The 70,011-nt window shown below is 49.6% G+C and overlaps 3 protein-coding genes and 1 non-coding gene across 7 annotated transcripts in view; 2 read left to right on the top strand and 2 right to left on the bottom strand.

The window, feature by feature from the left end:
- Nucleotides 1–5,283, top strand: part of Gpn2 (GPN-loop GTPase 2) — an 8,013-nt gene extending 2,730 nt beyond the window's left edge. Inside the window, exons 3-5 of the mRNA XM_027399586.2 lie at nt 1,972–2,132; nt 3,084–3,214; nt 4,878–5,283. Of these exons, the coding sequence (XP_027255387.1) occupies nt 1,972–2,132; nt 3,084–3,214; nt 4,878–4,950 (365 nt within the window). The 3' untranslated portion in view covers nt 4,951–5,283. The remainder of the gene's footprint in view (nt 1–1,971; nt 2,133–3,083; nt 3,215–4,877) is intronic.
- A 13,647-nt stretch (nt 5,284–18,930) lies between these two features.
- On the bottom strand, nt 18,931–20,274 carry Sfn (stratifin). Its single transcript, XM_027399587.2, has one exon. The coding sequence runs from the start codon at nt 20,069–20,071 to the stop codon at nt 19,325–19,327; it is 747 nt and encodes a 248-aa protein (XP_027255388.1). The 5' UTR covers nt 20,072–20,274; the 3' UTR covers nt 18,931–19,324.
- Nucleotides 20,275–24,825: 4,551 nt separating this feature from the next.
- Nucleotides 24,826–57,139, bottom strand: Zdhhc18 (zinc finger DHHC-type palmitoyltransferase 18). Of its 4 annotated transcripts, XM_027399589.2 has the most exons (11): nt 56,817–57,139; nt 55,318–55,464; nt 49,698–49,858; nt 34,572–34,721; nt 33,171–33,308; nt 33,014–33,062; nt 31,670–31,772; nt 29,884–29,996; nt 28,247–28,346; nt 26,054–26,131; nt 24,826–25,524 (listed from the first exon to the last, which is right to left on the bottom strand). In XM_027399589.2, exons 1-10 carry the CDS (start codon nt 57,122–57,124, stop codon nt 26,090–26,092), a joined length of 1,311 nt encoding a protein of 436 aa, XP_027255390.1. In that variant the 5' UTR covers nt 57,125–57,139; the 3' UTR covers nt 24,826–25,524; nt 26,054–26,089. The 4 variants fall into 4 exon arrangements, with proteins under 4 accessions (XP_027255390.1, XP_027255389.1, XP_027255391.1 ...); XM_027399588.1 differs by lacking the exon at nt 26,054–26,131; XM_027399590.1 differs by lacking the exons at nt 26,054–26,131; nt 55,318–55,464.
- On the top strand, nt 44,103–44,212 carry LOC113833930. Its single transcript, XR_003482116.1, has one exon. It is a non-coding gene; the product is annotated as a small nucleolar RNA U13 (small nucleolar RNA).
- Nucleotides 57,140–70,011: the final 12,872 nt, after the last annotated feature.

Here is a 70,011-nt window from a genome sequence, read left to right as displayed (position 1 = left end):
GAGGGAACTGTCCCAGGAAGGAAATGTAGGTGGTTTCCCTGAGAGGCCTTGCTGCTGGACTAAACATCGATTCAGTTAGACCATCATTTACAAAGTCCCTCCAGTGTATATTTGCGAAGACCCTGGGGTCTCACTAAGCTTCATGAGACAGGGGCTAAGCATAGTTCTCAGTGCTTGTGCTCTAGTGTGTACGATCATTGATGCTTCTGTATACAAGGCAGAGGCTGGGTTTATAAGCTTTAGTTCTTACAACAGTCCCCACTAACCCTGTCCATATGACAGCCTAATAAATTTTAGATGAAATCAAGCATTTTAGCCAGGTATGATAGTGTGTGTCTGTAATCCCAGCACTTGGGAGCTGAAGACAGGAGGATCAGGTGTTCAAGGCCAGCCTGGGCTAAATGAGACCTGCTCTAGAAAGGGAAAGAAGGAATCGGGTGCTTTTTTTTTTTTTTTTCATGATACTGGGATAGACCCTGAAGCTTCACACCTGCTAGGTACACATTCTAGCCTTCAGAAACCACACCAGCCCTCTTTTTTCTCTTTAAGATTTATTTTAGACCGGGCCATGGTGGCACACACCTTTGATCCCAGCACTCAGAAGGCAGAAGCAGGTGAATCTCTGTGAGATAGAGGCTAGCCTATTCTACATAGTTCCAGAACAGCCAGAGCAACATAGTGAGACCCAGACTGAAAAATCTGTGTGTGTGTTGTGTGATCGCATACCTTATATATGTACCAAGGAAGCCGGAAAAGGTCATTTGGTCCTCAGTATATGAAAATGCAGACAGTTGTGAGCGTCCCATGTGGACACTGGAAACTGAACTCAGGTCCTTTAGAAGAGTAGCAAGCACTCTTAACCTCTCAAGCCCCTCCCTTTAAATTAAATTTCTTCATTTATGGGGGGCACATGTTTGTGTGGAGGTCAGGGTAACTTTTGTGAATTGATTGTTTCCTTGTGTGAATCGATTATGTCCTTCTGCTGTGTGGCTCCCAGGAATAACTTGGGTTGTTAGGATTGGCTCCAAATGTCTGTATCCACTGAGCAATCTCATAGGCCTTCTTTCATTTTGATTAGGGTCTCATGAAATTGCCCAACTGACCTTAAATTCACTCTGTAGTCTAGGCTAGCCTTGAACTACCAACCCTTCTGCCTAAGCTGCCCTTATATCTGGGATTACCAGCCTGTGCCCCCAGACCAAGAGAATATTTCTCTTCTTAGTAACATCACTTCACTGCACCAGCAGATATCTTAGTGAATGTAAATAATGGAAGCCAGAGTGACACTCATGCCTGTAATCTCAGCACACCGGAGTCTGAGGCAGGAGAACCTGCTATGAACACTGCCTGGGCAGCTACATAGTGAGTAACAGGCCAGCAAGAGTTGAGGTGTGAGACCCTGTCTAAGGAAAAACAATGATAGACAAACAAGGTGAAGCCCAGACTTTGGGTCTTTCTTGTCTCATAGTGCTAGGGACAGAATCCAGTACCTCATTTATGCCAGGCAAGTGCTCCATGCTGAACTCTTCCTCAAGTTCGGGTATAGTTTTGTTTTTCCCAGAGCTAAAGACCAAACCCAGGGCCTTGTGTTTGTTAGGTGAGTGCTCTACCGCTGAACTAAATCCCCACCCCTGGTTATGGTTTTTATTTATTTATTTACTTCACTTTTGAAGGGTTTTAGAGACAGGGTTTCCCTGCCACTTTGGAGGCTATTGTGGAACTGGCTCTTGTAGACCAGGCTGGTCTCGAACTCACAGAGACCAGCCTGCCTTTGCCTCCTGAGTGCTGGAATCAAAGGTGTGTACCACCAACGCCGGGCTCTGGTTATGGTTTCTAATCCCCCACTGGGTGCTAGGAATAAAGCCCAGGCCCTTAAGGATGGTAAACATGTTACTGGGCTATGGCTTAGCCCCTCCAGGCTCCGTCTTTAGCCTAATGTCAGTGGCTTCTAACTCCAGTTTCTCTCCTTAGCCTTTAACCTGGACTATTACACAGAAGTCCTGGACCTCTCCTACCTGCTTGAGCACCTGGCGTCTGACCCTTTCTTCAGTCACTACCGTCAGCTCAATGAGAAACTAGTACAACTCATCGAAGACTACAGCCTAGTCTCTTTTATCCCTCTGAACATCCAGGTATTGGATAGGAAGAGATTGCTTTCGTGTGGCTATAGCTCTGAAATACCAAGGACATGGAAAGATACGACGGCTCCACTGATGGTCTGTGCTCTGGGCCTGCCCTTGGCTTGCTTCAGGACCAGGAGCAGTGGGAGCATGATCTCAGTAAAAAGCATAGACCAGACTTTAGTCCTGTGAGTCTGAATCACCAGGTCCTCTATGCTCCCTCCTCAGTGTGAATGAACATGAGTGAGTTCAGAGTCACAGCAAGAAGTTAACCCAGGACCCAGGAGACAGGCTTTTGGGTCTGTTTTGCTGTGTGACTATGTTGAGTTTGCAAAGCAGCCCCTAACCTCTTGCTTGCGGCAGAGATAACCCAGGAGACATTGTGGTCCTAGAGTCTTTTCTGCAGTGGGGACTTGAGTGAAGTTGGCTTTCCCTCTAATAGCACACTTGCCTCCATTATGAGAGGGAGAGAGTGTTGTGCCAGCCACCACTTGTGAAGGCTTTCCCTGCTAGCACTGTGCTGAGAGCTGAGCACTCATTAGTTTGGTCTCTATACTTCATTGAGATATATGGACTGTTCTCACTGTTGTATATGGGTGAGGAAACCCTTATGAGCCAAAACATACATATTTGTTGGGTGCCTCCCTGGCACTGAAGATACCTTGCTCTTCACTGACTTTTGACCCTAAAAGCTGCTTGGCCTAGTAAGAGCAGTGAGACGGCTATTCTAGGATAGTAGGAATGCTGCCGTAGGAGAAAACCCTAGGCTGTGACTGCATGAAGGAGCAGCGCTCTTCTAATCTGGGAGGTGGTCTGGCTGGCCAGCCCCCCCCAATGGATTCCTCTGGGGCAAGGAGTTGGGAATGTGGAATTGTCATGGGAGGAGTTAGAGAAGAGCAGGCAGTTGTGGGCTCTGCTCTCCACACTTGATCCCCTCACTGAGCTATTCTCCTCTCTGCTCAGGACAAGGACAGTATCCAGCGAGTCCTACAGGCTGTGGATAAAGCCAACGGCTACTGTTTTGGGATTCAAGAGCAGCGAAGCCTGGAGGCCATGATGTCTGCTGCGATGGGAGCTGACTTCCATTTCTCCTCGTATCCTTGGGGAGCATGGGAAGGGCACTGGGAAAAGTGTCGGGGTTCAGTTTGCCTGGTGTAGTATGAGAAAAGGGAAAGGAGGTGCCAGAGTCTGGGGAAGGAGATATGGCTGGGGTAGCCCAGGATAGGATGCTTGCCTGCTGCCATGAGTGCTAACACCAAAGTGGTGGGAAGTATGTGTAGATGTCAGCTCGGAGGTAAGGACTGATTTATTTTAGTGTTTTAAGACGGTTTCTCTGCCCATAGCTGGCCTATAACCCCGTGTAGTGCAGGCTAGTCTTACACTCTTGATCTGCCTCCAGTTTTCTGAGAGCTGATGCACCTTTTAGAAGAGCCCCTGTAGGTGTGGAGAATGCATTTCCTGTGTGTAATTAGGGGCTGTAGAGTTTTTTGTTTGTTTGTTTGTTTTGGGTTTAGCCGAAGAGTTCTTAAAGTCTTGCTAAATGAAGCATGTGGTGATGTGGAAAAGGAGCCCTGCGTGACGGTCCAGGCCTGTAAACCAGTGCTTGGGAAACTGAGGCAGGAAGGTCATCACAAGTTTTAAGTCCAGCCTGGGCTACAAAGTTAGACCCTGTCTCAAAAAACAAATGGGGCTGGGCAGTGGTGGCACACGCCTCCAATCCCAGCATTTAGGAGGCAGAGGCAGCCACGTCTCTGTGAGGCCAGCCTGGTCTACAGAGTTCCAGGATAGCCAGAGCTGTTAGACAGAGAAACCCTGTCTTGAAAAACCAAATAATATTAACAACAAAAGAGACGGTTAGAGAAAGGTTTGTGGGCTGGAAAATACAAAGGAGGTTGATTAGAACAGCTAGTTACAGAGAGGTCCTGGGCGGAGAAGACAGGCAAGTGTTTAGAAGGGATGTTCTGGGTCTGAGGGCACCACTGAACAGCCAGAACTGTGCAAATGGCAGCTAGGCCTTTGGTGTTTGGTTTTGACCCGTTTGTGTGTTCCTTAGGTCAGAAGCTGTGCAAGAGGCAGGAAGGGAAAGGCCTGGTCCTTTAGGTCAGTAGTCCCAAAGATGGAGCGTTTGCCCAGGGTGCTGGAGACGGGAATTCCAGTCCCGAGGATGGAGGCAGATGGAGGTGTCAGGCCCTGGAGAGCAGGTGGCTACAATGGTGTCATGCGGTCCCCATGGGATGAGAAGACCAAGGAGATGGCTCATGTGTAGCCAGTGTTAGCAATGTCTGGTCTTTTCCTTTTGTGAATTGACCTCTGTCCTGTCCCAGAGGGAGGGAGGAGAGCCTTGTGGCCCAAGCAGAGTCGGAGTTCTTTGCCTTGGTAAGAAAAGGGAAGTTACAATAGTTACTACAGCAGTTGTGTGCCAGGTGTAGAGGACTCCCCATTTTATGGTCATAGCTCTCATGTGACTTCAGAAAGGAAAAAGGAAGTGGCAGGATTGGAACACCCTGGCCTGTCTCTAGAGCATATGCCACACAAAGCTGGAGGGCTAGCGCTCCTTGGTCCTTTGGTCTAGGCAGTGTGAAGAAGAAACAGGAACCCCAGGGAAGGAGCTCTTGAAGGTGGCTCACATCCAGCTGTGGGAACTAGGACAGACACAGATGTATGGATGGCGGTTCTCAGTAGAGGTCAGATCCTGCCTGGGCCAGGCCCCCATCCCCTGCCTGTGATCTCAGCCTTGACACACCTTCCCTCCTGCAGCACTCTGGGCATCCAAGAGAAGTACTTAGCATCCTCGGACCAGACAGCAGAGCAGGAAGCCATGCAACTGTAACAGCTGGGGCTGGGTGATGGGCAGCTGGGTACGGATCCAGAAGCTGTGTCCAGCCAGAGCAGAGGCTGGGAGGAAGCATCCATCCCCGATGAGGACTTTTGGATAAAAAGCCAGGCATATCACCCTCAGTGGTATCTTCAAACTCAGAGAGCCCTGCTCCCACGAGATGCTACCTAAGTTGAGGACTGGCTCTACTTGGGCTGCTGCTGTGGGATGTGCTATGATATGAAATTATTTTCTACTTTTTGTGGGCTTCAAACTTGTCTTCAACCCTTGGGAACCAAGGGTTTGGAGCAGAACAAAGGAATGTCTCTGTCCCTGCAAATAGTCCTATTTCTGTCTTGGTTTTGTTTTTAATTACATTTATCTCGTGTTTGTGCACCAGTGTGTGAGTGGGCAGGCATGCAGATGGAGATGGTTCTCTCCTGAATTCTGGGGTTGAACTCAGGTCATGGGACTTAGTGACAGGCTCCTTTACCTGCTGAGCCATCTCAGCAACCCCATGCGTTTCTTCGTTCAGGTTTCACCAGCCTCAGCTCAGGTGTGTACACAACTCCCCTCCTGTGATTTGTTCGTTCTTCAGTGCTAACAGCTTTAAGCTCAGGCATCTGCAGGTGACTCTTCCTAGCCATACCTTATTTAATGTTTTCTTGATTTTTATCCTATGATTTATGTGGTTTTATTCTGTTTTTGCCCTGATGTTAGTCAAAGTTTGAAAGATTAGCCAGGCAGTGGTGGGACATGAATTTAATCCCAGCATGTGGGAGGCAGAAGAAGGTGGATCTCTTGAGTTCAAGGCCAGACTGGTCTACAGAGCAAGTTCCAGGACAGCCAGGGCTATGCAGAGAAAAACCCTGTCTTGAAAAACCAAAAAAATAAAAATAAAAAAAGAAAGAAAGAAAGATTAACATAAGGTGTGCTGGAGACTAGGTTAGTGGTAGCTAGCATGCACAGGGTGCCAGGGTCAATCCCCAGCACTGCCAAAAGATAAAGATTACTTCAAAAATGGAGTTATTTTACTTTTGTGTGGGGGTATGCCTCTAATCTCAACACTTGAGATGTGGGGGCAGCAGGATCAGTAGTTGAAGGCCAGCCTGGGCTATACGAAGCCCTATGTCTAAAGATTTGTGCAAAGTGATTTGTTTAAGGCAAATATTTCATGTATACTAGGACAGTTGTCTGGAGACACCGGTGCAACTGGTGCGGGGGCTGCAGTTGGCATTTCCAGCCAATAGGTGGCACAGTAGACTTAGTTTTGTCCTTAGCATCAGGAAGAGCCTGATGGCCAAGGAACAGGGGATAGCTACACACATGCCGGGCTTGGCATTTTACAAAGAGCGGGCACACATGGGGTCCTCACGTGGCTCTAACCCAGAGAGAGACAAGGTAGAAATGTCACTAGCCTGGCTCCCTCTTAGCTTACTTAGCTGACTCTGGGGTGTCTCCTCGTGGGGATATGTACAGATGAAAGGGTACAGCCATCATTGAGTGGCGTCCATAGTTAAGCAAAGGGGAAAGTTGGGACATCTGTGCATGTCTTATGAGCACCGACTGAATTGGTGGGTTTCCCTTCAGGCAGTGGGAGAATGCCATTTAGCAGAGTGGTTGAGAGGTGGCATGGAGACAGGCGGGTCATCTTTGCTTCCCAGTGTGGGCAGCCATAGCAGGGAGCAGAAGAGGGGCAGCCGGCCTCAGCTCCCACGCCTGACTGTGGAGGGCTAATGACCGGGTACTGTCTCCCCAGCCTCTTTCATCTGAAGAGTTCAAAGTGCCTCGCCCCTATTAATGCCCTGCACAGTAGGTGGGGAGTACCAACAGAGCAGTCCAGGGAAACTGAGGCCAGGAGGCACAGCCTGGGGTTTGCTGTGAGTCACCCGTGGGGCCTGGAGCCCAGAAACCCTGACGCCCAGGCTGCTGGGCAGGTGCTACCTGTGCTTTTGAAAAGCACCAGTAGCTGTGCTCGTGGGTTTTGATGCTTGCCCGTCACAGGCCCTAAATCACCAGAACAAACCACATGCAGGGGCTGAAGGCATTGTCTCAGCTTTACAGCTCACTGGTGCACCTCAGCATGCGTACACTGCACTCCTAGAGTCGGGGTGGGGAGCCAGCTACAACTTATTTTGAGACTTTGCTGTGACAGCAAGCATGTTTTCTCCATAAATCGAGTTCCATGTGCGCATCTGTATAGTCCCAGTAGATGGAGGATCAGATGGTCAGCTTTTGCTACTTAGCAAGTTCAAGGCTAGCCTGGGTTTTTCTGTGTAGTCCTGGTTGTCCTGGAACTCCCTCTGTAGACGAGGCAGGCCTCAAACTCAGAGATCCACCTGCCACTACCTGGCTACAAAAGGAGTTTCTGGTCTGTGTACTTACACTGAGGTGATAAGACAAACATGACTACAGAAAGGGAGGTATGGAGGCTTGCCCGTAATCCCACAGGATCTGAGTTCCAAGCCAGCCAGGGCCACATAGGAGATCCTGTCTCATGATAGACAAAAAACTAGAAAGGGAGAGATGTCTCAGTGTCTGGTCTTTTGGTGTGAAGTGTGCCAATAAGGGAATGCCCACCTTCCAGTATGGTTGCCACATATAACCAACCTTCAGATTCTGTTTTACTTTCCTAGTAAAAATAGGGAAATTAGGGCTGGGTATGGTGGCTCACACCTTTGATCCCAGCGCTTGGGAGGCAGAGGCAGAGGCAGGTGGATCTTTGGGTTCCAGGACAGCCAAGTCTATATGATGAGACCCTGTCTACAAACAAACAAGCAAAAAAATCTGGGCAGTGGTGGTGTACACAGAGGCAGGTGCATCTCTTGAGTTTGAGGACAGCCTAGCCTGGTCTGCAGAGAGAGTTCCAAGATAGTCAGAGACCTGTCAGAAGGTACTGGATACTCTTCCAGAGGACCTGGATTCAATTCCTAGCTTTCATATGGCCACTCACAACTGTTACACGATAAATAAAAGACGCAGAGACTGATACTGGGTTCAAGCTGAAGATCAGAAAAGCACAGCAGCTGGTCACTAGCTCTTATTCTACCTCAGAATGAAAGGCAATCCTGGTTCCACCAAACCGCAGACTGAAGCCTCTCCTAGGCTAGAGAATCCTAAGACTTCACTGTTTTCCTATCCTCAAGGTGGCTAGAGAGTGAATCCTTGATACTGACTACTAAAGACCCTGCTCCTATCTTTTATACCCTTCTAGTGCTGGGATAAAAGGCATGTGATCCCAGGTGCTGAGATCATCTTTGTGTGAGCTGTTTCTCTTTAGGACTGGATCACTCTTGTGTGGATCTGGGTGGCCTTGGATTCACAGAGATGTGTCTACCTCTTAATACTGAGTCCTAGGATTACGAGTGTGTACCACCATCTCCTAGTTTCTGGCTGCTGAGATTAAAGGTGTGTGTCACCAGGCCGGGCGTTGGTGGCGCATGCCTTTAATCCCAGCACTTGGGAGGCAGAGGCAGGCGGATCTCTGTGAGTTCGAGGCCAGCCTGGTCTCCAGAGGGAGTGCCAGGATAGGCTCCAAAGCTACACAGAGAAACCCTGTCTCGGGGGGAAAAAAAAAAAAAAAAAAAAAGGTGTGCGTCACCACTGCCTGACCTCTATAGCTTGAGGCTGACTTTGCTTTCTGAATCTCAAGCTTTAATAAACCATAAATAATATGTTACCACATACAACCCTCAGTAAAATTTAGTTTCAGGGGATCTGATGCCCTTTTCTGGCCCTAGGCACCAGGTCCACACATGTTGTAGACAGACAGACAGACAAAACATTTCAAACACGTAAAATATAATTTTTTTATTTTTGTTTTTTCAGACAGGGTTTCTCTGTGTTACAGCTCTGGCTGTCCTAGAACTCACTCTGTAGACCAGGCTGGCCTCAAACTGACGAGAGATCCACTTGCCTCTGCCTCCCGAGTGCTGGGATTAAATGTGTGTGCCACCACCACCCACCAAAATACAAGTTTTTAAAAAATGGAAAAAACAAGCTGGGGGTGGGGCAGTAAAAACAGTGGAGATGGGCTCAGTGGGTAAAGATACCTGATGACCTTGAGTTCGAGCTCTAGGACCTACAGATAGGAGAAAATTGATTCTTGTAGGTTGACTGACTCAGGCACATCGTCATCTGACCTAAGCACACATGCCCATATGCACACACACACACACACACACACACACACACACACACACACACACACTTGCCTATACACATACACACAAAATTAGTATAATTTACAAAAAGATTTTAAAGCCAGGTGGGATAGAGCACATGTCTAAACCCAGTTCCCTTCCTTTCCCACGCAAGCCATGACACATTTACACACATATACACAAATTAGTTTAAGGACTCAGAGTCCTGTCCTGCTGCCTTCATTAGGAAAGTGCTCACCCACAGCCTTTCCCCTGGGTTCATGCAAAGGAGAAAGGGATGGCCTGGGAAGATTTTCCATCCTTTCTCAAGAGGGGCAAGGAGTGGCTTCAGCCCACCCCAGCACCAAGACCCCAGTTTGACCTCTCTTTCCCCTCTTTTACACCTGGCTATCAAGCCCTGACCCGCCCCATCTGGGGTGTCCACCCCAGGCTCCTGCCCTGCTTAGGCCAGAGTAATGCCTGGCTCTTTCTCATCACCCCTAACAGGGTTTGTGCACTGTGTCTTGTTTTCAGTCCTCCTATTCCTTCTCTTCCAGCCAGGGAGCCGACTACAACTCCAGAAGCCGAGGCTATTAAGAAAGGGGTTATAGCCAGGTGGTGGTGATACAAGTCTTTAATCCCAGCACTCCTGAGGCAAAGCAGGTGGATCTCTGAGTTTGAGGCCAGTCTGGTCTACAAAGCAAGTTCTAGGACTCTAGGACAACCAGAGCTGTTACACAGAGAAACCCAGTCTCAAAAAAAAAAAAAAAAAAAAAAAAAGCAACACAACAACAAAAAACGAATGGGGGGGGGTAGTGGGTGATGCCTGTAATTTCAGCACTTGGGAAGTAGAGGCTGGAGGATCAGAAATTCAAGGTCAGCTTCAGCTACATTCAAGTTCAAGGACAGCCTGGATTATAGGAGACAGTGCCTCAAAATAATTGATGGCTGTAGAGACGGCTCAACACTTTAGAGCACATACTGGGAGTCTTGACAGGTGGTTCAGTTAAGAGCAGTGACTGCTCTTCCAGAGGACCCAGGTTCAATTCCCAGCACCTACATAGCAGCTTGCAAACATCTGTAACTCCAGTTCCAGGGGATATGGTACCCTCATGCAGACATACATGTAGGCAAAATACCAATGCACATAAAATAAAAATAAATTATTAAAAACAAATAAGCAAAAACCACATACTAGAAGATCAGTTTCCACCTGGCAACCATCTCTTAGCTCCAACTCCAGGGGATTCTTCTGGTCTCTGTGGGTGCTATATTCAGGTGGTGTGTTTTTATATACATGCAGGCAAACATACACATAAAAACAAAGGTTTCAAAAAATAATATAGGTTGGAGAGATGACTCAGTAGTTAAGGGCGCTTACTGCTCCTCTAGAGGACCAGAGTTGGTCCCCAGAATCCTCGTCAAGCAGTTCACACTAATTCTAGCTCCAAGGGATCTGATGTACACCCTCTGGCTTCCTAGAATGTACACAAATGACATACAGACAAACATACACATAAATAAAACATAAAAATTGTTGAATAAGGAAACACTTTTAAAAAGTGATTTGTGGGGGCTGGAGAGATGGCTCAGAGATTAAGAGCTCTAGCTGCTCTTCCAGAGGACCCGACAAAATTCGCAGCACTTGTGGCAGCTCACAACTGTCTATCATTCCAACAAGAGACTAGCACCCTCACACAGACTTACATGCAGGCAAAACATCAATGCACATAAAATAAATCTGTTTTTAAAAAATTGACTTGTGAGAGGTTCTAGGGCCAACAAAAGTGGGAAAAGATCAGTATGGGTAAAATGCCTTTATTTGGTTTAAAGACAGGGAACTTGGGTCAATCCTGCCTCAGCATCCCAAGAGCTGAGATTACACACATGAGCCACCATGGACTGGGAAAAAAACATTGAGTAAAAATATAGCAGGACCTGGGTTCTGTTCTCAGCACCCACATGACCGTTTACAGTTGTCTGTAACTCCAGTTCCAGGATATCTGAAACCCTCTTTTGGCCTCCATGAGTTATACACACATGAAGACATATAAGCAAAATACACATACACATAAAAATCAGTATTTTAAAAAGAACAGAGTTGTCCTCCTCTTTCAAGAACCTGGAAGCAGATATCTCTTCAAAACCATCTCTAACAGAAGTGGGCATGCTTGTAATCCCAGCTTCGTGGAAGGGTGAGGCAGGAAGATGAATTAAGCCCAGGAGTAGGAGGTAACCTAGGTAAGACAGCAAGACCCCCATCTCAGCATCCCCACAGACAGGCATGGTGGCACACCTGTACCCCCGGCACGACGGGAGGTGTAGGCAGGAGGATAAAGAGTTCAAGATCATCCATGTCTACACAGCAAGCTTGAGGCCAGCCTGGGCTTCATGAGACCCTGTCTCAAAACAGGCCAGAGAAGTGGCTCAGTGGGTAAGCCCTTGCTGCTCAATGATGAAAACCCCGTTCAGATCTCCATGACCCACACGCAGTAGTAGTATGTATCTGTGAGCCCGGGCTGGGGGTTGGAGATGGACAGACCCAGGGGCTGGTTGAGTCTAAGCTCCATGTCCAAGGAGAGACCCTGTCTCAAATAAACAAGGAAGGGAGCCGCCAGCTCAGTGGTTGCACACCTTCAATCTTAGGATTGGCTGACATATACAACCAGCCTTAAGATAATGGTGGCAGACAATGGTGGCGCACGCCTTTAATCCCAGTACTCAGGAGGCAGAGGCAGGCAGATCTCTGTGAGTTCGAGGCCGGTGTGGTCTACAAGAGCTAGTTGCACAAGGAAACCCTTTCTCGAAAAACCCAAAAAACAAAACCATTTTTATTATGTATATTTATCTGTGTGTGTGTGTGTGTGTGTGTGTGTGTGTGTGTGTGTGTCTGAACGGATGGAGGCTAGAGGACAATTTACGGAAGTCAATTCTGTGTGTCATGGGGATTGAACTCATGCTCTCAGCACAAGTTGGCAGCAGGTGCCTTTACCCATTGAACAATCTTGCCAGCCCTCGAGACAGTGTCTCACTGTCCTGGAGATCGGTGATTCTGCAGACTGGCTGGCCAGCAAGCCCCAAGGACCTTCTTCTCCTGCATTCCTGGGATGACAGATGCGCTCCCACATGAACTTTCCATGTGGAGCTGGGATCTGAATTCAGGGCCTCTGGGAGCCACCTTCCAGGCACTCTCCAGTATTGCAGTCGTTCTGTGTCCACATGTGCTTTGTGGGTCACAGAAACAGCAAAGACATCGAAGTGTAAGAATTCCCCCCAATTCAGAAAATTCAGAAGTCACCCCAGACTTCATCTTTTGACCTGAAAGGCTCTGTTGTCAGATAAAGAGCTTTTAAATCAGCTTCTCTGTGGAGGAGGACATGTGCCCCTCTTTCTTTCTTTCAGCAACCTGCCCGGGAATATGCAGGCTGCCCTGTATGCTTCCCTACTCCGTGCTTCTGAGAGCCCAGGGTTGCTCTCTTATCTCCAGACAGACTTCAATCTCCCAGCCCTGTAAGGAGAAGATTGGGTGGACAGGAGAGATGAATCAGCCCCTGACACCCTGGGATGGCATTCCTGTCTGCTGCCCCCACAGACATTCCTGGCTCCTGACTCAGTAGGTAGGTGGAGCGAGGAAGGCTCTTGGGAGGGAGACCTACCTTGCAGAAACCTGCCTTCCCCACCCCACACAGAGCAGAGGTGGGGGATGGTGTGGGCCCCAAGAACCAGGTGAAGAGCAGGAACAAAGAGAGGAAGCGGGCTAAGGAAACGTAAACAGGTCCACTCCCACAACCATCCAAGAGGGCTCCTTTCTGCTGGGGCCTGGGTGGAGGAGACGGATGTCGACTAGAAAAGACTTTTTTCTTTCTTTTTTTTCCTGGTTTTTAGAAAGTCCAAAGCAGAAGCAGGATAGCACAACATAATGCATGTTTCTTGGACGTATTTTTAACTCACGAAACCCCAACACACAAAACAGACATATGTGTGGCTATTTTAGCTACAGTGTATGGAAACAGGAAACCCTAGCCACCTGGGTCCTGCTTGGAGGCAGCTTCTGAACAGCTTGAAAATAGCTGATGTAGTTCCAAGACCATGGGCCTGAAAGTCAGATCCTGTCCCACACCCAGCACAACCAGTGGTCTAACCTTGGCTATTAAGTTATGCAGTTGATCAGAGCGTCGGCTGCTTCATGGGTAAAACAGATATGATTCCATGCAAAATCTTGAGGTTAAAGGCATGAGCATGCCTGGCACAGGTCGATCAGGACAACAGAGGCTATTACTGCATCCTGCTAGGAGCAGGATGGGTGGGGTGGTGGGAGAGCTGGTCACAAGAACCATCTTGATTCAAACATCTGAAATTCAGGTTTCCTGGAAAGGCCTGGGACATTTTGATGTTAAACACTCGTGTGTGTGTGTGTGTGTGTGTGTGTGTGTGTGTGTGCAGGGAAGAGGCCCAAAGAGAGCCCCGAGTGTGTGTGTGTGTGTGTGTGTGTGTGTGTGTGTGTGTGTGTGTGTGTTTTCCTGGGGAAGAGTACTTTGCTTTCCTGGAAAAGCTTACAGTGGCCTGACAAGGTCTTGGTTTCCCTAAGATGCCTGGTTGGTTCTGAGGTTATGTTGGTGTCTGTCAGTTCTACAGAGCCAATTTGATTTTCCTGCTGGTGCAGAGATGTAAGAGCAACCTTGGTGTGTTGGTGCACACTTTTTATTCTAGTAGCTGGAAGGTGGGCCAGGAGGATGAGGACTTCAGCTGTGTACCAAGTTCAAGGCAGCCTAGGCTAATGAGACCCTATCTAGGAAAAAAAAAGTCGGGCGGTGGTGGCGCATGCCTTTAATCCCACCACTTGGGAGGCAGAGGCAGGCGGATCTCTGTGAGTTCGAGACTAGCCTGGTCTACAAGAGCTAGTTCCAGGACAGCCTCCAAAGCCACAGAGAAACCCTGTCTTGAAAAACCAAAAAAAAAAAAAAAAAAAAAAAAAAAAAAAAAAAAAAAGGAAGAAAGCAGGCTTTGATGGCTCACACCTGTAATCCCAGCAGGAGACTGAAACAGGAGATTAATGACTTGGAGTCCAGCCTGAGCTATAGAGTAAGTTCAGGCCAACCTAGGCTTCAGAGTGAAACTTTATCTCAAAAAATCTAAAATATAGATACTTTTTTTTAGGTAATTTTAGATTGCAAATTATTCCTGTGTCACTCAAATTGTTTTTATTACTTAAATTGAACGTCATGAGCCCCAGGCTGGCCTCAAACTCCCACAGGAGCAGAGGACAACTTTGAACTTTTTGATCCTCCTGCCTCCAACTGCCTTGTGCTGGGATTAAAGGCTCTTGTCACCACACCCAGCTGAAAAAAAAAAAAATGGCTGTAGCCCCTTGAAGGAACACTATCCCACTTGAGCATGTGGCTCGGGCAGGCCTTGCCCTACTCCCCATTCCCGCTACCTTGCTAAAACGGTTAGATTACACTCCTGAAGCCGCCAAGGCGCATTCCCTTATTTGACCGCCTCCTCCTGAGGCTGATGACCAAGATCCAGCAATCAGAAGCCCCCTTTGGTTCACCTAATTAAAATTAAACACCTGGGCCGGGCGGTGGTGGCACACGCCTTTAGTCCCAGCACTCGGGAGGCAGAGGCAGGTGGATCTCTGTGAGTTTGAGACCAGCCTGGTCTACAAGAGCTAGTTCCAGGACAGTCTCCAAAGCCACAGAGAAACCCTGTCTCGAAAAACAAAAACAATATTAAACACCTCATCCTAACACAGGTTTCCCCCCTTCACCTTTATAAACTGTCATCTGCCCATGGGCCACCTCTGTCTCTGTCTAGAGGCAGTCCTTTGTTCCTCTGGGACAAATATCCCTGGCCCCTTTCCCTTGCACCCTTCTCCTTCTCTCTCATCTTCTATCTCCTTAATTGCTGCATCCCAGCCCATTTAATACAGACTTCCCCTTTTTCTCTTCTTAAAAATTACACCTGCTGGGCTGGAGAGATGGCTCAAGAGGTTAAGAGCACTGGCTGGCTGCTCTTCCAGAGGTCAAGAGTTCAATTCCCAGCACCCACATGGTGGCTCACAACCATCTATAATAAGATCTGGTGCCTTCTTCTTGTGTGCAGACACACATGAAGACAGACTACTGTATACATAATAAATAAATAAATCTTTAAAAAGAAAATTACACCTGCTGCCAGACAGTGGTAGCACACTTTAATCCTAGCACTTGGGAGGCAAAGGCAGGCGGGTTCACTGAACCACCAGGCATGGTGTCCCACACCTTTAATCCCAGCACTCAGGAGGTAGACGGATGAAGATCTCCTGGTGTTCAAACCCTAATACCAAGGAAAGCACAAGAGTGCCCCCAGACAGCCACACAGGTAAGAATGCCAAGAGCCACTGGAAGTTGGTGGTGACCATTCCTCTTGTCCACATGGATCCTTTTCTTTTAATTTTAAAGAAATCATAAAGCCATGATCAGATCAGATCAGGGTTTCTCTGTGTAGCTATGGCTGTCCTGGAACTTGCCAGGCTGGTCTACAAAACAAGTTCTAGGAAAAGATGGCCATAATTTTAAACTTTTTTTTCTTTTTTGGTATTTTGAAACAGGGTTTCTCTGCATGGCTTTGGAGCCTTTCCTGGAACTCGATCTGTAGGCCTTGAACTCAGTGAGATCAGCCTGTCTCTGCTTCCCAAGTGCTGGGATTAAAGGTGTGCACTGCCGCTGCCACCACCACCACCTGGAAATTTTAAACTTTTTAAAATGTATTTTTATTTGGATAGGCCTTTATCGGCTATGTGCCTGTACCACACTTGTGTCTACATCTATGGAGGTCAGAAAAGTGCATCAGAGTCTCTGGAACTGGAGCTGCAGACAGTTGTGAGCCGCCATGTGGGTGCTGGAAACTAGTGCTCTTAACTGCCAAGCCATCTCTCCACCACATAATTTTTTTTTTTTTTAACATGTCATAGACAGAAAGTTCTGAGACCACTTTGGTGAGAAGTTACAGCCCTAAACAGCCACATTCTGGTTCTAATAAACAGCTGGCATCATGAATTCAGTGCAGGGCCTCTCTCTCCTCCTGAACACCCTTGACCCTCACACTGCCTTAGGGCAGCTCCTGTCCTTTCCAATGTAGGGCAGCCATGCGAGGTCTGGAGCAGACACATGGAAAGCAGAGGCTGAGAGACAGGAGTCCCTTTCGAAGGCAGGACCTATCCCATTAAGAGAAAGTCACCAGACCTGTCTGGTGGAAAGAAACGGGGTCACCTACAGAGCTAAGGGAGCTGCCTGCCTGAGCCCAGAGTCTCTGTGGCCTGGGAACCTTGAAACCCTATACATCACCAGGAAATGAGAAAACAGGATCAGAAAGTGCTAGACGTCCTGGAGCTTCCTTAAAGAGTTAGGGTCTGTAACAAGAGCCCAGTACCATAGGTGTGGCCAAATTTGAACGCTGGAGAAACCAGTAAATCTGGGCTGAGCTAGCTTAACCTTCCCAGAAAGAGTTCTCTTGCTGCCAATCCAGCTTGCTTTCTTCCTTCCTTCCTTATGTGTCCATGGGAAATTTCCGGTCCCCTGAAACTGGAGTTACAGACAGTTAGCTTGGGAGTTGAACCCAAGAAGAGCAGTCAATACTCTTAACCGCTAAGCTAAGCCATCTCTCCAGCCACAAGCCAGCTTTCTTAGGTGGCCCAAAGAGCACCCAGGTCAACTTTGGCAGTGACTGGGCCCGATGCTTATTCTGCTTTGGGGTTAGAAATACCGGATAAGTCCCTGATGTCCTGATACTGGCTGGAAGACTAATCACTAACATTTCGGAGGGGCCCCTCCTCTTTCTTTTTGAAAGATTTATTATTTATTGTGTATATAGTGTTCTGCCTACATGTATCCCTGCACACCAGAATAGGGCACCAGATCTCATAACGGATGGTTGTGAGCACCACGTGGTTGCTGGGAATTGAACTCAGGACCTCTGAAAGAACAGTCGGTGCTCTTAACCTCTGAGCCATCTCTCCAGCCCTCCCCTTTCTTTTTTCTCGGTTCCTTTCTTTCCTTCAGTGCTGGGGCTTGAGCCCAGGTCCTTAGACATTCCATAAGCTGAGCCACACCCCAGCTCCTGGGAGGGTTAATGTTTGTTGAGCATGCACCATCCACTAATGTAGTACACAGCTTTTTTCTTTTTTGTTTTGAGGCAGGGTCTTACCATATAGTCCTGCTGGCCTGGAACTCCCCATGTATCCCGGGCTACCCTCAATCTGTCTGCTCCTGCCTCCCAAATGGGAGTAAATGCTTGTACTACCATGACCTGCCTAGAATTGGACTTTTTGTTTTTTATTTATGTAGTTTTGTTTTGTTTTAGATAGGTTCTCGCCTTTCATAGCCCAGAGCTTGTTATGTTGACCAGGCTGACCTGGGACTCAGAAAGTTCCACCCCGCCTCAGAGTGCTTGGCTTAAAGGCATAGCCCACCGTGCCCTGCCTAGGAAGGACCTTTTTAAATTCCCACTCTTAAGTTTTCAAAGGAGGACCCAAAGGTGAAGGTCCTCAAGCGCGGCCGCTTAAGCCTTGCACCCAAGCAGGGTCCCCGCTTTTCACTTTGCTTAACTGGAGAGAGCTTTAGTGATACAGAAAGGAAACTGAGGCGCAAGGAGGTGTCATGGTTTTTCTGGGCGGCAAAGCCAATCTGGGGCAAACCTTAGCCTGCTGGCGACCAGCGCTGCTCTGCCTCTGATCTTCCGAGAGGAGCATCTTGGCCTCTTTCCAGCCGACTCCGCCGCGGGCCCGGCCCAGACACCGCCAGGTGAGCCGATGACTCAAAGGGCGGAGACTAAATTTTGCGCACGGCCCCGCCCTGTCCCGTTGCTCCCGGGGGTGGGGGACGAGCTCCGGAGTCGGGCGGGTGACAACTTGTCCGAGTGAAACCGGGAAGGCACCGCCCCGCTGCGCTCACTCCACGGACCGAGGGGACGCAGCTTCGTCTTTCCGCGAGCGGCAGCCGGGCCGGCGGGGCGGTAGGCGGGACTACCCACTTTGCCATTGGCCAATCGGGTTCCGGGGGGCGGGCTCTGTGGAGACCCCGTCCCGTGATTGGGCCGTGGACCGAAGCCCGCGGCGCGGGGCCGCGAGTCCGGTGCGTGTCGCTGCCTGCCCCGAGCGCGGGCCGTGGGCTGCTGCAGCCGGACTCCCTGCGGCCCTTCCCAGCCAGCGGGTTTCCTTTAGTCCCCACCCCGGTCGCCCGGCCCCGGAGAGCTTCCCCTTGTTAGATCTGGTTTTGAGTGGGGGCGCTATGCCCCTGCCTCGCTCGCATCGTGCACCGCTCGCCTCAGATCCGAGCGCTCGATGCGACCCTTTCTCGCTTTGAGCTCTGCGGCGTTCAGTGACTCGCGCAGCGCGCCTCTCGGGCCACTGTGCTCAGTCTCCAGCGGCTTTGCGGTTCCCGCGGCATCTGAGCACGGCCGCTTTCCCGCCCACAGCACCTCCTCGCCCCTCCTCTCCTGCCCCGCCTGGGTGCTCACAGGGCCCGAACCAGAGAGCCGTGGGGCTTCCCGTTGGCCTCTCACCTGAGATCACCCGACCCCAAAAAGTCTCTTCTCACTTCCAGGTCACCGAGGCAGCCCCAGCGGGACTTAAGTTCTAAATTCAGGCCCTCTAACTCACTTCAGTTCTACTCCCGGCCCATCCATGGCCAATAACTGGAGAAGACAGGAGTGTCACAGGGCAACTTTTATTGAGAGGAAACATGGTCACACCAGCAAACATGTGTTCCTTCTCATTCTCTCTCTCTCTCTCTCTCTCTCTCTCTCTCTCTCTCTCTCTCTCTCTCTCTCTCTCAGACACACACACACACACACACACACACACACACACACACGCGCGCGCACACACACGCACGCACAGCCCTTGCCACAGTCCAGTTCTCAGCCACAGGGGTGGGAGCCTCCTGGGTTCCTAGGATCCAGAAGGAACAGGTACAAGAGGGAGGCACAGGGAGAGAGGGGCAGGTTCTGGAGTGGTGTAGGGAAGTTGGGGTACAGAGAGCAGGGGTGGGCAGGGTTAGGAACAGCCACCGGACAGCTGCATGAGAGTGGGATCCCCAGCCCGCCATGGCCTCAGCCTGGCTGCACCTTCCAAGGAGCCTTTCAGGGCGTGGCAGAGCACCCAGGGTTTGGGAAGGGCCGGGTCCCACTCCGTATTAGTCCTCTCTGCAGACTGGGGACTGGAGGGCCAGGCAGGGCAGGGCAGGGCAGGGAGGGAGCAGGCGGCTTCAGCTCTGGGGCTCCTCTGGAGCTTCTCCACCCTCTTCCCCAGCACTGTCGGCTGTCCACAGCGTCAGGTTGTCTCTCAGCAGCTGCATAATGAGGGTGCTGTCCTTGTAGGAGTCCTCATTCAGAGTGTGCAGGTCGGCCATGGCCTCATCAAAGGTGGTCTTGGCCAGCGAGATGGCCTCCTCGGGGCTGTTGGCTATCTCGTAGTGGAAGACAGAGAAGTTCAGGGCCAGGCCCAGGCGGATGGGGTTGGTGGGCGGCATCTCCTTCTTGCTGATGTCCATGGCCTCTTGGTAGGCTGACCGGGCAGAGTCGATGATGCGCTTTTTGTCGTCCCCCGTGGCCACCTCGGCCAGATAGCGGTAGTAGTCGCCCTTCATCTTCAGGTAGAAGACACGGCTCTCGGCCTCTCCAGCCTCCTTGATGAGGTGGGAGTCCAGCAGGCCCAGCACAGTGTCGCACACGCCCCGGAGCTCCGTCTCTACCTTCTCCCGGTACTCTTTGACCTCGGGGCCCTTCTCTTCCGACCCCTCCTCGTTGCTCTTCTGCTCGATGCTGGACAGGACCCTCCAGGCCGCTCTCTGGCCGCCCACCACATTCTTATAGGCCACGGAGAGCAGATTCCGCTCCTCGCAGGAGAGTTCCTCGCCCTTTTCCACGGCCCCCTTCATGAAGGCTGCCATGTCCTCATAGCGCTCGGCCTGCTCCGCCAACTTGGCCTTCTGGATCAGACTGGCTCTCTCCATGACTCCGAGGACAGACAGGTGGGCGAACTGGCTGCCTTGAGACCAATGCTGGAATCTGTGCCTCTCTTGCTCGGGGTCTGCCTTTTGGCTGGGGTGGCATGGCCTGGAGAAGGGTTGGGAGTGGCCTGGGGCGGGCCTGGGCCCTGCCTCCTCCTCTTCTCCCCACACCCTTTCCGGTTTTTCCTTAAAGGTAAAAGGGCTGGGATGTGGGGGGTGGGGGTGGGGGGTGAGGGGTGGGGTGGAGGTGGGGAATGGGGTGAGTGAGTCATCCGGACAGTCAGCAGGAGAAACCTGGTCCCACCTGAGCAGGCATCTTTCAGGCTCCACACTGCCCCCTGCTGTTCAGACCTGCATTGCAGGCGTGTTCTGGTTTACCAAATCAGATTGTTTCCGAGGCCTTCCAGGGGTAAGGACGGCTGCAGCCGGGCTACCTTAGCCCCGGCAGAGCTCAGTGAGCTGGTGCAGGGGGCTGGGATGGTTCAGGTGGGAATTCAAGTGTGGGCAGCGCTACACAGCTTCCCAAACACTTTAGCGTCCATGATCTGATATAACCCCCGTGATGGCTCTGTAGGACTGTAGAAGTGGAAACATCACGTCTCAAGAGGAGAAACTGCTTAAGGTCACAAGCTGCCGGCCGGCTCCTGGTTTCTTCTGGCTTTTCTCCACAGAGGCCTGTGACCCCGGAGCCATTATCTGGGATTGAGAGCCAGACTTCTTCCTGAGCCGGCCCAAAGACCGTGTCACCCCATGGTGCTTGTTCTCCTTCAAGGTCCCCTCTGAACACCCAGAATGCGCAGGTGGCATCTCAGGGTGCCACTTAATTAAGTGTTTAACGAGTGGCCTCTGACGCTCCAGCCCAGCCTTTGTAATTAGTCACCCAGTAGGTTTGTTGGACACCTTCCCCAATACAGCACAATTTTCCCTTTCAAGTTGGTGGCCTGTTGACACTTGTCTGAGACCTTACTCTCTGGTCCTCCACGTCAGGGCACCTGTCCCTTCCCAGCTGCCTGCCGTCATGTGTCAGCAGGGCTCACAGAGGGCGGGACTCAGATTGCCCTGTCAGAGGCTGGGAATCAGGCCACTGAGGCGCTGGGTCCAGTTTGGTCCCCCAGGGGGGACGCTAGCACCCTGGGAGGAAGACAGGGCTGAAGAGAGGGAGTCAGTAATGACACATACCATTTTGTTTTATGGAGTAGCCATTCCAGCTCAGGGAGATCCCCGACTTGGCTCCCAGAGGTTCTCCAGTCCCTTCTCACTGATCAAGGCCCTGCCTCCAACTGAGAGAAGCCTCCTCAGAGATGGAGACCACTTTGTTCCCAACAGTCTGTCCCTGTATGGTTGGGCCCTGACTTCAAGCCTGATCAAGAGTATGGGCAGGGAATGGAGGGGAGATTCCTGTTTGTGCCCCACCCTCAAGCTTAGATGGGATGCCAGGGATCCTTCTAAGAACCTTCTCCCTGGGACCCAACCAATCTAATCCTTGACCTAGGACTATTGCATAAGCCTTGACTGTCCCCCAACTACTGCCCCCCCCCCGTGGTACCTCTGGGAGGGAGGTGTAGGCCTTGTGCTTGTGCCACAAGAGACTCTTCAGACCCTGGCTAATTCTGGGTGGCATGGCAGTGCACACCCAGAGTCCCAGCACTCAGGCTGACTGACATGGGAGGAGTTCCAGTTGGGGGCCAGTTGGGCTACAAAGAGACAGGCTGCCCCCCACCTCAAACCCCCAAGGAAAAAAAAAGAGGTTGGGAGGTGTAGCGTGGCTGGTAGAATTCCTGCCTAGCGTGAATGGAGTTGGATCCCCAGTACGGCGTAGCCTGGTGCACATCTGCAATTCCATCACTCACGAGGCAGGAGCAGAGGGAGAGGGAGCTGTGCAAGTTCGAGGCCAGTCTGGTCTACCTACGGAGTGCCGCCATGTTTGGTTTAGGCAGTGGTGCTGGGATTGTCCCCACGGGTCCCAAGAACTGTACCAGCTAAACTACATCCTCACCCGCATCCCTGTTCTTGGTTCTTTTCCCTTTTTTAGTTTTTCTTTTTTTATTTCTTTTTTTTTTTTTTTTTTTGGTTTTTTGAGACAGCATTTCTGTGTGGCTTTGGAGCCTGTCCTAGCACTCGATCTGTAGACCAGACTGGCCTTGAACTCACAGAGATCTGCCTGCCTCTGCCTCCCAAGTGCTGGGATTAAAGGCAGGTGCCACCACTGCCCGCCTCTTGGTTCTTTTCTAGTTGGGTTCTATGGAATGAGGAAAGATCACAAACTATCCGTACCATGTGGCCCAGCCAGGTGTCCACGGCAGAGAAGGGGTTCTCTGCCTAGACTTCCCTCTCCAGACTGACAAATGGTTAGGTGCAATCGGCACTGACTCCTCCCTTTCCATCTAGAACATTCCTCTCAGCCCTCAAGGGCCTTCCTTGGCACTAGTCATCTAGCCTGGGCTTTCCCAAGCCCTGGGGGGCAAACTTGGAGATCCCAGGGCACTAGGAGCTAGGACAGCAGGGGCTGGCAAATTGACAGTCCAAGAAGGGAGTGTCCTCATACCTCTTAAGCAGGAAGCTGGTGGGCAACTGCAGCCAGTTGCTAGACCCTCAGCACGCCTCTCACTCCTCCTCCACTAAAGCAGGCTGCTCAACACTCCTGCTGGCTGTGGCCTGTAGATCCTGACTCAGTTCCTGTCTCAGTTGCCTCCCTTTGCCTCCAGGCTTCTACTTCCCAAGTCCAGGAGCCCAGGCAGGCAGGAGGCAGCAGGTCCTGGCAGAGCATGGGACTCCAAAGCGGCTGCCTGAGTCAGCAGGATGGGAGATGGGGTTACAGTGCAGGGAGCTCTCCTCATCCTGGGGGCCAGTGCCCACCTTTCTGGAGAGGCTGATTGCAGCAAGAGGGATTCTTATTATAGACTAGAAAGAATCTACCACAACTGGCAAAGCCCTTTCTTTTCTAGTAATTTGGGGAACTTTTAGCTTTGGAATGACCATATTCAACAGTTGACCAGAGGGCTTTGTGGTTGGTTTTAAGAGCTGTCTACTCAATGTGGGAAGGGACAGAGGAGAGCGCTTAGGTTGTTCAGCTGTTTGCCACTTTTTCTTCTAAGGTATTGCTGTTCGAGGTAGCCAAGCCCCCCCCCCCGCCCCAATCCAGTGTAGGGTATGAGACAGTGTGGAATTTATAGGAACAGAATCAAGTGAGGTCAGCACGTAGAACTGCATTCCAGTTGGGTCATACAAGGCCTTGGGCAGGTCCCTTCCTGCCCCTAAGCCTCCCCACCAGTAACAAGAGGCTGGCAGCCCCCTCCTGGGATTCTCCTGGCATTCTCCAAGTTTAGGGCTTCTCCAAGACCCCCACCCTTCCGTGCTGGGGTAACACAGCTCTGCTGGCTAAGTGACATTCCCTGAGCCTCAGTTCTCTCATCTGTAGGAAAGCTGAGATGAGTTTTCTCTTTGATTACAGGGAGAAAAGAGCCTAATGTTTAGCAAGCCCTGATAAATAGCAGAAGCAATCCTGTCCAATTTAGTGTGTGTGTGTGTGTGTGTGTGTGTGTTCCACAGTACCATGTGGAGATTTGTCTTCTAAGACAAATGGTTCTAAGTTTACTTCTGCTGTGTGGGGTCTGGGAATTGAACTCAGGGCATCAGGGTTGGTGTCGTGTCTTTATCTATTGAGTCCTTTTTCTTTTCTTTTCTTTTTCTAAGATTTTATTTATTGCCGGGCGGTGGTGGCGCACGCCTTTAATCCCAGCACTGGGGAGGCAGAGGCAGGCGGATCTCTGTGAGTTCGAGGCCAGCCTGGTCTACAAGAGCTAGTTCCAGGACAGCCTCCAAAGCCACAGAAACCCTATGTTGAAAAACCAAAAAAAAAAAAAATTTATTTATTATGTATACAACATTCTGCTTCCATGTATATCTGCACACCAGAAGAGGGCACCAAATCTCATTACAGATGGTTGTGAACCACCATGTGGTTGCTGGGAATTGAACTCAGGACCTCTGGAAGAGAAGACAGTGGGGGTTTTTTTGTTTTTTTGTTTTTTTTGGTTTTTCGAGACAGGGTTTCTCTGTGTAGCTTTGGAGCCTATCCTAGTTCTCGATCTGTAGACCAGGCTGGCCTCAAACTCACAGAGATCCGCCTGCCTCTGCCTCCTGAGTGCTGGGATTAAAGGCGTGACAGTCAGTGTTCTTAACCTCTGAGCCATCTCTCCAGCCCCTCCTTTTTCTTTTCTTTCTTTCTTTCTTTCTTTCTTCCTTTCTTTCTTTCTTTCTTTCTTTTTTTTTTTTTTCTTAAAGACAGTATCTCATGCAGCCCAGGCTAGCCTCAAGCTTTCTATGTAGTCGTGGATGGCTTTGAACTGATCCTTCTGCCTCCACCTCCCAAGTGCTGGAATTACAGACATGCATCATCACTCCAGAGGACAGCGTGTGTCCATGCGGGGAAAGCACGGGGAAGGGATGAAAGGTGGTTCTATGGAACTACCTTGGGTTGGGCTCAACTGGAGAACGTGAGCCTCAGACTGGAGTTTGACACCCCCTCCCCCTCCATTTTGGACTAGGCAGGGGTTTTCAAAGTTCAGAGTTCAGCTAATCTTGAAGGTCTCTGTGGAGCAAATGAGTTCTGGATAGAAAGCCAAGAGGTCACTTTCCCCATGTCCCTCCTGGCCTCACTGTCTCCAGAGCAGCACTGCCCAGCCAGAGGGAAGCTGGGAGGGAGGCAAACCCTTGCTTTCACACATCAAAGGAAAGTGATGAAGCACACTCAAGGCTCTGGCAAGAAGGGGAGGTGTCTTTATTTCTGTTACAAAAGGTAGTGAACAGCAGGCGAGCAGCCCCCCCCCCCCATGCTGGGCACAGCTGATCCTCCTGGGTCTGGCCCTGTTGGTTCCTTGGAAGAACATGGAGCTGTGTAGCCCTTGGTGCCTGGGGCCAAGGATACAGGCTCACACTTCACATCCTCCTGGGGGGATGGGGGCGTGGGAACAGTGTTGAGCCGTTGTGCTCAGAACAGTCGCCAAACTTGTTCAGCAGCGTCATCGACACCCAGATAGCTCCAGAAGGAACCTGCTTGGCTTGCCTATGGCTCTGCTGACTGGGGGGCGGCTGTAAGGCAGGATTCCTCAAGAGTCTTGACACTCCATAAATCCGGGGAAGGGGCATGAAGGGAGGGGGAGGGGGGGCTCAGCAGGGTTACACTAGTGTATGTTGTGCTGAGGCTGCAGTATGGCTTTCTATACACTCTGGCCAGCAAGTGGGCTGGGGCCGAGAGGTCAGCACCTGCCCACTGTGGGGGTCTCTAGAGAGCACACAAGTAGGACAGGCTGGGGGACAGACCCTGTAGGCACAGATGGTGGCAGATGGGCCACAGGTTAGGCAGGTGGAGGTGCAGGGTGCCTGGCTCCCCCCGGGCCACTCCTGGAGAGGCAGAGAGTGGCGGTCCGCAGGAGCTCCTTCAGCCCCCGTACATACTGGACGATCCCGCAGGATGGCAAGGAAGGAGAAGAGAGACGGTTAGTGGATAGGTGGATGGAAAGGGGTAGCCTGCAGGGTCAAAGGCTACCACAGTACCTGCCTCTCTCCCAGAAAAGGGCCAAAGCTCAGGCAGCAGGCAAGAGAGCAGGAGAGAAACCAGGCAGTCAAGAGAGCTTGGCAGGGACACAAAGCAGGATGCAGAGGTGTTAGTGACCTGACTGAGGGCCCTGCACACCATTACACCAACGGCACAGGCACAAGCCCCTCAGAGCAGGTGTGCAACCCTCCCCAGCCTCACCCTTCTTCTGAAAGGACTGGTACTCTGCAAGAAGCCTCGGTCCAAGGAGAGGAGCCTTCTGTTTGTGGGGAGCCCTGGGGACCTGCCACCACAAATGCACACACACACACCACACCACACACCAGACAGATAGATGGACTCGTGGAGTTGGTGAGGCATGCGATGGTGATGATATGTTGTGTGAGGGGAGTGGGCAGTGCTGGCTGACAGGTGAGACATGGTCTTACCAGCTAACCCTCTGCAGAGAGGCCTGTTAGCTCCCCTCAGGCTGTGCAGGAGATGGCAAAATCCTGACAGGTGTCCTCCTGGAGGAGATACCAGAGAGGGCGGCCTATGTTATGATCTGTCTGGCTGTTGGCTACCTAGGAGGTTGGGCTGGGGCAGGGACAAGAAGCTCCGACTGGGACCTACTGTCTCAAACATGTTTTTAGCTGAGCAATCACTGGGGATAAGGGTGGAAAGTTAGCAGGAAAGAGCTCAGGAGGTACCAATTCCTGAGGCACAAGAGGGTAGACATGGTGAAGGCAGACAGGTGGGTTAGCCACAGCCCCTCTGCTGCAAAGTTCCCACCAGCCACCAGGCTGCCTGCCTGCCTCAGTTTCCCAGAAAAGACCCAAGTGTGTCTGAAAGAACCCAGAGCTATACTGCAACCCAGGGACTCAGCAAAATAAAAGCCAATAAAAACCAAACCAAAGCAAATCAGCTCTTAAAAACACAAGTTTTATTACAAGCAGGAACAAGGAAAACTGGCTTAAATAAAAGGCGGGTTAGAGAGCTCTCCTCCAGCCCCTCTATCTATCTCGAGGGCCACTGCAGGATGGCCTAGGCTCTGAAGCTACTTCTCCAGCCACCACGTCCCAGCTCTGTCTGGGAACCACTGGCCTTAGGAGCAAGGGAGGGAAGATGGAGTGACTTCCTCTGCTATGATCCAAGGGCTTCAGCCCACCTGAAGAGCCAAAGAGGGGGCCTAGAAGAATAAGTCTCTACTTTGATGAGAAACTGTAGCTCCCAGCACGAGGAGGATTTGCTATGAGCTCCTGACCGACCCACGCCTCCTGATCCATCCATTCCACGTCTCTCTTTACTCCCAATTAGCAAAACCGCCATCTCCTAGTCCCCAGTCATACTCAGAGCAGAACTCCAAGAAGGGGGTGTGGCTTGCAGAAGAGCAGCTGCTCCCCAGACCTGTCACCCAACCCACCACACCTAACTTCAGCCTGTTGGGGCAGGTCACAGCTGGGAGCCTGACCTGGGGGCTGGGCGGGAGAGTCCCTAGCCACTGGCTGTCTGAGGCCAGAAGGAAGAGGACAGGAGCCCAGGGGTCTCTGGTGACTAATCCTCCCAGTCCCCTGCTTCAGGCTGCTTCTGAACACAGGGTAGCAGGGAAAGGGAACAGCCCAGGGGATATGGAAGTCAGCTGCATTTGTACACAAGCGGCTACACACACACACACACACACACACACACACACACACACACACACACACAGCACTCACAGCTAGATCTGCTGTAATAAATGTATTAAATCACCTAGTCTTCTGAAATCCCTTGACTTGGCACTACACAGATAGCAACGTGTTAACTTCTATTTTAAAAAAAGCTATGTAAAAAAGAGGTCTATAAAATTGTGCAAAATACCCAGCATTAATAAACCCGTTTCAAGTATTGCCAGCATGACCTAACCCACCCACCTCTAACCCTGACTTGGAAGAGATTTGGGGGGCACAAGAAAGGATCCTTTAGAGTCCCCATGGCTGGGGAAGGCTGAGTCCCCATTCCTAGGGTGCTGCCCAGGACTCTGCAGGAGCTGAGGTTCTGGGGGCCTGGATGGCTGGTTTGTCTTCCTCTGACACAGGCTGCCTCCCACCCTCTACCCATGCTTTCTTTCTACTGGTACCCAGCTCTATCCTATTGCCCAACTCCATAAAACCCTCCCCCTAAACCCCATCAAAATAACCTTAACCATCACAAAGGGAATGCAGGAGCCCCAGACCAAAGCAGTCCAAGGAGGGGTGCTGGCCTGCCATCTGTGGCAGTCCTGCTTCCAGAAGCCCCTGGCTTCCCCAGGGCCCAAGCAAGCCTCCAGCTGGGAGACTGCCCACTCAGTTCACATCCTCACTCACACTGGGCCTCTGTGGGCACAGGCAGTGACTTGGCATGGTCTCCTTGGTGACCTCCAGAGGCTGTGGCTCTCCTCTCCTGCCAGGGACCTAGGGCTCAACTGTGGGGACCTGGGTTTGGGGAGCAGAGGGCACAGCTATGGGACAGTTCAGAGAAAGCCACACAGGACGGGAAATAAATATGAAAAGACTTGAGTCTTTGGCAGCTCTGCTTCTCTCGGATGGTATGGGGAGGGTCCCGGCAGGCGTGGAGGGCAGCAGGTGGCAAGCATTGAGTCACATTCAGGGGTGGCCTCCTACCATGCTGGCATCTGGCTTGGCCCCACAGGCTGGCTCGTCACTTCTGATGGGCGAGGGCAATACAGCATCAGACTGCACGAATCCCCGCCGGTCAATCAGGCTTCCAAAACATAAGACAGGGCATGAGCTTCTGACAGGGCTCCAGACCAAAGGCCAGGTGGTGTGTCAACATAGACAATGTCTTCCCAGAAAGAGCCAGCCCAAGAAAAGCTGGGCAAATGGAAGCAGCTTTCCACTCAGAAGTTCAAGAACCTCCCTCTGGGGCTGATGAGACAGTTCAACAGGTGAAGTGTTTGCACCAAACCTGATAATTTGAGTTCAACCCCAAGGACTCATGACCTTCATAGGCACACCACCATATGTGTGTATACACACATACCTGTAAATACGTTTAAAATAAGACCTTCTGGGTACCTGGCTTTTGCCACGTAATGCATTAACTAGTTTTGTTGTTTATTTTATTAACATTACTATTTTTAGACAGGGTCTCACTAAGTAGCTCTGTAGATTGTAGATTGTTCTGGAACTCACGATGTAGACCAGGATGGCCTTGAATTCACAGAAATTCACCTGCCTCTGCCGAATGCTGGAACTAAAGGCACATACCACTATGCCCAGCTTATTATTTTTTGAGACAGGGTTTCACTATGCAGCCCTGGCTGGCTTGGAACTCACAATACAGACAAAGTTGGTCTTGAACTCACAAATTTCTGCCTGTTTCAATTAAATGCTCCTGGATGGTAGTGGCGCACGCCTGTAATCCCAGCACCTGGGAGGCAGAGACAGGCTGATCTCTTTGAGTTTGAGGACAACCTGGTCTACAGAGAGAGTTCCAGGCCAGCTAGGGCCACACAGAGAAATCCTGTCTCAGAAAAAAAAAAAAAAAAAAGTGGAGAGACACGCAGTAGTGCCACAATACCAACTCTTTTGTTTTGTTCTTTTTGAGACAGGATCCCAAGTAGTCTTGCTTCTTGAGGGTATAGCTGAGCATGACCTTGAACTTCTGATAGGCCTGCCTCTACCTCCCAAGTTTATTCACTGTTAATTCAAACTGACTCAGCTGTCTGGGTGCCAAGAAGCCAGGCTGTGAGTGAGAGAAAAGTAAGAAAGAATAGCTATTTGAAGGCAGTAAGAGGGCTAGGGTCCTGTGTTCCCAGACAGGGCACATCTGTGTAAGGAAGATCTTGTCCCCGAAGTCCCCATGGCCATTTAACTACTGTTCCGGAGCTCTGGCGCCCCCTGCTGTCAGAACTGGCATGGAGCTTCCCAGCAGGGCTGAGTAAGGTTCTGGGAGAGGGTGGTGGCTTCACCCAAGAACAGGAAGAGCATGTCATCCAAGTGTGGTCATGACAGTCATTGTGGTATCTCTGAGAAGTAGGGTTACACAGAATACCCTATGATCTTTAATATTTTGTACTTTTCCCCATAGGCTGGCCCTGAACACAAAGCAATCCTCCTTCAAGTGCTAGGATTACGGGCATGGACAACCATGCCTGGTTGCACTTATTTTTTATTCTACAAATGAGTTCACATACAGGGAGAAAGGCCCGCCAAGGTCCAGAACCTCTACACCTCCCATGAGAGCGCCAGACTCAGGGCCACCTCCCCTGTAACCTCACTTACATGTTCCGGCTTACCTGGGAGGTAGGGGGCCACAGAGCACAGCACAGCAGTTGGTGATAATACTTTTATGGCTGTAGGGGTTGACAGAGGCCTCACCGCCCCTCTTGCTGGACCAGGACCCTTTGATCTGGAAAGGGAGGAAGCCTGGGTAAGCTACCTCCTTCCATCCTGCCTCCCTCTAGCAGTGTAGGGATTACTGACATGAAGCATCAACCAGTCATTGAGCTCCATCTTTAACCCTGTCTGCACCGAGGCAAGCACCCTCCTGTGAACTACTCCCGTCACTCCTGCTTCCTTTTGACTCACTCTCTAGAAATGGAACCTAGAAGCCAGAGAGAGTCCCATTTAGAAACCAGCTCTGGATGGAATGCTGGAGGGAACATGCCCTCAGTGGAGGCCTTTCAATGGGTGTAAGCAGTTCCAGCGGAGACTAGCAGGCTCCAACAAGCACAGACGACAGAACCAAAAGGAGGTCTCCACAGCAGGGTATTTGGGTAGACCATCTCTCCCCTGGTTTCCCACCTGTGCCAGATAGGTTTACATAAACCTGAATCAAGCTAGCGTTATCTGAAAGAAGGAAACCTCAGTTAAGAAAATACCTCCATAAGATCCGGCTATAGGTATTTTCTTAACTAGTGATTGATGGAGAAGGGCCCAGTCCATTGTGGGTGGGGATATCCCTGGGCTGGTGGTCCTAGGTTCTATAAGAAAGTAGGTTGAGCAAGCCAGTAAGCAGCACTCCTCCTTGGCCTCTGCATCAGCTCCTGCTTCCATGTTCCTGCCTTGCTTGAGTTCCTGCCCTGACTTCCTCTGACGATGAACAGTGATGTGGAAGTGTAAGCCAAATAAATCCTTTCCTCCCCAACTTGCTTTTGGTCATGGTGATTGGTCACAGCAATAGTAACGCTGACTAGGACACTATCTAAGAGGGAGGGCAGGACTGAGGGCACAAAGCGGGCTGAAGCACTCTGACCTTAGATCATTTCTGGATGAAGTCTGCGTCTGGGAAGCCCTCTGCTGGAGTCATCAAGGAGCTTAGCAGGAAAGACCCACTTGACCGTCACCCATAAGTGTCCACACTTGCTGGGTCAAACACCCCTTACTGCGTAAGCTCCAGGAAGATCCTGCAGACCCAGCACTCAGGAACCCATTGGTGACGGGGTGGATTAGGGCTGATGTCATTTCTGCTCCTATCATATGTGTTCTTTTGGATGGTGGGTCTCTGGATCAGTGCTATGCAGCAACCCTGGGAGCATCAGTACTGCTTTCTTTTTATGGGATAAAGGACTGTAAGGGGAGGTCATGTCTGGACTGGGAACAGTGGGTTCTCAGATAATGCTAGCTGGTGATGGCTTACAAGGGAATAGGTAGGAGGGGTCAAGGGAACCACGTCTTTTGTTCTAACAATGCCTCTCAATGCATATAACCTAGGAACCTTTCCCATCAATACGACCACATCCCTCAGTCATACCAGGCATGGGCAATATGTATCCCAGTTCTGTCACCAGCAGGATGCAATGCTCCAAGAGCATAGGGAAGGCAAAGATGCTATGTGGCAAGGCATTGGCACACAAGTCTGGCGTGCTTACTGCCTCTGTGGAGTTCTAAGAAGGACAGCATAGGTGCTCCACCAAGGACCTGCAGCATGTAGGAACCCTGGGTCTAACATTAGGCTTCTGCCCTGGATCCCTCAGGAGGCCCACACTCAGCCACCCCAGGCTCCCCAGCCCTGCCCTGGATCCCTCAGGAGGCCCACAACCAGCCACCCCAGGCTCCCCAGCCCCACTAAGCTCTACTCACATCTTCGTTAGTTGTCAGGTTGGAGGCGACGAGGTAAGTGTGGAACCCTGAGAGGCCCAGGATGGACCAGATCGAGAAGAAGCAGATGACCAACTCGAGCACAATGGGACTGTCAAGGACATGTGTGCAGGGGAGGGTGGAGACCCTGGGGCCCTGTGCTCCTCCTCCCTCCCTCCCCCTTCCCTGGCGCTATGGCCCTGAAGTGACAGGTTTCTATTCTACCCTTTCTGTGACCCAGTCCTCACTTCTCATATGAGTCAGTTCACCTTCTGCACCCCCAAAACGGGTGAGAGTTCTGAGGAGCAAGTCAAGATATGGGCTAGGGATGGCAAGGGGAAATTCTTTTGTTGTTGTTGTTTTTGCTTTTCCAGAACAGGGTTTCTCTGTGTGTAACCCCAGCTGTACTAGAACTCGCTCTGGAGACCAGGCTGGCTTCCAACTCACAGGGATCCGTCTGCCTCTGTCTCCCAAGTGCTGGGATTAAAGGCAGGCGTCCCCACCACCCGCTAGGTAAGAGGAATTCTAACCCCAGGGTCTTGGCATCCTAAGGAATATGCAGGCTGGTGACCTGACTCAAGTCTGGTGACCTGAGTTTGAATTTCAAGTTGCCCCCATCTCTAATTGTGTGCTGTGGCACAAGCATGCTCCCCACCATACCCAGGCAAGATAAAAATAAACAAAAATTTAATTAAGAAATACACTTTTAAACCAGGCGGCTATAGCTCACGCCATTAATCCCAGCACTCAGGAGGCAGAGACAGGCAGATCTCTGAATTCGAGGCCAGCTTGTTCTACAAAGTGAGTTCTAGTACAGCCAGGACTACACACAGAGAAACCCTGTTCTAGAAAAAGAAAAAGGAAATATACTCTTGCGGTTGGAGAGACAGCTCAGCAGTTAAGAGCACTGACTGCTCTTCTAGAGGACTGGGGTTCAATTCCCAGTATCCACATGACAGCTCACAACTGTCTATACCTCCTGACACCCTCATATAGACATACATACAGGCAAAAACAACGATGCACATGAAAGGGAGGGAGGGAGGGAGGGGGGGAGGGAGGGAGGGAGGAGGGGGAGGGAGGGAGGGAGAAAGAGAAATACAGTCTTTGCTAGGCCTTTGTAGACAGGGTCTGCTTCCCCTTTGTAGACAGGGTCAGTTTCCTGAGGGTGCTTGCTCAACCCCGGCCTCATGACGATCCATTTAGGACCAGTCCTGGCCGGGGTGTTGACAAAGTAGCGGGCAGAGTGAATTCTAGAGAACAAGCATGGCCCTACCATCCACTCTGGAGACCCGCCCCATGAGGAGGCCTCAGCTCCCACCCAGGGGGATAACTGGCAAAAGATATCTGGCTGGTTTCTCTTTCAGAGTGGAGAGGAAGTTGCTTTCTTGAGAACCTAGGAAGAAAGAAACAAAGACACAGCTCAGGGTGGGGTGACCACAGCCCCTTGCTGGGGCTAAGCTCACTGGTCAGTCCTCCTCCACCCCTTGCTGTCCCCACTCACGCAGAGTCAGGTGGGTGACCACGCAGGCAAAGATGAAGGCCGTCAGGAAGGAGAGAGAGAGGATAAACGCATAAAAGAAGCGGTAGTTCCGTCTCCCGACACAGTTGCCCACCCAGGGGCAGTGATGGTCAAACCGTTCTAGAAAAGGAAGGAGTCAGTGTGGGTCTCCAACCGTCACTGGTGGCTAGCCCTCCCCCCAGCTGGCACTCTCCCATCCCTGCACCCCCTCCACACAGCTGGCTCCCGTCCCTCCCTGAACACACCCTCCTTCTAGCCCTTGATCAACAGTTCCCACCCACGGCCTGACACATTCCCTGTCTATTCTTTCAGCTCCATAGTAACTCCTTCAGATGTCAACTACAAAGCCACTCCCTTAAAAAGTCTCCTATGGCCTCAACCTAGGTAGGGGTCCCTCGTCACCTGCTCTGTTACTTCTCTTTTATACAACTTTGCCCTTAAGTATCAACATCCACGCAAGACATGGATGGCCTCAGACCCTTGAAATCTCCAGGGTCCAATAGAGTGTCTGGTTCAAAGATTCATAGACCGTGGCCTATTACTAGTTACATGCCAACAGCTCTGGCCTAAGGCCCAGAGAGGGCTGGGCCGCTAGGTAACTCACAGAGAGCTGGCACCAGAGGCCAGGGCAAGGGACTGAGCTCATACCAGCACTAAGTCCCTGGGGGTGGGAGTCACACCCAGACTGGTGAGAAAAGTCCCTGTGGGAATCTAGGTCATAAGCCCGTTGCTGGTGCCCTCTAAGGAGGTAGGTGGGGCAGACTGGCAGGGATGAATAACACCCACTGAGTCACCCACTTCACTGCCTGCTGTCCCAGCTCTCCTCTTCAGGGAGTGCTGAGCTGGCAAGATGAAGTCACTGCCCTGGGAACTGTGCACTGTCACCATGGCTCAGCTCACTTGGGTGTCATATAGACTCTCCCTTATGACACCCTCCCAAGGGACCATCATGGGTCTTCATCAAGCTGTACAGCCTCCGAGGAGCAGGGTGAGGGGACAAACCAAGCAGACAAGGGTGTTCAAGAGCCACCTTCCAGTTGTGGTCCAGGCTCTCCACCTCCCTCCTCCAGAACCTCACCTGCCTTCCTTCTCAATTAACTCATCCTCTGTCTTCCATGTTACTGCCCCAGGCTCCTGGGATCATGGGCCTACTGAGGAGCAGACTAAAGCTGGGAGACATGGTCAAGGGCTCTGTCTGCTGAAATACTTGGGGACTAGGGGGACAGGATATAGCAACCCTGGGCCAAGAGGTGTCACAGCCAATCTGGGCCAACCAGCCTTCCGGCTCAGCCCTGAGTACTTTAGATGCTGTTGGTCATGCTTCAAGTGACTTCCAGCATCCAAGATGCAGTCGCTCAGGGGTCCCTGAGGCCTCCCACTCACCTACACAGTTGTCGCAGACACTGCAATGTGAGGTCCTGGGTGGCCGAAACATCTTACAGGTGAAGCAATACTTGAGCTTCACCATCTGTCCATTGATTATCACCTCCCGGGTCCGAGGAGGTGGTCGGTATGTGGAGCTGCCTGTGTTGTCTGAGGGTGGGAAGAGAGAAAATGAGGATGCCCAAATCAGCCCATGGCCCTTGCCACTGGGAAGCCACAGCTACCTGGCTGAGACAGAAGGCACCTCAGAGAGAATGTGCCCAGGAACAGGGAGCGGGGGACAGCACACTAATGCAGGACAAACGTTACAAACTGCTTACAGACCCAGCTCTCCATTCAGGCCTGGGACTGTGCTCAAATCTCACACAGCTGCTCATAACCGCCTGACATTCTAGTTCTCTTCTGGCAGCCACTCTCCTCCCCTCACTCATAATTAAAAATAAAATCTTATAAATATAATAAAACCAACAATGCCAAGAGGATGTCAGAGCTAGGATGGTAGCTTGTACCTGTAATCCCAGACAACATGAAACTGGAAAACTGTAAGTTCAAGGCCAGCCTAGACTACAACGTTTCTTTCCCTCCTCCTCTTTCTTTCTTTCTTTTTTAGAAAAAGATGTTTCTTGACCACACTGCAAGACAGAAGTAGGTAACAGAAGAACTACCTGTTGCATCAACCTTTTTGCTTGTTTTTTAATGGAAGGAACAACAAGTTTACCCAAAGTCTGCAAATTCCACATGTTCTGTTTGGAGTGTGTTTCCAAACTGAACTCACATGCTCGCAGTGGTCAGATGAAAACCGTGTGTGGCCGGCCAGGTGCATCCCTCTGACCCCAGCACTCGGGAGACAAAGGCAAGTGGATCTCTGTGAGTCTGTGCACAGCCAGGGCTGTGTAAAGAGACCCTGTCTGATCAGGCAGTGGTGGTGCACACCTTTATCCCAGCACTCGGGAGGAGAGGCAGACAGATCTCTGAGTTCCAGGCCAGCCTGATCTACAGAGCAAGTTCCAGGACAGCCATAGCTACACAGAGAAACCTGTCTCAAAGAACCAAAAACAAAGAAAATAAGGTCTCACCATGTATCCCTGGCTCCTGGAACCCACTATGTAGGCCAGGCTGCCCTTGAGCTCACAGTGATTCTCCTGAATCCCAAGGGCTGGAGCCACCAGCATAGTTACTTATTGTTTTGATATGGACACTGAGCTCTCATGAGCAGTCAGCCAGCTTGGGAACATTCATTGACTGAGCTCCTAGACTCTGGGTCTACGGAACAGTCTCCAGTTTGGCTGCTCACCTCCAGTGACTAGTGTCTGAGAGCTAACTAATGCGCTAGACACTAGTCCAGGCACAACACATGCCCAGTGACGCACATGGATTAAGATCTCACAGTTCCAACCACCACCGAGACTCTTACCATAACCCTGACCACACATGCTTAAAATGCAATTAAGCACCTGAAGACTTCCTCTCTAGAACAGGAAGCAGGAAAGGGCAGAGGATTAGGGCCCAGAGGTTGAGTCAATTGAACTCTGTGACTTAGCTTTCTAATTTGCAAAATACAACCAACAAGTAGAATGGTGCATACATTTTTGGTTCTTTGTGAGACAGGATGTCATGTAGCCAGGCAGGCCTTATACTCACTATGTAGCCAAGGATGGCTCTGATCCTCTCACCTCTCACATGCTGGAATTACAGACCTGTAACCACCACATCTGGTTCTATGTGGAGCTGGGAACTGAACCCAGCTTTATGCATGTTGGGCACATGAGCCACCAACTGAGTCATATACCTCATCCTGTTGTTTGCTCTTTTGAGATAGGGCATTATTTCTGAGTTTAATCTAGTCTTGAACTCAGGCAGACACATCTCTGTTACCCCATCACATGCTCTAAGACCATTCTCAGCATCCCAACTTTACAGCTAAGACTTGCTCAACACGTTAAATGACTTGCCCTAGGCCACACAGTACACAGCAAAACCAGGTTTCAAAATTCAGGTTTTAGATCCTTCAATACACTTTACAGCATCATAGTGGGGTTGCAGCTCAAAGGTGGAGGCTTTGCCCAGCATACCAGATCCCTGGGTTTAATCCCTAGTGCCGCCCCCAAATAAACACATAATAGGAATGATCCAGGTACAAGCTGGGCATGCCTGCAGTCCCTATGCTTGGGAGGTAGAGGCAAGAAAATCACGAATTCTATCTAGGCTGCCCTCAGCTGCATGACAAATTTGAGGCCAACATGGACTAGATAAAACACTCTGTCTTAAAAATAAACAAGGGGGGTCGGGCGTTGGTGGCGCATGCCTTTAATCCCAGCACTTGGGAGGCAGAGGCAGGTGGATCTCTGTGAGTTGGAGGCCACCTGGTCTATAGAGCGAGTGCCAGGACAGGCTTCCAAAGCCAGAGAAACCCTATCTCAAAAAACCAATAATGAGGGGCTGGAGAGATGGCTCAGAGGTTAAGAACACTGACTGCTCTTCCAGAGGACCTGAGTTCAATTCCCAGCAACCACATGGTGGCTCACAACCATCCGTTATGAGATCTGGTGCCCTCTTCTGGTGTGCAGATATACATGAAAGCAGAATGTTGTATACATAATAAATAAATTCTTTAAGGAAAAACAATAATGAAAGAATGAATAAATAAATAGATAAATGGCTGGAGAGGTGATTCAGTTGGTTAAAAGCACTTGCTGCTATTGCAGAATACCAGGGTTCAGTTCCCAGCACTAATATGGTGGCTATAATTATTCCCAAGTCTAGTTCCAAAAGATCCAACATCTACTTCTGGCCTCTGAGGGCATATACAGGGTACATACAGATATATACTTGGGCAAAACACCTATATACACTAAAAATCTAAAAATAAATAGGGCTGGGTAAAGGTGCCTATTACCAAGCCTGATGACCTGAGTTTTATACCTGGAGCCCATGACCTTTAGTAGGGTGCTAAACCCTGTCTCAAAAAGAAAAGACAAATAAGCAAAAAATGAATTTATTCATTTTATGTGGGGGGGGTTTGCTTGCATAAGTGCTTGTGCACCACATGTGCCTGGTGTACAGGAGGCCAGAGGAACGCATCAGATCCCCTGAGACAGGAGATACAGACAGTGAGAGCTCCCATGTGGGTGATGGGAATTGAACCCGGGTCCTCGGGAAGAACAGCCAGTGCTCCTAACCGCTGAGCCATCTCTCCAATGAAATTGCTCCTCTCCTCTCCTCCCTTTAAGTTACTTTTCTTAGGCATTTTGTTCAGTGACAAGTAACTACTGCAGCCACTCTGCAGACAACTTCCTTCCCCTCATCTTTGCCTGGCCAATCATCAGGTCTGTGTGTGTCTCTCCAGTCCTTTGCTCTGTACTGGAATTGCCCCAGTGCAGGCCAGGCCCTTATCACCAAAGAGCTGCTCCAGAAAACTCCCTCTCCCAGTCCCTGTACACTCAGCTGCATCCTTCCTCATACCTCTTCCAAGGCATCTCTTAGCTCCAAATCCTTTCCCATAGTCTTAAGAGAGCTGGAGAGATGGCTCAGAGGTTAAGAGCACTGGTTGCTCCACCAGAGTTCCTGAGTTCAATTCCCAGCAACCACTTGGTGGCTCACAACCATCCATTATGAGATCTGGTGCCCTCTTCTGGTATGCAGGCATACATGTAGACAGAACACTGTATACAGGATAAATAAGTGAAAAAAACAAAACAAAACAAAAACAAAAACAAGGGGCTGGAGAGATGGCTCAGAGGTTAAGCGCACTGACTGCTCTTCCAGAGTCCTGAGTTCAATTCCCAGCAACCACATGGTGGCTCACAACCATCCATTATGAGATCTGGTGCCCTCTTCTGGTGTGCAGATATACATGGGAGCAGAATGTTGTATGTCTAATAAATAAATAAAATCTTCCAAAAAAAAAAATGAGCCGGGCTTTGGTGGTGCACACCTTTAATCCCAGCACTCAGAAAGCAGAGGCAGGTGGACCTCTGTGAGTTGAGGCCAGCCTGGTCTCCAGAGTGAGTGCCAGGACAGTCAAGGCTGTTAGAGATATCAGCCTGCTTCCACCTCCAGAGTGCTGGGATTAAAGGCATGTACCACCACCATCCAGAGACAAGCTTTATTCTTTTGACAGGGTCAAAAGACCCTGTCTGGCCTCAAGCTTACTATGTATCAGGATGATCTTGAACCTTTGATCTGCCTGCCTCAATCTCCTAAGTGCTAAGACTCTGTCTCACCCAGGGTTTTTTTTTTTTTTTTTTTTTTTTGTACTGAGATCAAACCCAGAGCTTGTGGTACTAAACAAGCACTCTACCAACTGAGCTGCACCCCCAGACCACCCCCTTTTAAGAGTTAATTATTTATTATGTATACAGTGTTCTGCCTGCATGTACACCTATACACCAGGAGAGGGCACCAGATCTCATGATAGATGGTTGTGAGGCACCATGTGGTTGCTGGGGATTGAACTCAGGACCTCTGGAAGAGCAGCTAGTGCTCTTAACCTCTGAGCCATCTCTCCAGTACCTTTCTTTCCTTTTCTTTTCCTTCCCTTTTTCCCTCCCTCCCTCCCTCCCTCCCTCCCTTCCTTTTCCTGAGACACAGTTTCCTATGTATCCCTGACTTGCCTGGAACTCACAGATCTGTCTACCTCTGCTTTCCAAGTGTTGGGATTAAAAGCGTGTGCCACCACACCCAGCACATTTTCCCTATGAGGTACTGGGGAATCAAGTCCAGTCATCCTGGGAAGCGCTTGCAAGGCCACCAGCTACATCCACAGCACAAAGAACAACACAACAGGCAGGTGTGTTCAGGGACTTTCTTTCTCCCACATCCTTCCCTAACAAGCTGCTGCAGCTTTGGTTTTCCTGTCCCTAACCCTGCGAAACCCTGACCCCTTCCTTTTTCTCCCTTCATCAGGGTCACCAAAGCCCAACCTCATCTCCAATTATGCTTCGCAGCCACTTCAGGCTTTGCAGGCTCCTGCTACACCGAGCACACCTGTCAGTGCTTGATGCTGTGGTAGGCCTGTGCTCTAATAAGGTAATACAAGGGCAGTCCTGGGGCGAAGAACTAGGGGGCAGCAAGCAGAAGACAAGCTTTAAGGCTAAGGCAGGCTGGGGGTTCAAGTCCCAACCTTTCTCTGCTGCCTGGCCTACAGAAGCAGATGAGCACCACAATGCCCAAGACTAAGGGTAAAACCACCAGAACAGGCAGCTGTTAAGAACCTACTTAGCCAGGTGTTGGTGGCGCACGCCTTTAATCACAGCACTCGGGAGGCAGAGGCTGGCATATCTCTGTGAGTTCGAGGCCAGTCTGGTCTCCAGAGAGAGTGCCAGGATAGGCTCCGAAGCTACACAGAGAAACCCTATCTCGAAAAAAACAAAAAACAAAAAAAACAAAAACAAAAACAAAACCCTACTTAGCCATTCACAGGAACGCCAAAAGGCGCAGGCTAAGAAGGCTGAGAACACTGGGTCTGAATCTTTCCCGCCTGGAATTCTACTTGCTACTGAGGAAGTCCCTTCACTTCTGAGCCTCAGTTTCTTCCTCAGTAAAACAGAGATGAGGTGGTCCCATCCCCTCTGCTGCCGTCAGGCTGGAAGAAGAAGGCAGCCTGAGGCACAACGCTGGTGTCCCAGCAGTCACTGACCTTGGTCCTGACCAACAGGCCATACCATGCCTGCAGGCAAAAGGCCCAGCTCTTTCCAAGCTACTGACAACACTCTATACCAGACCCAAATCCTGACCCACTGCTGTCTCCCTGCCTTGTGCAGGAACTTTCAAGCTGGTAAGATATATGGATATACATCTATGCCCAACCATTTATTAGTCAGACAGATCAAGTCATTCAGCTTCTCGGCTCAAAATAAACAAAATAGAACAGAACTGACTTCACCCCCCTCCCCCCGGGTTGCTGGCAAACTAAGAATTTACCGGGCTTGAGAGACGGCTCAGAGGTTAAGAGCACCGACCGCTCTTCCAGAGGTCCTGAGTTCAATTCCCAGCAACCACATGGTGGCTCACAACCATCTGTTATGAGATCTGGTGCCCTCTTCTGGTGTGCAGATATACATGGAAGCAGAATGTTGTATACATAATAAATAAATAAAATTGGGCTGGAGAGATGCCTCAGAGGTTAAGAGCACTGCCCGCTCTTCCAAAGGTCATGAGTTCAATTCCCAGCAACTACATGGTGCCTCACGGCCATCTGTAATGAGATTTGGTGCCCGCTTCTGGCCTGCAGGCGTACACGCAAGCTGAACACTGTACACATAATTAATAAATAAATATTCAAAATAAATAAATAAATAAAATCTAAAAAAAAAAAAGAATTTACTAAGTGGGTTTAACACAATGTCTAGCATTTAGCAAGAGCCTAGGGGAGGCTGTGCACCCCTTATCTGAAATACTAGGACCAGACATGTTTTAGATTTGGCATTTTTCAGATTTTAGAATATCTACATACCCATTATGACATGTCTAGAGAGTGGAACTCAAGCGACATATTAAATTCTCTTACGTACAGGTTTTATACAGGTGTTTTACACATAGAAGGTAATTTTTTTTTCATTATTGTTTCAACACAGGGACTCACTGTGTAGCCCTGGATGGCCTGGATCTCACTTTGTAGGTGGGCTTTGAACTCACAGAGACCTGCTTGCCTCTGCTGGGATTAACAATGTGAGCTACCTCATCTGGCTTCAGATGGTAATTTATGGATTATTTTTAATACACCTGTGTTCTGACTGCAATTTGCTAAGTGAGGGCAGGTGTGAAATTTTCTGGTTGTGGTCTCAGATTTTGAATCACTTAGGATTTTCAGATGAGGGATGCCCAGCCTTGTAAATATAAGCTAACATTATTATTGCTGCTATAGGAACAATACAGAACAGACACATACGGAGTTATAAAGCAACCTCCGAAATACAACCATCTGGGAGTGATGGGCAGACACAGACCCTCTTTAGTATTGAGAGATCCCACTGGGAATCTCAGCGTATTGCAGGGATCCTCCTCAGGACAAGGGAGGGAGGGAGCTCCTAGCAGCCTGTTCTAGTCTCTGGTGGTGAGGTCTCCTCCCCTCCAGAGCTATGACAGAGGAAGTGAAGCTGCCAAGAGCCAGAGGGAACAAAGAAGCAGAGCACAGCTGCCACTCAGGTAGGTCACAGTTTGGTCAAAGGAGGCTTGCAGGGGCAACAATGAGCCCATCTACCTACCACCTGCTCTGCCCCATAACACCTGCTCTGCCCTGCAGCTGCCACCATGAGAACTTGTCACCTTCAGAGCACGTCCACTGCCACTCTACCCAAAAGCTCAGTCTTTTTTTGTTTAGTTTTTTATTTGTTTGTTTGTTTATTTTTCGAGACAGGGTATACTGAGACTGACTCCCTGAATCACAGGGCATGCAGGACACAAGCCCACATGGAAAACCAAAATTATCCATATTAGCGGGTGGGGCTGAGATTAGAATCTATGTTTCCCAAGACATAAATTTGCTCATTCTTTCGAATACAAGCATTCATTACATGCAAGATACTGTACAAGGCCTGGGTGTGGTAGCTAAGGGGCCCATACATACAGATGAGCCAGAAATATCTGCTCATTCAATGTCTGCTTGGCACACCACAGTAATATATATTTTTAAATGTTTGGGAGCTGGAGAGATGGCTCAGTAGTTAAGAGCACTGCCTGCTCCTCCAGAAGACCTGAGCTCCATTTCCAGCACCCATGGTGCCTCAAAACCATCTATAACTTCCCGAGCCAGGAGATCCAATGCCCTCTTCTGACCTCTGTGGGCACTAAACACACATGGTGCAGGCAAAACACCCCTATGCAAGGTTGTGTGACAAGGCCTTGCTATGCAGTAAGGTGGGCTTCGGATCCGCTGGCCACCACATGAGAGGTTAAGAAATACTCAGTAAAGGAAGAAGGGAGTTGTTAAGAAATGGTTCCTGGCCAGGTGGTGATGCACACCTTTAGTCCCAGCGCTCAGGAGGCAGAGTCAGGTGGATCTCTGTGAGTTCGAGGCCAGCCTGGTCTACAGAGTGAGTTCCGGGACAGCCAGGGCTACACAGAGAAACTCTGGAGAGAGAGGAGGGAGGAGTGGGGGGGGGCAGAGACACAGGGAGAGACAGAGACAGATGCTTCCTGACCTGAAGTAACTCTAGAATGTATTTCAGAGCTTTCCTCTATGACTAACTCTTCCCCAAGAAAGAAAACTGATGCCCACACGCTGGTGATCACAGTGCTGCCTTCCAGACAGGAAACTCTTGAGGAAGTCATTTCAAGAAGTGGGGCTCAGCCTCTCCCCATCGTGCATTGGCTGTGAGAAGCAAATGGCCTTTCCCATACCTTCCTCCTGCCTAGGTACTGCCAGGACCCATTGCACCTTCAAAATAGGGGCTGGGGCTGTCAATGGGAGCCAGGACTGGTGTGGAACTAGACCCCATCCCATCAAGGAGGCAGGGGGCTACTGGAAAGGCTTTTCCTTTTGTAGTACTCGGCATAGAGCCCTGGGCTTCACATGTTAGTAGGGGGTCTATCTACCACTGGTCTGAGCTCCAGAGAAAGCCTAAGGAAGGAAGGTCCTGCCGGCCTGATACCCAACTGTCGCCACAGTTGCTTGTACCTATCCCCAGCACCAGCTCAAGGTTAACCATAAACCAACCTTCCACTTCTGGTCACTGTAATCTCCACATGACCACTTCTGAGGCTGACAGAACCCTGTCACCTACAAGGCTTAGTTTACGGCCTGGGGACACAGGAAGATCACAGAGGCTGTAACCGTATGGCCATGGAGAAAGCAGTGTGGGTCAATGCCACTGCCACCACCATGGGGTGACATGGGACCAGTTTGATTTCATTTTGAAATGTAGCATGGCTGCCTGTCAGTCTGTCAGCCTCTAGATCAGCTTCCTCACTTCTAAAATGGGCAATATGAACCTTGTAAGACTGCATGCAAATGAGAGATGACTTTTTTATTAAAGCCTATCCCATAGTTACTCAATTACTGATGTTGGTGCCTATACTCTTTTCTTTTTTGTTTTTTGTTTTTCGAGACAGGGTTTCTCTGTGGCTTTAGAGGCTGTCCTGGAACTAGCTCTTGTAGACCAGGCTGGTCTCGAACTCACAGAGATCCACCTACCTCTGCCTCCCGAGTGCTGGGATTAAAGGCGTGCGCCACCACCACCTGGCTGGTGCCTATACTCTTAAGAATACAGAAGCGGGGCTGGAGAGACAGCTTAGAGGTTAAGAGCACTGGCTGCCCTTCCAGAGGACCAGGGTTCAATTCCCAGCACTCAAATGGCAGCCCACAACTGACTGTTCCAGTTCCAGGGGATCTGACACCCTCATACCAACGTGCATAAAATAAAATAATTTAAAAAAAAATAACCAGGCCGATGGTGGCGCACACCTTTAGTCCCAGCACTCGGGAGGCAGAGGCAGGTGGATCTCTCTGAGTTGGAAGCCAGTCTGGAGCTACATAGTGAGACTCTACCTCAAAACAAAACAAAAACCCCCCCACCTCCCAAAAATAATAGAATTCTTTTTGGAGTAGGTTCATGAATATGATAATTAGGTATTTACCACTCTGTAACATATGCCGCCCACAAACCTTGTTACAACCACACTGGCACATTATCCATCTATTGGGAGGGGGAAACTATGGTGTATGGCTTTAATTCCAGCACTTGGGAAGCAGTGAGCTAGAGACCAGCCTGCTCTATATAGTGAGTTCCAGGACAGCCTAGAACACATGGTTGAGATCCTGTCTCAAAAAACCAAAACAAAATAAAAACAAGCAAATAAAATACTCTAAACAGCATCACCAGGAATACAGAAGAGAGCCAGGTAAGATATCACGTATCTGTGCTCCTAACACCAGGCTGGGGATATAAGCTCAGCTGGTAGCATGTTTGCTTAACATCACAAAGCCCTGCCTCTGATTCCCAGACCATGTGAACTGGGTGCAGTTCACACTGGTGGGGGGGGGGGTGCAGAAGCATCACGGTCATCTTTAGTGAACCTGAGCTACATAAGACCCTGCCTCAGACAAAATAAAACAAACAAACAAAAAACAAACTAAAATAAACCACAAGGTGGCAATACACCAGGTACAGACACCAGCTCAGCAGGGATAGGGGGGCAGCACCCAGCACCAGGAATGGGGAGGGCAAAGGGAATGGCTCTGAGGCCCTGAGGTCTGGCATCCCTGGGATCTGGGGAGTGGGAGGAAGTGGGGGAAGGGCTGCGGCAACTGGCCTCCTTGTGGCTCCGCCCCCGCAGGGAGTTTCCTGCACGAGGCTTATGAATCATGGTCGAGAAAGTTATTCCCCTTTCTAGTCTCTGCATCCTTTTACTCCAGCAAAGAGAAAATCTCCACCTGTGCTGAGAAGCTCACACACCTCCAGGTACCTGGCTTCAATGGCCACTATAATGGCAGGAGCTCTGCAACCTGGCTTTCTCTTCCAGGTCAACAGTCTATGCAGAGCAAGTAAGCGTGGCTTTGTCCTCATGGGGCCTACATAAATGTCTCTCTTAAAATATACAGTCACATGTCATGTGGGAGCAGTGTGTCAGTAGGTGATTTCCCCACACAAATGTCATAGAAAGTACTCACACAAACTAAGAAGGCTCTGGTTCCATCAGGTGGCATGCTGGGGACTGCAGTTATATATGGGGTTTGTTGGTGACCAAAGCATTGTTATCCAGCATAAGGCTGTATTTCAAAGTGGTTGTTTATTTTGGGGGAAGGGCTACACAGGGTCTCACTATGGTGGTCTGAAACTTGCTATGTAGACCAGTCTCATAAAAAAGTAAGCCATGAGCTGGGCGGTGGTGGCGCATGCCTTTAATCCCAGCACTCGGGAGGCAGAGGCAGGTGGATTTCTGTGAGTTCGAGGACAGCCTGGTCTACAAGAGCTAGTTCCAGGACAGGCTCCAAAGCCACAGAGAAACCCTGTCTCGGAAAAAAAAAAGAAAGAAAAGAAAGAAAAGTAAGCCATTTGTGGGATGGTGGTGGCGCATGCCTTTAACCCCAGCACTCAGGAGGCAAAGGCAGGCCAGTCTCTGCCAGTTCAAGGCCTGCCTGGTCTACAAAGTGAGTTCCAGGACAGCCAAGGCTGTACACAGTGAAACCCTGTCTCAAAAACAAAAGAAGTGAGCCATTTGAAGGAAAACTCTAAAGAAATGATGGGAGAGATGGCTCAGTGGTTAACAGCATTTGTTAGTCTTGCAAAGAACTCAGGTTTGGTTCCCAGTACCCACATGATAGCTCATAACCACCCAAATTAACTCCAGAGGATCTGATGCCTTCTTCCGATCTCTGCAGATACCAGGCATGAACATGGATGGTGCACATATATACACGCAGGCAAAACACTCAGAAATTTAAAAAAAAAAAAAAAAAAAAGATGCAAGTTAGGTGGGCTAGGAGCCTGTAATCCTAGCACCCAGGAAAGACAGAGGCAGGAGGAGAACCAGCCTGGTCTCTATCTGAGACCATACATATCCAGGCCTGCCAAGGATACACAGGGAGACCCTATTTCAAAAGAACAAAAGAAATGAAGGTAGAGCTGGGATATGGGAAGGGCAAAAACCATGCAAGCTGAATTCCAATGACTACTATTCAGGAAAGCAAGCTGGGGGCACTAGGGAATCACCCTGATTCTAAGCTGAGGAGGGTCAGAGGCAAAATTCCAATCTGAAAAAGCAGTAGTGGTGGCCGGGTCAGCAGAGCCCTGAGCCAGCCTGGGGAGATGAGGCAAGCTGCCCTGAAAAGGTCTCTCAGTCAGCCAGAGGTACATACATGCTGTGAGCTGATAGGACAGGCTGTGAGCGTCACAGGACACCCCTAGAGACTCTGTGTCTGTCCTAAGTGCTGCTGGGCCTAAGTGAATCCCACTGGACCAGGAATACCTTAGAACAGTTCTGACTCTAGCAACTGATTAGCAGTGCTTCCTGTCAGCTGATGAGCCCAGACCTCAGATGAAGGGAACGAACTACCTCAGTTTACCTCAGGCGTTTTCCCAAGAAAAGGCTCTCAATTCTCAAACTTTTCTGTTTTAGTGCTGGGCAAACTGGGAGGAGCTGGTCCCCTGCTGTCTCTGTTGGAGCTGCAATCAGTTTCTGTTCCTATGAACACTCACTTCAGAGCCAGAAGGGCTCAGGGACCTTAGATGCTTTCTGGAAAATGTGCTTCAACTCTGTGGAAGCTTCCTGAACATGTTTCAAAACCTAGGTCCAGTTCAAGCAGCTGCCACTCTTCCAGATGAGTCTAATTCCCAGTCCACACCACTCTTCCAAGCATGGCTTCCTGAATGCTCAGCTAATGCGGCCTGCTCAGTGGCCCCATGCCTGGCCCTGCTCCCTCCTGCTCTGTCCATTCTTTGCTCCCCTAACTACCTGGAGGGTTCCCTTCACACAGCTTCTAGTGCTTAAGTCCAGTGGACATTCATAGGGTAGCAACTGTCACCTCTCAAAGTCTTGCATAGAGAAGACACTCCTGATTTCTTCCAACTCTTACAAGGCCTCTTCCAGTCAGACCTCTCCATATAATACTGGCCTTGACCCCATAGGGTAGGCTTTGTGTCAGATTTCTGTCTTTAGATTCTTGTCATTCAGCTGGGCAGTGGTGGCGCACACATTTAATCCCACCACTCAAGAGGCAGAGGTAGGTGGACCTCTGTGAGTTTAAGGCCAGCCTGGTCTACAGAATGAGTTCCAGGACAATCAAGGCTACACAGAGAAACCCTGTCTCAAAACAAAGAAAAAAAAAAAAAAGGAAGAAAATAAAAAGATTCTTGCCATCCAGTTGGCTGCCAGGAAGCATTGTGTAGAACCAGCATTTCACTGTATGAACCCACATGTCATTCCCGGGAGACACCAAAAACTTTTCAAATGTCCCCAGTTCAGCAAGAAGGGCTTCCAGGAGGCACCCATTCCTCAGTCATCCTTCCATCCATCCCTTTCTTTAGACAATACCACATGAGGTTCCTGCATGGTGATAAGGTAGCCAGACACTCATATCCTCATCGCCCTTGCCCTAACAGCCAAGAACAATTTCATTATGACCACCATGTAGCCCTGTGGGAATGTATCATAAGACGATCTGGCCCAGGATTCAGGACATTAAAGTGGAGATAAAAGGAAGGAGGGATATACCCCTGCTACCATCCCTAAACACAAAGGCTGGGGTGTGGGAGGAGGGCACCTTCTCCCTCCCTTTCCCTTCAATCCTTGGTCCTGTGACCCCTTGCTTGGAGTCTGTATTTACACATGTGGGAATACCTTCTGCAGATGTGAAGATCTGTGCGGATAAAAATGGACAGTACTGGACATGGATCTGAGCTCTCCCTAAACACAGGGATTACTGTTGCTACTGGCCAAGCAGCTCAGAAGCCAGGGGATTCCAGGCAACCAGACACTGCACAATAATCCTGCCTCAGGATTAGCCTGCCTGAAGAAGCTGTGAACCCAGTGGCTGGTGAGCAGCCCAGGTCATACACTGAGGAGCTATAAGGGGAGGCCAGACCAGTGCAAAGAGGAAGGAAGCTAGCTTCTAGAGGAAGACCACGGGTGTGGCACCCCCCCCCCCATGCTCCATCCCCTTCCTGGGCCAAGGAGGAGGAGGAGGCAATGAAGGTAGCCTCTCCTGGGCTCTCCCTAGCTGCTCCAGAGTCAGCAAAAATAATTCCTGGGGATGGATGTGTCTGGACCCTGGCATTTACAGGTCACTAGATCTCACCAGGCCAGTTAGGCGGTTAAAAGCCTATGTGTATATTGCCTTCTTAGGGCAAGGAGCCAGCCATGACCGGAAACCCTGGAGGTGTGCAAACATCCGAGTCACTTCTCAGCAGGAAGGAGCTGGGGTGGGGCCAGCTGAGATGCAGGTCCTGGCCCTGGCTACAGCTCTCTCCTCTGGGAGGAATAAAGGGCTAGCTACTCAGAGGCCTGGGAGGAATAAAGGGCTAGCTACTCAGAGGCCTGGGAGGCAGGTTCTTTCTGGGCACCCAGCCTTTCCCTTCCCCATGTTGTCTGTAGACAGACACACACAGCATCTAGGGCTTGTCCTGATCGTCTAGGCTAAACTAGCCCATGCCCCGTGCTGCTGTGGCTCATTCCCCTGCCCGGGTCTACACCACCTCCCTCATAGCACCCTCCCCACACACATCCTGAGTCTCAGGTCTACACTACCTCCCTCATAGCGCACCCCCCCCCATGTCCCGAGTCTCTTTATTTGTTAACTGCCTTTCCCTAGAATGTCACCTCGACCTCCACGAGGACAGAGATTATTGTCTGTTTCCTCCACTCCTCTGTCACCAGCATCTGGAATAACTCATGGTGCACAGCAGGGGTTCAATAAATGTTTCATGACTGAATGAATAAGGAGTGCACAAACATTCAGCTGAGTGTGGGGAGCATGCCTATAATCCGCACTTAGGAGGTAAAGGCAGACAGGTCAGAAATGAAGGCCATCCTCAGCTACACAGTGGGCCAGCCTAGACTACATGATGCCTTGTCTGGGGGAAAAAAAAAAAAGAGTTTATACACATCTAAGAGCAGGGGCTCAGGCCAACTGCTGCCTGGAGGTGCATCAAGCATCACAGTCCTTACACTTACTGTGTGATCTTTTTGCTTGTTTGCTTTTGTTTTGTTTTCCTCAAGACAGGGTCTCAATTATGTAGCTCTGGCTGTCCTGGAACTCACTCTGTAGACCAAGCTGTCCTGGAATTTAGAGATCCTCCTGCCTCTATCTCCCAAGTGCTGGGATTAAAGGGGTGCTCCACCATTGCCTGGCTTCAGCTGTGTGATCTCGAACTATGGACTTAAACTCTCTCTGTCTCATTTAAATGAATGAAGAGGAAAAGAGTAATAGTACTGACCTCATAGGCTAATGGCCTATCAGCGGTCACACATACAAGGACAGCTTACAGCGCTGCCTGGCACCCTCGCGGCCGGCATTTCTTTCTTTCTTACTCATTTGCCTGCTTGTTCATCATCGTCTCTCTACTACAGCGTCAGCTCCAGCCTGCCTTCCTCACCCTGAATTCCTAGCAAAGTGCAGTACGAGAAAACCAAGCCTCTTCTCACATCCAGGAACGTGGAGCTATCATGAGCTGGGAGTAAGAGCCTCACCAATCTGCTTCTCCAGGGCAGCTGCTTCACAGGTGGTAGCCCGGGGTAGGATGCCAGGGTCAGTAAAACTGGTCTGCAGGAGGCAGCTCATGACGAAGAAGAAGAGGATGGCAGCGATGATGGGGATGGCCAGGGTCAGTTTGCTGGCCAGGTAGGGACAGCTAGAAGAGAAGAGAGTTCAGATTACCCCAAGGCTCCCTGGATAGATATATATTCTTGAAAAGAGCCTCCCTGAAGTGTAGACACTTCCCCTTAAGTGCCCAGAGGAGACATTTCTCATTCATCCTGGACTGTTTCCAATGTCAGATGAGATCAACAGATATTCTCCCTCACCCCATGCTGGCAGGCAGGTCCCTCTTCTCCCATTCCTTCTTCCAACAGGAACTTGCCAGATAGCCTGAAACTTTTCAAACTGTCCTTGAACTCTTGATTTTCCTGCCTCCATCCGTCTCCTGAATACACACACACACCAGACCTAGCCTTCTGTTTTGTGGCAGCACACACCTGTATTCCCAGCACTCAGAAGGCCCAAGCAGGAAGATCAGGAGTTCAAGGCCATTCTTCATACATACTAAATTCAAGGCTAAACTGGTTTATATGAGACCTTGTCTTAAACATGCAAAAAAACCAAAAACAAAACAAATAAACCAACAAATAACAATAACAACAACAAAAACAGGCCAATGAGGTGGTTTAGTATATAAAAACGCTTGCTATCAAGCGTGATGGTCCTACAACCAATATGATGAAAGGAGAAAAATGACTCTCACAAGGCGTCCTCTGACCTTAACATGCATGCCATGGCACGTGGGCGTGCATGTGTGCACGTGCGCACGCACGCACGCGCACACACACACACACACACACACACACACACACACACACACACACACAATCAACCAGCAGTGGTGGCACACACCTTTAACCCCAGCACTCAGGAGGCAGAGGCAGAGGCAGAGGCAGAGGGCAGGGGGCAGAGGGCAGGGGGCAGAGGGCAGAGGGCAGAGGCAGAGGAATCTCTGCAAGTTCCAGGCCATCCTGGTCTACAAAGCTAGTTCCAGGGCAGCCAGGGCTGTTACACAGAGACACCCTGTCTCAATAAAAAACAAAACAAAATAAATAAAATGTAATTAAAACCCAAAGAGAGAGGGCCGGAGAGATGGCTCAGAGGTTAAGAGCACTGACTGCTCTTCCAGAGGTCCTAAGTTCAATTCCCAGCAACCACATGGTGGCTCACAACCATCCGTTATGAGATCTGGTGCCTTCTTCTGGTGTGGAGATGTACATGGAAGCAGAATGTTGTATACATAATAAATAAATAAAATCTTTAAAAAAACAAACAAACAAACAGAGAGAGAGACAAAATGACAGAGATGAAAACAGAGAAAGGTGGGGGCTTCCTGGGCTGACCCTGAACCCTTGGACTCAAGCCATCTTCCTGCCAAGAGCTAGGACTGCATGTGAGCACAACACCGTGTCCAGCTCGGTACCCAGCATTTTAATACTTCCTGTCTATGGGTATTTTACCTACATGCACGTCTGTGCACCATGTACATACCTGGTGCTTGAAGAAGCCAGAAGAAGATACTGAACACCCTGAATGGTGGTTAGAGATGGTTGTAAGCCAACATGTAGGTACTAGGAATTAAACCTGGGTCCTCTGGAAGAGTGGGGGGAAACCTCCAGACCTAGCACTTAGCTGCAGCCTTAGCTCTGAGTCCTTTTAGTAGACACAGAACTTCAGGAAGTCATTACCAACTAAGGATGCTGCCACTTGAGATAACCATCCATGGCAATGCTGCAATTTCATTCATTCATTCATTCATTCATTCATTCATTCATTCATTCATCTATTCAGCCAGTTGCTCCACAAATATTTACTGAGTTCTTTTTTGTGCCAGGTAACATTCTCAATAAACAGCAAGAATAATGGCTATGAATATGACAAGTCTCTCTGCCATGTGGCTTATGGTCAACTGGGGAAAACAGCCCAGGGAACTGCCACACATGGTGAAGTGTGCTGCAGAATAAAAAAGATCCTCCTGGTAGGGAGGCTGCCAACCACAGGGTTCCACATCCCTCTTCAAGCCATCGCTTCCATTTTAGGCCTGTAATGTTCTAGAAGTTCTGGATATTGGTGAGGGCATGACTTTAGCATGAAGCGAACCTACTGGGGCACCCTATGGCCAGTCTTCTTTGTCACCCTGCTGTCCATTACAAAGTCACAGCCACTTTCTGCAACTGTAAATCAGATCTTGTCATGTCCCTGACTGAAACCCTCTGACGGCTTCAAACGGAATCCAAACTCTCAACTGGCCTTCTAGGCCGGCCATGTCCTGAGTTATGCTGAGGTCCCCAGCCTCAATCTGCAAAACTCTCCTCTCCCCTCTACGTGCATCACATCGGCCTCATGGCAATTTCCACACAACTGTGACTCTTTCCCACCTCAGGGCCTTTGCACTTAATGCTCATTTCCTCTGGAATGTTCTTCCCTCCTCACAGGACCTTCCTGGACAGCTCAGATAGAGCAGTCCTTCCCCAAGATTATTTTCTGTGTAGCACTTATTAAAAATGTTAGCTGTGGGGGCTAGAGATGGCTCAGTAGTTATGAACATTTATTATTCCTCCAGAGAACCAGGTTCAGCCCCCAGCATCCAAATGGTGGCTCACAACCATCCCTAGTACCAGTTCCAGGAGTTCCAATGCCTCTTCTGAACACCACATATGGTGCATATGTATATGTGTGACTCAAATGGCTCAGAGGTTAAGAGCACTGGCTGCTCTTCCAGAGGTCCTGAGTTCAATTCCCAGCAACCACATGGTGGCTTACAACCATCGGTTATGAGATCTGGTGCCCTCTTCTGTCCTTCAGGCATACATGCACGTGGAACACTGTATACATAATAAATAAATAAATAAATAAATAAATAAATAAATGTATATGTGTGACTCAAAGACATAAAATAAAGCTAAAAAACTTAAGTTAAGCTGGGCAGTGGTGGCATACACCTTTAATTCCAGTACTCAGGAAGCAGAGACAGGTGGATCTCTGTGTACTCAGGGCCAGCCTGGTCTACAGAGTGAGTTCCAGGACAGCCAGGCTACACAGACAAACCCTGTCTCAAAACAAACAAACAAAAATTAATTAATTTAGGGTACGACAGTTCAAGCCTTTAATCCCAGCACTCTGGAGACAGAAGCAAACAGCTTTCTGTGAGTTTGAGCCCAGCTTGGTCTATACATTGAGTTACAGGCTAGCCAAGACAGTAGAATGAGATCCTGCCTAAAAAAAAAAAAAATGTTAACTGCTTGTATGGATATGTTACCTGCCTGCTAAGTGACAAGTTTCTCTGTGGGCACAGATAGCTCCCTACCAAATGAGTGGCGCACCCCTCATGGAGAGAAAGTAGCTACCATATATTCTTTGTCAGTACTACAGAGCAAAGGCAATGCCTCCCACATGCTAGGAAAGTGCTTGTCCATTCTGTGTCTCCAGCCCTAACACCCAATGTCTTTTGAAGATTTACTATGTGCTAGATACTGCCCTAGTCAATAATACCCACAGGCTGGGGACATAGTTCAGTGGTAAAATGCTCTCTACCATGTACAAAGCCCTGAGTTCAAGCCGGAAGGTGGTGGTCCACGCCTTTAATCCCAGCACTCAGGAGGCAGAGGCAGGTGGATCTCTGAGTTCGAGGCCAGCCTGGTCCTCAAAGCTACACAAAGAAACCTTGTCTCAAAAAAAAACAACAAAAAATTAATTCTGTGGGACCCAGTGGCACACGCCTTTTATCTCAGCACTTGGAGACACAGGCAGGTGGGTCTCTGAATTCAAGGCCAGCTAGGACTACACAGTGAGACCCTGTTTCAAAACTGATTAGTTAATTAAATGTCTGGCACACATAAGTTACTATGTGCTGGATAGGTTGCTGTGCACTCTACATGAACTTCTCAAGCTTCACGGTGACCCTCTAACCTTATGCCCCAAACTTCACAGATAAGGAAGTTCAGAAAGCTTAAACAACCCTGGGCAACACAGGAGAACCCTTCCCTTCATGTGACTGTGTAGTTCATGCTGACCAATCTCAGCCAGCTACTGCTTGAAGTTGCTGCTTGAAGGATGCATCAGTTGGGAGGCTTGGGGCCAGCTGAGGCTCCAGAGATCCACAGATGCAGGCAGCAAGACCAGGGCATCTGAACACTGCTTTTGAAGCCTGCAGCTGCCTTCCCCTAAGAACCAGAGCCTGACAAAGCCAAGGGCTCCAAGTGGGCTACCCTCTGCTCCACACACCTCTTCATGTCAACCCTTCAAAAGAACCAGCCATTCTCAGTTCCAATGTTGGACAGCTCACCTAGTTCACACACAAGCTGGGCCTGGGAAATGAAGACTGGGACTTGTAGGCCCCTTGGGAAACACCATACCAAGTCCTAGGTTCTGATTTCCACAGCTAGATTCAAGGTCACCCAGCCAGGATGCCAATTACAAACTGGCATCTCCAGATTCCCAGCAAGTGATCCATCCATCCATCCATCCATCCATCCATCCATCCATCCATCCATCCATCCATTTCCTGTGCTGAGCACTGACGGTCTCCCTTGCACTGGCTTTAGTCATTAAATATACAGCAGTGTGGATATTTACTATGCTCTTGCACTCGATCATTCTGTGCCTGTCTTTTCTGTATGCGTGTGTGTGTGTGTGTGTGTGTGTGTGTGTGTGTGTGTGTGTGTGTGTAGGTGGGAAAGAATGATGAAAAGAAATTCGTGAGCCGTGAGGGTGCTCCAAACAGTGCAAAGGCCTTGAGGCAGGATTGAGCTGCAATGAGCTTGAGAGGGTAACTCAGCAGAAGAAAACTGAACAGGAGGACTAAGAGGGACCAGAGGTCACAGAAGGCCATTTATCAGAGCCCTAGCTCTCACCTAGAGGTAGAACCAGGAAGCCTGAAATCTGATGTCAAGTGGTTGTAACTGCTGTGTGAGATGGGAAGCCCACCAAACAGGGAAGCAAAACCCTCTGCAGCAGGAAAAGTCTCCCCCCAGAGCAGCAGCGAGTGAGCGTCTCCTACCATCCCTGTCCTCACTGAAAGTGTGTCCACTGCTCTGATCCTCTTCGGAGTCCTCCAAGCCAACACCCAGCACCCAGCAGGACTATGGGTTGTAACCTAACCCTGCTCCCAAAGTTACCACCCAAGAGTGAGAACAAGAAGAGATGAAGGCCAAGATGACTGACTGGTCTGTTTTCCCTGAGCCCAGGAGTTCTCCCTTCTTCTCTGGCTGGGGGCAACTCAGGACCACCATGAACCCATGCAGAAGAAGCAGGCTCTGAAGAGTCCAAATCTTACCCTGAAGGGTCACAGGGCAACTACAGCCGGAACTACCTCCTCCTGCCTGGGCATAACCCTGGGTATGAGCACCATAGGGAAGAGTAGCCAAGGTCCCTGGAAAAAGCACTTCTACAGCACCCCAAGAGGCCATAGCTAGGTGGAGATGAAACTTGACCTGAGAGCCAGGCTGGGGTCCCTGAGCTTCTGTGTAAACCACCCTGAGCCGTTCTCCATCCTGACCCAGTAGGGAAGGGCAGAACTCTTATGTGGGCAGTGGAAAAGAAGGAAGTCTTCACCTTGTGATTGCAGACACATAATTCAGGTCCTGGAAAGTGACCTGAACACTGGTTTTTCCAAAAGTTTTATCACGACCACATGCCCCCAGGAAGTGATTTTTGGTGAACAGAGCAGTAACAGCTGTGAACATCAAGTTCCAGAAGCTTCTGTGCAAAAGAGTAAATAAATGACAAACAAATTTGAGAAAAAGCTAAAACTTTGCATGCATGACTGGGTACCAATCTCAACAGAACCTTCAGAGGTGGGTACTATTAAAGTCCCCATTCTAGAGATGAGGAGACTGGGACTGGAAAGCTGAGGTGACTGCCCCAGGCCACACTATTAGTGGGAGGTAGAGCTGGGGTTTGGGCTAGGTTCCCTAGCTCCAGAGATTTTTTTTTTTTTTTTTTTTTTGGTTATGTTTTGTTTTTAGAGACAGGGTTTCTGTGTAGCTTTGTAGACCAGGCTGGCCTCCAACTCACAGAGATCCACCTGCCTCTGCCTCTAGAGTGCTGGAATTAAAGGTGTGAGCCACCACCACCCGGAGACATGGTGGTCCTAACTAGACTGAATAATAAAGAAAACCAACCTCAAAGAACAGGGAGAAGTAGGAGGGAAAGGTGGGGCTCACCCAGTGTGGTGTGCGTGTGTGTGGGAGTGTGTGTGGTGTGCGTGCAAGAAGTCACATGGTTGGTGGCTCCAGCTAGAGGCTGAGGGTGGGGTGGAAACTTTGGATGCATGAGTGACCCTTATAAAGCCATAAGCAGCCACTCCTCCATCCTTCAGCTCTAAGATGGGAGATGCCAACCCTGGATCACTGGAAAAAAGGTCAAAAGCTCATAGGGGCAATTAAGACCTGTCAATGTGAAAGCACCAAGGTCCCTTTCGGGAAAAGGAGTGATGCAGCTGTCCTGGTGGGGGAATGCAACCGAGAGATGCTCCAGGGTGTCCAGAGGGGAAAGAGAGCCAGGTCAGGGTTAGAGAGACACCTGGGGTTCTAAGGTAGCTAAGCGCGGGGCGGGGGGGGGGGGGGTCAGAAAGAAGCTTTGGCGAAACTAGGGAAAGCGCTGGAGACGGAAGGGCTGGTCTGAGAGGCCCAAAGACGGTTTAGAGAGGATGCCTTGGGGCCTAGGGCGAGCATGACTGAGGGAAAGCGGGGGTGAGGGGCCAGTCCGAGGGAGCCAGGACCCTGCAGAACCTTAGAGAGACCTGAGGAGACGCCTGGGAAGATCCATGGTGTTCACAGCCAAGGGACACAAAACTAAGTTGTCAGAGGACAGGAATAAAAGACACCTAGAGGGGTCAGAAAGAGCCTGGGATAGGCATGAACCGGCCAAGGATAGGAAGGCAGGCGGGACCCGGCAAAGGCCGGTGACCGGGGCCCGGCACCCGAAGTCCGGATGGTGAGGAGGGGTGCGGGGGTCCAGGGCGGGCGAAGGCCGGAAGGTAGACGAACGCGGGTCGGGATGAGGGCGGCCGGGGGACCCAGCGGCGGGGGAAGGGAGGGGGGCGAACTCACTCGGAGACGAAGAAGAGGACGGTGGTGCTGAGGATGAGCAGCAGCGTGAGCGCGAAGACGCCGCCGTGGCCGGCCAGCATGAGGCGGCCGCCGCAGTAGAAGCGGTTGCGGCCGGGGAACACCTCCCACTTACGCCGAGGCCGGCGGCCCAGGCTGCCGCTGCCGCTGCCGCTGCCGCTCCAGCGCGGTGCTCCGGGCGCGGGCCCGGGGCTCGGAGCGGGGGGCGCGGCGGGGCCGGGGCGGCGCGCCCCGGGGGAGGCGGGCGGCGGGGCCCCGGGGCTGATCTGCTGGTACTCGCAGTCCTTCATGCGGCCGGCGCGGGCCTCGGCTCCGCGCCCCGCGGGCCGGCCGCGCCGCTCCGGGACCGGGCCGAGCAGCGGAGGTAGCGGCGGCGCGCGCGGCGCGGGCGGGCGGGCGGACTCGCTCGCTCGCTCCCTCGCTCGGGTTGGCCTCTCCGCTGCCGCCCCGCCCCCGGCTCGCCCCCGCAGCGCCCCCTGCGACCGGCACGGGAACTGCAGGTGCGGCCTCCGCGGCTCCCTCCAGGGCCTTTGCACTCAGACCCTGGCACTGGGCAGAGCCCGGAGATTCAGGGGACCGCCCTGGCGAGGGCAGGTAGGGAAGGGTGGTACACAATTTGCTTTGAAAATTCCTAGTGCCTAGGGCGCGCGGTGGTGGCGCACGCCTCTAATGCCAGCACTCGGGAGGCAGAGGCAGGTGGATCTCTGTGATTTCGAGACCAGCCTGGTCTCCAGAGAGAGTTCCAGGACAGTCCCCAAAGCCACACAGAGAAACTCTGTGTCGCAAAATTAACCAACCAAACAAATAAACCAAAAATCAAACACACAAACCAAAAAACAAAAGCAAAAGAAGAAAAAATTCCTAGTGTCTAAAGGGGTGTATGCAAAATATCCTCTAGTCTTTCCCTCCTAGCTGTCCTAGGCCTAGACCCAGGTCCAGTCCTGGGTTACTAGATATTCCCTAAACGGGGATCAATCCTTTGTAATTCTAGCACCCTGAATCCTGAAACGATGAAGGTTCAAGGCCAGCTTAGGATAGAGGGTGAATTTGCACCCTGCCTGGGGCTACAAGTGAGACCCTGACTCAATCATGAATTTAGGAATACTCACAAACACTTTATCTCATACGCCGAAGGTCAAGAGTCCAGAAATATTTTGGCAAATTCTTTTACATGCAATCTCCCAAAGCTAGTAAGGCTAGATCAGATAATCTGAATTCTCATCTGGAGAGTCAAATGGGACCCAGCCTCCTTGTAAGCCATTCAGGTCGTTGGCAGCACTTATTTCTTGTGATATGACTGGAGGCCTGGAAGTTTTGCTGAAGCTCCACCCAAATTCACCAGAGATTATCCAATGACTCACCACGGAGGTTTCTCTAAAGGAGCCGCGTACTTCATGAACCCGACAAGGGCGGTTTAACTTCCATTTCCTAGAGCAGAGCTTGATTTGGTTTTGTGTTACTTGGGTTTCCAGGGCCTCACTCCTTCACTGGGCTGCCTCACCAGCCCTAAGATGGATGGAGCATTTGTGTTTGTGTGGACGAATGTGCACATGGAGAGGCAGGATGCATAGCCCAGGCATCCTGGCGGCCTGAGGTGTCAGACCCTCAGAGCTAAAGTTCAGGATGCCTAAATTGCTAGAGGGTGCCAGCATCCAAACTCCGGCATTCATGATTGTTCAGCAAGTATTTTGAACTCCTGAGCCATCTCTCCAAATGCCCAAGCCAGAGTATATATCACTTATTATAAGTCTACTTCCCTCTGAAATAAACAGCATTCTCCTTGCAAGAATGACCCACTATCTTGTCTTTATTTAACCTTCAGATTCCCTCGCCCAAACCCGTGAAATGTTGTAGCGCTGGCCACTACTACAGATATCTGTGAGTTCAAGACCAGCCTGGTCTACGAGAGCTAGTTCCAGGACAGCCTCCAAAGCCACAAAGAAACCCTTTCTGGAAAAATCAACAAAATAAAATAAAATAGTTGAGTGTGAGGAATAGCCTGTAGTCCCAAATTTTTGGAAGACTGGGGCAGGAGGATCACTTAACTACATGAGTTAAATACTAGCCTGGTTAACATAGCCAGAACAAAACAAAGGCATAGAAGCCAAAAGTTGTAACCCAGCTTTCCATAGCTACCCTCCACTAGCACAGCCTGACCCTGAGAGGATGGGCTTTCTCTGTAGATGCAAGTAACTGCTCAATGCTAGAGCATGTGTGAGTCCTCCCCCAGCACTGCAAAATGGTGACATCAAATGCTAAACTAAGACAGAGTCATTGTAAAAACAAAACAAAACAAAACAAAAAAAAACACTCACACAAGCCAGGAGGTGGTGGTAGTGCGGCCTTTAAGCCCAGCACATGGGAGGCAGAGGCAGGCAGATCTCTGTGACTTTGAGGCCAGCCTGGTCTACAGAGTGTCTTTCAGGACAGCCAGGGCTACACAGAGAAACCCTGTCTCAAAAAACCCAAAAAGGGGGCTGGAGAGATGGCTCAGTGGTTAAGAACACTGCTCTTCCAGAGGACCCAGGTTCAATTTCCAGCACCCATAAGGCAGCTAACAAGTGTCTATAGCTCTAAGAGCTGACACCTTCACACAGACATACATGTAGGCAAAGCACCAATGCAAATAAAATAAATAATTATTTAAAAACACATACATACACACACAAAAAAAAAAAAAAAAACAGGAGCAGGGTTATTCCTGCTCAATGGTAAAACACGTGCTTAACATAGGTAAAGCCCTAGGTTCAAGTCCCAATGATAAAACAACACAACCTAAAAACAAACAAAAATAGAAACAAGACAAACAAAAGAAGGTCTAGAATGATTAAAAGCACTGGCTGCTCTTCCAGACACCCTATGTTCTATTCCCAGCACCCACATAGTAGCTCACAACCATCTGCAATTCCAGTTCCAGGGGATTCGATGCCCTCTTTGGGCCTCCACAAGCCTTTAATCCCAGCACTTGGAAGGCAGAGGCAGGAGGATCTCTGAGTTGAAGGACAGCCTGTTCTACAGAGTGAGACCTAGTCTCAAAACTAACTTTGAAAAAAATTTGCATACTATAAAGAGGAAATATGTATTATTTGTATGTTCACAATTACAATTATTTTATCATTCTAATATTTACACATCATAATTTCATACACATACAATAACAAATGAAGGAAATATGAATTGTTTAAAGAGCACTCTTCTAACTGGTCACAAAGCCATAGTTGGTAGCTTTTCCTAATATTCATTCCATATTCCCTTTGCTCTCTGGCAGGATCTCAGCTGTTTATAATTCCTTCCCTGGTAGGGTAACCCAAATCTCTTTTCTGATGGCTTTGAATCTTCAAGGGGAGTGTACCACTGCCCTTCAGTAGCGCCTCTGAGTGGAGCTTTCACGCGGTGGCAGCATGCGGTGCAGCGCCATCTGTAACCGGCTGTAGACAGCAGGAGCTCCTTAGGGGAGGAAGTGCAGCGGGAACCAAGGGCAAAGGAAAATTACCTGTCCATCAGCTTACTCACGCCTTCACCTTCCACACACCTTGTTTCTTTACATTTTATCCTTGGCATTCAGTTATTCATTTCCCGTGTACACATACTGCAGTCTGTACGTAGAGGTCAGAGGATAGCTCGTGGGAATGATTCTCTCCTCCCACCAGGTGCCTTCCAAGGATCAGCTCGGCTGGCTCACCAACCGTGGTGCCAAGCATTGAGCCCACCGAGCCACTTCATGGAGCTCAGGTCAGGTCACACGGGGGCTTAATATTCTGTGGTTAGGTTTTCAGACCCTACCAAAGTACAGAAATAAGGAAGAAGAGAGAAGAGAGGTCGTCTCCAGAAAAGGACATGGATTTGTTCCAAACTCTGAGAGTTCTGTATGGTGATTCACCAAATGGGGCTTGCCAATGTCTCCAGACAGCATCTCTATTGTTCTATTGACATGAAGACTTTAAATACCATTGAATTAGCTGGCTTAGGTTCAAGAGCAGCTTGGAAACAGTCTGAGTGTGGCCCCCAGGGGCTTCTATAAAGTAGGAGACTTATCAACAAATTTTACGGTGTTTCTTTTTTTCTTTCTTCTGTTCTTTCTTTCTTTTGTTCCTTCTTTTTCTCTTTCTTTCTTTCTTTCTTTCTTTCTTTCTTTTTTTTTTTTTTTTTGAGACAGGGTTTCAAAAAAACCTGGTGATGGCACAAGCCTTTAATCCCAGCACTAGGGAGGCAGAGGCAGGCACAGATCTCTGGTGAGTTGTAGGCCATCCTGATCTACAAAGCAAATTCCAGCACAGGCTCTAAAGCTACAGGAAACCCTGTCTTGAACACGTGCCTCCCCCCCCATAAAGGAAAGAAATGAAAAATTTCTGTGACTTTTATTTATTTTTTTTAGATTTGCTTTTGAATTATATGTGTATGAGTGTTTTGCTCACATGTATGTCTGCAGCATGTGTATGTCTGATGCTTAAGGAAGCCAGAAGAGGGCATCAGATTCCTTGGAACTGGAGTTACACTTAGTCACCATATGGGTGCTGAGGCTTGTACCTGGATCCTCTGGAAGAGCAGCAAGTCCTCTTAACGGCTGAGACATCTCTCCAGCCCCAATTTCTATGACATGACAGAAAACCAAAGACTTGATGGAGCTCTGAGCACAAAGGTGTGCTTTGGGCCCTGACAGTATCTTCAAGGTAAAAGCTAATGGCTCCTGGAATTGCTCATACTTTACAATGAGGAAAGCAATCATTTGTCGGGTCAGTAGCCGGATGGATCTAAACAGCAACAATGGTATCACACTCAGAACACCGGCTGTAGTTGGGAGTCCTTACTTGCAGTTCGCAGTCATCACGATCCAGCTGCCTCATCTACAGACCAAACATGTGGGCTAAATACGGATGCGACTGGTACCATCACCTAGGATGTGGAGCTGCCATACCGCAGGGGGCGTGGCTTGGACAGGCTCCTCCCTTAGTTCCAAGGGCTAGAGCTTCAAGAGGGATATGCCCGCAGAGCTGCTCTCTGGTGCCGGCCTCACCCTGGCTGTCTCCACAGATCTACGCATGCACTCCAGGCGCCTCCTCCTCTCGTGAGGATCTCAGTCCTATTGGATTAGGTGCCCTTGTTATGACCTCATTTAATTACCAACTTCAAGGTCCTATCTCCAGACAGGCAGGGAAGGGTTTGGATTTAATATATGAACTAGCGGAGACACGGTTCAGACTATACACCCTGGTATGCAGTTTTCTTCTGGTTTGCTAGTTTCGTCTACACGTTCTGGGAGCATCCTCTTGGTCCTTCCTACCATACAGTCCTTTTTCTATGGGTCAGAATCAAAAGACCCAGTTTTGTTTTTTGGGTTTTTTTTTTTTTTTTGGTTTGTTTTTTTGCGGGATGATGGTGGGAATGCGTAAGTGTGCTTTGCTTGCATGTACGTCTGTGAACCATCTATGAAGAGGCCAGAACAAGGTGTCAGACTCCCTGGAACTGGACTTACATGTTTGTGAGCCATCATGTGGATGCTGGGAATCAAACCTTGGTCCTCTGTAAGAGCAGCCAGTGCTCTTAACCTCGGGGCTACCCACCTACCTCTCATTTATCACTTAATTATGGGACTATGTTCTTAGAAATTTGTCACAGATGGTGGTGGCGCATGCCTTTAATCCCAGCACTCAGGAGGCAGAGGCAGGAGGATCTCTGAGTTTGAGGCCAGCCTGGTCTACAGGAGGAGTTCCAGGACAGCCAGGGCTATAGAAGAGAAGAAACCCTGTGTCGAAAGAAAGAAAGAAAGAAAGAAAGAAAGAAAGAAAGAAAGAAATTTTTAATCTTTGCAATCTTATTATATTGGTGAATATCATCAGGTATACTAAAAACAAAACTTAAAAGGAGGGTTGGAGAGATGGCTCAGAGGTTAAGAACACTAAGTGCTCTTCCAGTGGACCCGGGTTCAATTCCCAGCACCCGCACTGTGGCTCACAATGGTCTGAAACTCCAGTCCCTCTTCTGCTTTCAAGGGCACAGCATATATGTGCTGCAAAAACATATGCAGACAAAACACGTACATGCATAAAATAAAAATAAATCTAAAAACGTAAGAGAAACAACTGAATACATATGTAAGCTATCTTTTTTTGGTTTTTCGAGACAGGGTTTCTCTGTGGCTTTGGAGGCTGTCTTGGAACTAGCTCTTGTAGACCAGGCTGGTCTCGAACTCACAGTGATCCACCTGCCTCTGCCTCCCGAGTGCTGGGATTAAAGGCGTGCACCACCACCGCCCGGCTTATAAGCGGTCTTGTATAGCCCATTTTTGCTCCTAGGCCCCAAAACCCTATGAATTCTACGGGCAAATGTAGCACACTGTTATTTGTGTATTTAGTATAACTAGACATACAACATGCAAACAGTATAAAGGCTCATGCCTGTATCTCAGCACATGGAAGGCAGAATGATCTCAAGAGAAGCTTTGGCTACATAGCAAGTTTGGGTCCATCCTGGGCTACAGAGACTTCTTGTTATTGGGTTTTTTGTTTGTTTGTTTGTTTGTTTGTTTCATTTTTCAAGACAGGGTTTCTCTGTGTAGAGCTAGCTGTTCTAAAACTCACTCTATAGACCAGACTGACCTTGAATTTACAGAGAACCACCTCAGGGCACCTCTGCTGATACCTACCATGAACAACACTTGCCATGACAGAGCTTATAGGACTGAAAGTCGCTCTGGGTGAGTTAGAGAATGCACCTTGAGGGGTTTCAAGAGCCAGGACCCTACTACATAGCACTGGAGCTTTCATGAGTTCTATACCAGTGGTTCTCAGCCTTTCTTTTTGCTTTTTTGGTATTTGGTTATTTTGAGATAGGGTTTTTCTGTGTGTACCTAGCTGTCCTGGAACTCGCTCTGTAGACCAGGCTGGCCTCAACCATTGCTCTATATTTAGGTTATATTGAATTCATTAAAACGTTTTCTTGCTGGGTGGTTGTGGCACACACCTCTTATCCCAGAGGAGGGAGAGGTGGGCAGATCTCTGTGGGTTTGGGGCCAGCCTGGTCTACAGAGAGAATTCCAAGACAGCCAGGACCACACAAAGAAACCCTGCCTTGAAAAAAAAAATAATTAAATAAGAAATGTTTCCTTCTGTGCCGGTAAGAGGTCAACACACACACACACACACACACACACACACACAAAGATAGCTCAACACATAAAGGTATTTGATACCCAAGACCCATATGATAGCAGAAGAGACCCAGTTTTAACAAGTTGTCCTTCAACCTCCATATGCCTGCAATGGCCCATACACCTTCCACACGTACATAAATTAATAAATTCATTTATAATTTCCCTCCTTTTACAGCTTCTCCCCCCCCCTTTTTTTTTTCTTTTTTTGGTTTTTCATGACAGGGTTTCTCTGTGTAGCCCTGGCTGTCCTGGATCTCACTCTGTAGACCAGGCTGGCCTTGAACTCAGAGAGCCACCTACCTTGGCCTCCCAAATGCTAGGATTAAAGACAAGGGCCATCACCACCTGTCTCAATTTTAAAGTTTATTTTTTTTGGGGGGGGGTTGATACAAAATTTCTTTGTAGCTTTGGAGGCTGTCCTGGAACTCACTCTGTAGACCAGGCTGGCCTCAAACACACAGAGATCTGCCTGCCTCTGCCTTTTGAGCGCTGGGATTAAAGGTATGAACCACCACTGCCCAGTGGGCCTTGAACTCCTAATTCCCCTGCCTCAGTGTTTGAATGCTGAGTTTACAGACATGTGTTACTGCCAGGCCAGGTTTCCTCTTTCTTCCACAGGTATTCAGTCAGAGGACTGTTGGTGGTCCCTACAGTTATTACTGTCAAGTACAACTAGCTTTAGTTGCACTTTGTCACAGGGAACCAAAGCTGAAATTTGGTTACTCGTGGGGCTGTGGACTGGAAGTGAGAACACTGAATTCACATTCGGTGACAGCTAAGCTGGATTCTGACTCTCATCTATTTCCTTGGGACCCTTCCTAATACTAATTTTTGTAGCCACTGGGGCCTCCTCCTAAGTGGTAATTTATAGAGAAAATGTAATACATTCTTTGATTAAGTATAAAACTGTTAACTATAAGCCAGGTACGGTGGCCCACATCTCTGTGACTTTGAGACTACCCTGATCTACACAGTGAGTTCCAGGCTAGCCAAGGCTACATCTAACAACAACAACAACAACAACAAAAGTAATAACTGTGATTGATAGCTATATGGGTAGGTAAAGGTGAGAGACTATTTAGGAGAGCTCAGCGCTTGCCTAACATCCAGGAGGCCTTGGCTCAGTTTGATGGCACACAGCTGTAATCCCAGAATCTGGGAGGCGGAGGCAAGTTGACCAGAATTTCAAAGCCATTGGGTAGTGGGAGCACCCACCTGCATTGAAACTGGGGAGGACTTTTGTTGTCACTATATGCTGGATAAAATGGTGATAAAATTGCTTTCTTTAAGCGGGGCATAGTGGTGCACAACTTTAACCCCAGCACTCGGGAGACAGAGGCAGGCAAATCTCTGTGAGTTCGAGGCCAACCTGGTCTACAGAGTAAATTCCAGGACAGCCAGTGGTACACAGAAAAATCCTGTCTAGAAAAACAAAACAACAAAACAGCAAAACCAAAACCAAAAATGAGAAAACAAGCAGGAAGCACCTGCAGGTCTAGACCAGGGAGTAAAGCCAAAATTTGGAGTTACTGAACATGGGACCCTCTGGAGGGGCTGGGCAGAGCTGCTCTGACTTTGGAAAAGTGCTCTTGTCCACTGTCTCTGCGCTTGCAATGACCGCAGACCTCTAAGGACATTGTACCTAGCTGGCCGCTGGTGTCTGTGGGTGGGATGCTATGGAGCTGGTTCTGCAACTGTTGCTGGGGAAATACACCTCCAAAGTTCATTCGACAGCAGCTGCAGGAAGGAACTGCAATTTCGGGAGAGAAGGAGAGTTAGGCTCCTAGCCCTTACATCACAGGAAGCCCGCGGAAGGAGCAAATCGCTCCTTTCCTCCTCTGGCCTCACTATCGCCCTCTCGTGGCCTTTATTGGCAGAGCCAAATACTGAGGCTGCGGAAGGCGGTTGGGCGGTGATTTTCTCTGCAGAGCGTCAGTGTCTCACAGCAGGAAAGGGAGCAGTGGTGGCAAAAAAGGATTTGGAGCGCGGAGCTAAACACGTAGTAATTAGCAGCAGAGAGATCTTTATAATATGTACATGCAACTGGACAGTTAGCTCTTCTAGAGAGCAGAGATTTGATTCCCAGCACCCACATGGAGGTTCAGAGCTGTGTATAACTCCAGTCCCAGGGGATCCGACGCCCTCTTTTTACCTCTCTGGGCCCTGCATGCACATGGTACACAGACTTACATGCAGGCAAAATACTCATACACATTAAACAAATTTTACAAAATTATATGTATTTGCAGTTAAAAATTACATTTTAGCCGGGCGTTGGTGGCGCACGCCTTTAATCCCAGCACTCGGGAGGCAGAGGCAGGCTGATCTCTGTGAGTTCGACACCAGCCTGTTCTACATGAGCTAGTTCCAGGACACCTCCAAAGCCACAGAAAAACCTTGCCTCGAAACCCGCCCCCCCAAAAAATTACATTTTATTCTTTGTGTGTCTGCCTGTGCGCACCTGCCCATTTGTGTCCTTGTGGCAGCTGGAGGACTTGGTTTTCTTCTTCCACCATGTGAGTTCTGAGCATCAATCTCAAGTATCAGGCTGGGCTGGAAGTGGCCACTGAGCCATCTTTCTGGCTCTAAAAACTATATTTTAACCCCTATCCCCACACAACCTCCATCTGACCGAGCCTTACAATTAATTGTAGACCCCCTTATAAGAAGTCAGTGGTGAAAGCCGAACATTTCCCAAGGAAGCCAGACTCAGACCCATCTCAGAAGTCTCATGAGGGCCGTCATCATAGAAGAACTTCCAGAAAGGAGGGGTAGCCAAAGCCAGCAACGGACCAAGGAGTCCTTCCAATAGGAAAACCAAGGTCTAGTCCAAGAACTCCCCCTAGGCCCAGGAAGGGTTCTGGCTTTGATTAGAAGCCCATCTTCCCTTTCTTCCTTTTCTAAATAGAAGTCTGACTGGACTTTACCATTTCTTTCTTTCTTTCTTCCTTCCTTTCTTTTTTTGTGTTTTTTTTTTCAAGACAGGGTTTCTCTGTGTAACAGCTCTAGCAGTCCTGATACTAGCTCTTGTAGACCAGACTGGCTTCAAACTCACAGAGATTGACCTGCTTCTGTCTCCCAAGTGCTGAGATTAAAGGCATGTGCCACCAATGCCCCGATGACTTTACCCTTTCTTGTCCCACTAGTGGACATTGGGTGTATTTGTGAAGTGCAGACCATTTTTTTTTTTTCTTTTTTGAGACAGGGTTTCTCTGTGTGTAGCTTTTGGTTGTCCTGGAACTTGCTCTGGAGACCAGGCTGGCCTCAAACTCACAGAGATCCGCCTGCCTCTACCTCCCGAGTGCTGGGATTAAAGGCGTGCGCCACCACTGTCAGGTTTGCAGATGACTTGTAAAGTGTGGGTTCCCACCAGTAATTGCTTCAGAGACTGTGCTTAGAGCAATGACTCCATGGGACTTGGGGTAAATGTATTCTGTAAGGAAAACAGGTATTTGGCTCAGAAAGGCTTTGACATACAAATATCTGAGTCTTCACCTTCCTGAACGTTGGGCCAAGCTTCACTTCCTCATAGGGACTGCCAGGTTTAGCAAGTAGAAGTACAGGATTTGAATTTCAGATAAACAACCAGGAATTTCTCATCTTAGTATGCCTTGTGCAATATATTTGGAACACGGTTAAAGTAAGAAATGATTCATGATCACCTGTGTTCCCTTCCTTCATAGTAGCTCTGCTCAATGGAAGGTTGGTGGAAATAGTTTTAGTATCTTCCAGGCTGACCAGTGTGCTTCAGGAAGTAGAGGAATCTGGGAAGTCACCGCAGGGCCAAGTCACAAAGCAAAGACTGGATTCCCAGTGTCTTGACAGGATGGGCCCCATGCCCAAACCTGTACTAGACTACAATGTAAACAGACAGAAGAACCCTCTGGACCAGAGAGATGGCTCAGTGGGTGGAGTAGAAGGTGCTTGCCACCTGATGACCTGATTTTGATCTCTGGATCCTACTGTGTTAGAAGAGAAGCAACTCCCAGAAGTTTTTCTCTCTCTCTCTCTCTCTGTGTGTGTGTGTGTGTGTAGAGAAAGAAAGAAAGAAAGAGAGACAGAGGCAGAGAGAGAGAGAGAGAGAGAGAGAAACAGACAGAAAAACAGGGCGTAGTGGCTCATTGCTTTAATCCTAGCAATAGGGAGGTAGAAGCAAGCAGATATTTGTAAGTTCTGGGCCAGCCTGGTCTACATATTGAATTCTAGGCTGGACAGGGCTACACAGTGAGATCCTATCTCAAAGGCCTTCTTGTGAATGAACCACTGAATTTTAAAAAGTGTTATTCTTCTTTCTTTCTTCCTTTCTTTCTCTCTTTCTTTCTTTTTTTTTTTTTTTTTTTTTTCATGGTTCTGTGTAACAGCCCAGTCTATCCTGTAACTCACTCTGGAGACCTGGCTGCCTGGCTGGCCTTGAACTTGGTGATTTGACTGTTTCTGCCTCCTGAGTGTTGGGATTGAAGGGGTTTGCCAACATGTCCAGCTTTAGAAAGTGTTCTGCTAAGCTGGGCAGTGATGGCACACACCTTTAGTCTCAGCACTCAGGACGGTAGAGGCAGGCAGATCACTGTACATTCGAGACCAGCCTGGTCTACATACAGAGTGAGTTCCAGGACAGGCTCCAAAGCTATAAAAAAACCTGTCTGAACACCTCCCCCTCAAAAAGCAAGTGTTCTTTTTCTCTCTTTTCTTTCCTCACCCCTCATTTCTCTCCTCTTTCTCCTTTTCTTTCTTCTTGTATTGGGGACTGAACTCAGGGCCTTAAAAAAAAAATGATTGGGAGAGGGTGGGATGGCTTAATTAGTGAAGGCACTTGTTATCTAGCTAGAAGTCCTGAATTCAATCCCCAGTTACACATTCTGGAAGGGGGAACTGACCTCCAAACATGTGCTATGGCATGTACACACACACCCCCAAAATAAAATAAAATTTGTCTTTTTCTCTTTTTTTTTTTTTAGTGCTCACTGTGTGGCTTGGCATAATGGCACATGCCTTCACTCCAAGCACTTAGAAGGCAGAGGCAAAGGGCCAGCCTGGTCTACAGAGGGAAGGAATTCCAGGACAACAAGGGCTACACAGAGAAACCATCTTTCAAAATAAGTAAATCAATCAATCAATCAATCAATCAATCAATCACACGCTGTGCAGCCTGGGGCTAGCCTAGCCCTTGTCGTTTTCCTACGTTAGCCTCCCGAACGCTGGAATTAGAGGACACCATGAGCAGTTGGGCCCCGTGCATGCTAAACATTCATGCTTCCTCTTGAGTTGCCCGCCCAGCCTCTCTTTGACCCTCCTAAGCACCTGAACCTTTTCACTGTTTGTGTCCATTGTGAGTTCACTGCGCACCTGCATGCAGAGGCCAGAGGCCAACCTTACTCTTTTCAGGTGGGAGGGATCCAGGTTGCCTCTGCCTTCTGCAGAGACATTAATCCCACATCACTGGGGCTGCAGCCATCATTTCCTATCTGCCCCACGGAGGGACAAACACAGGATGACTATCCCACTGGAGAGGACATCTACTTTCTTGAGATTAGGTTCCCCACGAGGACAGGGGGCTTGAAGATTCAGCTGGTGTCTTGCTTCTTTCTCTTTCTGTGACAGAATACCACGGCCAAGGGAACTTACAAAAGAGAGCATTTAATTGGGCTTCTGTTTTCAGAGGGTGAGAGTCCATAGTGATGGAGCAGAGGCATGGTGGGTGGCAGAGCAGCCGAGAGCTTATAACCCCATCCAAAAGTAGGAGAGGAGGCAGAGAGAGAGAGGAGAGAGAGAGAGAGAGCGCAGTAGGAATGTCACAAGTCTTTTGAGATCTCAAAGCTTGCCCTTACCTCCTAACCCTTCCTAATAGTCTTCCAACCAACTGGAAAGCAGTGTGCAAACACGGGAGCCTATGGGAGCCATTCTCACATTCTCACCGCAGCTAGGTTGTCTGGTCAGTGAGCCCGCCAGGGGCTCCATGTTCAGGTTTACAGGTTATTATATATGTCAGGTGTGTGTTACATTTACAAGCACACACCACCACTAAGTCCA

The sequence above is a fragment of the Cricetulus griseus genome, chromosome 2, assembly GCF_003668045.3.
Source record: "Cricetulus griseus strain 17A/GY chromosome 2, alternate assembly CriGri-PICRH-1.0, whole genome shotgun sequence".
Classification (NCBI taxonomy): Eukaryota; Metazoa; Chordata; class Mammalia; order Rodentia; family Cricetidae; genus Cricetulus; species Cricetulus griseus.
This window is presented reverse-complemented; position numbering and strand designations above follow the sequence as displayed.

What these genes read in the sequence shown, in the direction of transcription:
- Sfn (XM_027399587.2), bottom strand. Translation starts at nt 20,071, where the DNA reads ATGGAGAGAGCCAGTCTGATCCAGAAGGCCAAGTTGGCGGAGCAGGCC.
- Zdhhc18 (XM_027399588.1), bottom strand. Translation starts at nt 57,124, where the DNA reads ATGAAGGACTGCGAGTACCAGCAGATCAGCCCCGGGGCCCCGCCGCCC. An exon ending in TGCCCTGGAGAAGCAGATTG is followed by an intron (nt 34,722 to 49,697) that starts GTGAGGCTCTTA and finishes TCCCACCCTCAG; the next exon opens with ACAACACAGGCAGCTCCACA. An exon ending in CCAAGCCAGATGCCAGCATG is followed by an intron (nt 25,525 to 28,246) that starts GTAGGAGGCCAC and finishes GGGATCGTCCAG; the next exon opens with TATGTACGGGGGCTGAAGGA.